At 35.2% G+C, this 72,089-nt stretch overlaps 4 protein-coding genes, 2 non-coding genes and 5 pseudogenes across 6 annotated transcripts; 4 read left to right on the top strand and 7 right to left on the bottom strand.

Moving 5' to 3' along the window:
• Positions 1 to 31,343: 31,343 nt before the first annotated feature.
• On the top strand, positions 31,344 to 33,719 carry LOC131045130 (photosystem II CP43 reaction center protein-like; annotated as a pseudogene).
• A 187-nt stretch (positions 33,720 to 33,906) lies between these two features.
• TRNAS-UGA (transfer RNA serine (anticodon UGA)) lies at positions 33,907 to 33,994 on the bottom strand. The gene has a single exon. It is a non-coding gene; the product is annotated as a tRNA-Ser (tRNA).
• Positions 33,995 to 35,070: 1,076 nt separating this feature from the next.
• On the bottom strand, positions 35,071 to 36,453 carry LOC131045733 (photosystem I P700 chlorophyll a apoprotein A2-like). Its single transcript, XM_057979325.2, has one exon. The coding sequence runs from the start codon at positions 36,451 to 36,453 to the stop codon at positions 35,071 to 35,073; it is 1,383 nt and encodes a 460-aa protein (XP_057835308.2).
• Positions 36,454 to 36,478: 25 nt separating this feature from the next.
• On the bottom strand, positions 36,479 to 38,643 carry LOC131045739 (photosystem I P700 chlorophyll a apoprotein A1-like). The gene is made up of 2 exons (XM_057979334.2): positions 38,022 to 38,643; positions 36,479 to 37,878 (listed from the first exon to the last, which is right to left on the bottom strand). Exons 1-2 carry the CDS (start codon positions 38,641 to 38,643, stop codon positions 36,479 to 36,481), a joined length of 2,022 nt encoding a protein of 673 aa, XP_057835317.2.
• A 759-nt stretch (positions 38,644 to 39,402) lies between these two features.
• On the bottom strand, positions 39,403 to 40,911 carry LOC131045749 (NAD(P)H-quinone oxidoreductase chain 4, chloroplastic-like; annotated as a pseudogene).
• A 3,390-nt stretch (positions 40,912 to 44,301) lies between these two features.
• Positions 44,302 to 46,526, top strand: LOC131045141 (ribulose bisphosphate carboxylase large chain-like). The gene is made up of 2 exons (XM_057978677.2): positions 44,302 to 44,308; positions 45,085 to 46,526. The coding sequence occupies exons 1-2, from the start codon at positions 44,302 to 44,304 to the stop codon at positions 46,524 to 46,526; spliced, it is 1,449 nt and encodes a 482-aa protein (XP_057834660.2).
• Positions 46,527 to 52,055: 5,529 nt separating this feature from the next.
• Positions 52,056 to 52,565, top strand: LOC131045934 (small ribosomal subunit protein uS7c-like; annotated as a pseudogene).
• A 74-nt stretch (positions 52,566 to 52,639) lies between these two features.
• LOC131045759 (NAD(P)H-quinone oxidoreductase subunit 2 A, chloroplastic-like) lies at positions 52,640 to 53,615 on the top strand. The gene has a single exon (XM_057979354.2). It carries the CDS (start codon positions 52,827 to 52,829, stop codon positions 53,613 to 53,615), a length of 789 nt encoding a protein of 262 aa, XP_057835337.1. The 5' UTR covers positions 52,640 to 52,826.
• A 233-nt stretch (positions 53,616 to 53,848) lies between these two features.
• Positions 53,849 to 59,610, bottom strand: LOC131045769 (ATP synthase subunit alpha, chloroplastic-like; annotated as a pseudogene).
• On the bottom strand, positions 55,544 to 58,068 carry LOC131045152 (photosystem II CP43 reaction center protein-like; annotated as a pseudogene).
• Positions 59,611 to 60,438: 828 nt separating the features above from the next.
• On the bottom strand, positions 60,439 to 60,511 carry TRNAF-AAA (transfer RNA phenylalanine (anticodon AAA)). Its single transcript has one exon. It is a non-coding gene; the product is annotated as a tRNA-Phe (tRNA).
• Positions 60,512 to 72,089: the final 11,578 nt, after the last annotated feature.

The following is a 72,089-nucleotide window of genomic DNA, read 5'->3' as shown; positions in this document are numbered from 1 at the left end:
GTAGCTGAAATAAAAGAACATCTGACAACCTACAACTCAAAGTTTCTCGTCAAACAAAGAGCCTTAAAACTAATGAATGGTCTGTATATTGAAGTAGAAAATGAGACAAAAGCAAAGTGGCAGGAAATCTTTAAAGTCAAGGATGCCGGTGAGCAAGCTGAAGTTGAAATTGTTGATGTCACCGAGCAAGATCCTGATGTTACCGAGCAAGACCCTGCTGACACCATACAAATAGATGAAGATATCATGGATACAGAGGCACTGAAACAGGAAATGATAGAAGGCAATGCATATGCAAAACTTGTATCCAGTGAATCAGTCTTGGAACAAGTTCAGCCCTACCCACAGGTCAAGCAACCTGTCTCAACCGAAACCCCTCAGGATATAGATCAAGGCATCGAAGGTCACAAGTCTATAGCAGGAGAAGGTACTACTCAAGAACAGAAATATCAAGCACATTCTAGCACTGATAATGTTGCAACTGAGACACTAAGTACTGAGACACCAAAGGACACTATAGAGGCTAAAGAAACTGATCAAAGTGTTGTCTCTACCGAGCAACCTACCGAGGGTCATCAAGCCTCACAAGCCATTGTCTTAGTTCCATCGGTGAAAGGTAAAGAAAAGAAGATGAAAAAGCATAGTTTTAAAGTTGATTTGTCAAAACCAATAGTGTTGCCCAATGTAGATATATCAAAATTAAAGGGGCAAGCACTCATTGATTTCGGTGAACTATGCAAAGCAAAGGCCAAACAAGAGAAGCAAATGGCGATTCAAAAGAAAAATAAGGTACTTCAGAAGGTGAAAGCACTCTTAATAGATATGCTACCTAAAGCTACAATGTCAACAGATGTAGCTATCCACATTTAACTAGATGAACTCCTAACAAAGATAGAGACATCTGGAGTAGATGCATCAAAATATTTGAGCAAGCTAAAAGACAAGGAGCTCACTGCAAAAATGATAGAAGAGGTACAGAAAGCTATAGCTATTAGCAAAGTTAAACTTGTCAAATTTATTGCTGAGTTGACTCCTCAACTCAAGCACATTCATTATTTATTTTAGAAACTCTGCACATTTTCTTTATTCATTAAAGACATCAAGAATAAAATAGAAGCAATTGAAAAAGAGATCACCGATCTCTCAAATAAGTTGACCACAGAGCCAAATTTAGTCCAGAATTTCTATACAAAGCTACAACAGCTCATGGTTCAACAATTGGACCTCAGAAATGAAGAACACAAGATCAGGATGGACATAATGACACTTCAGACATTATTCCTTCCTCATCTTTCATCCGTCCAAGAACAAATCAACCGAGCCACATACTTATCTACTACACAAGAGGGAAGCACTCTAGATGGCTTAATATCACTATTAGCTGATATTCAAGCACATAATTCTTTAATGTATAGTGTAAAGGATGCCCTCTCTATCATTCTCACCGAAGCACGAACAAAGTATAAATCCATTTTTGACTAGTTACCACCACTGAATGGTAACTAAATTTTATGTTTGTCAAAAAGGGGGAGTGATATTGGCTAATATTCAAGCACATAATTCTTTAATGGATAGTGTAAAGGATGCTCTCTCTATCACTCTCACCGAAGCACGAACAAAGTATAAATCCATTTTTGACCAGTTGCCACCACTGAATGGTAACTAAATTTTATGTTTTTCAAAAAGGGGGAGTGATACAGTATTAGCGAAGTGATATAGTATTCAAAGTATAGTATATAGGGGGAGTATACCGAGCAGAGTGAGCAGAGTATCTAAGAGCAGTGAATAGAACAACATGCAAAATGAGAGTTTTGTACAGTATATTGATAAGGGGAGTATATTTGGATATATTATTTTATTGACTATTGTATATACTGTCAGTGTAATCAAATTTTGCAAGTATATAGAGTATTGAGTTATAACTTTGAAAGTAGTTTTTGTCAAACATCTCAACTAATGTCAAAAGGGGAGATTGTTAATACTTATCAAGTTGCCATTAGTTTTATGTTCAAAGTTATTCTATATACTCTAGTCGGTTACTACTACCGAAATATTTAGTCGGTATGCACAGTCTAGTCGGTTACAGAAGAAAGTAGTCACAGAGCATAGTATGCACCAAGCTATCTACCATGTATCATTCCATGTCTACCAAGTAGCAAAGATGACACACCGAGTTGTTATACACCAAGTGAAATGTGTTACCAGATTCATTGAACCTGGACATACATATGAAAACGTGTTACAAGATTGAGGAACATCTAACCGTTATCACATTGGAAATTGCACTTAAAGATTGTGTATGTTTTTGAGGTCATCTAACCAATGAAATATTTTGCATGGTTATTCATTTGATAAAACATGTTTGTAAGATCGAAGCAATGAAAGGATCACCATCATAAGAGATCTATTTATACAACATGGATTAAGATCAGAAATATACATGTAGCATGACAGAAAGGAAGATATAGAGATATATGAAGCAAGACATGTGAAAGCACTAAGTGTTATGACTATTATAGAGACACAGAGGTCACCGAGAAGGATTCAAAGAACAGTCAAAGAACAGAGTAAATAGAAGGGTTTACCGAGTTACTATATGGGTTACCGAGGTATGCTATAAGTAAGGTAATCATATTCTGAGCACATAGAATATGCTATAACATTCCAGATGTAAAGTTGCAGATATTTGTAATGATTTTATTGTAATATTGTGAAGTTGTAAGAGAAACCTTTAACAGGGTAAAAGACTCTAATCAAGTCTATAAATTGTAAAGCCTCTAACCAGGTTCAACATTTAGTTTAAGTGTTGTAAAATCCTTTAGCAAGGTAGATCTAATAGATCTTGATACTCCTAATAGGGTAAGCTATCAGAAATAGCTAAACATGTAGCTCTAACCAAGCAACCTTTATTATTGCAGTAGTGAAGTTGTGGGTGCCATCCCCACTGCAGTTTTTCTCTCTAACCAAGAGTTTCTGCGTAACCAAAATATATGTGTTATGGAGTGAATCATGTATGATTGTTATGCATTTGTTTTAGCTTTATATTATGTTACTGCACTATTCGGTTTATGCATGACAGTAAAGTTATTGTTGAAGAAAAGTTTTGAAGTACTGATTCACCCCTCCCCTCTCAGTACATTAGCTTTCCATATTGGGCCAAACAGAGATACTTGCCAGACCAGTGAGTGAAAACTACAAAGTGTGATTGCAAAGTAGAGGAACTAAAAAGGATCTGCCTTAGCATATAGTGCTGTTATCAGATCAAAGTTTTACCTGTTGTCTTCTAACTATTTCAACAGAAGGAAAATCCCTTTGTTGGGTAGCTTTAACAAGCTTATTGTAAATCCTCTAAACAAGTGACTCAAGCTCATTGAGTTCTTTAAATCCTCTAGCGAGGTAACCTTTAACATGGTTTCAACCTTTAACATGGTATATAGCCATCACTTAACTAGGTGATCTTTAATAGGATTGGTTCCTAGCAGAACCTTATTGTAAAGTCTTTAACCGTATTAGGCTCCTAACAGAGAGAGCTTCAAAAGAGTTCAAACAAGCTTGTGGGTATTCATCCCCACCGTGGTTTTTCCCATTTGGGTTTCTGTATGAAAAATTTGTGTGTCATGAGTTGTACATTTTTCATGTGATGATTAAGCATTCTTTGTTTAAGTGATTATGCATGCAGAGCTAATGGTTATGGTATTGCTAATTCACCACATGCATATGTTTATGGGTGAAGTAGTTATCAAGTAATGAATGCTATTTGAAGTGTTTAGTTTTACTAGTTTATGTTGTTTGAAGTCTTACTGTGTTTAACCGGTATTGCCATGGTTAAGTTCAGTAATGAAGACAACCGGTTAGCATTGTTTTAACTTGATAAGTTGTGGAGAAGTTTTTGTATGTACTGATTCACCCCTCCTCTCAGTACCAGTTAGGGTATTTTTTGTTCATCATTATTCATCACACACATTACAAAGATTGACCATCAGATTAATATAATGATATACATGACATAAAATGGTCCTAAACCAAATATCCAAATGCTCACCACCATTGGTAATCATGCCAAGATCAACTACAACACGCTACACTACCAATAAAAACCATATAACATGAAGAACATCACTGGTTCAAAAAAGTCACCAAAAACATGCACAACGATCAATGCGGATCACCAAAACAAATAAGACATAATTAGGAAACACCAGCAAGCACATTAGAAACATCAATAACAACTGCACCAACACCACTTATCAAATCTTGATCGATCAACATCTGAAACTCAAGAATACACAAACAACAACAACTGTCATGAAGAAAAGATAACTTGCAGAGAACCAAGTCATGAACCATTAGAAATGAAGACACACAAGACCATACCAAACAATATCTCAAAAGATCAGCTCTAGATCTGATCACACTGGAATATACCGGAGGAAATACTAAACTATGCAAAGTACTGATCAGATAAACAAACTGCAAAACCAGATCATCTGATATGATCAATTAAGCTTCTCAGATCCCCAAGACCAATATAGAAGAATATAATGATATTATAAATACTCCATGCACCAAACCATGATCCCAATAAACCAATCTGCAATCACCAGACCAAGAATATGTTGACATCAATGACAACAACATATGCTCGTAGCAACAATGTCCAATAGAAGCATCATAGTTACAATATTTAGCGAAAGACAATCACATGACATAATAGAAATCTAAGGGTTCCCTAACATGGCTACTTAGAAACACTCTCTATCATTTATCAACTACATAACTCATCACATAAAGATCTATATTTAATGAAATATTCCTATGACAACCTTCATTAATAAATAAGAACATACATGTAATTCATATAACTCTTTCACTTGCAAGACACCCATTGATATAATCACATCTATTATGATAATTATAGTACAAACTTTCCACTTAGAATAATCTATAATATCTTTTATAATTACCAATACAAATAAAATTAAAAGTGATATTTTACATCATTTCTAGAAGATATATTACAAATAATAACATAATGGTAAACCATCTCACAACTAAAATATGAAGATACTGAAAAGCACATGGTAGAGATCCATCCAATCACACACAAGAAAGTCCACCAAAATATTCCCAATGGGTGAAAAAGCAATGCCACCCAACCATGTTGAACATGTAGGTCCACCCCCCATGCTAGGATCTAGACATAAGGTCCCAAACATACAAGAATGCTAAGGACATCAGAGACAATCAAACTCACAACCAAGACACAAACACCACTTCTCAAGACAACAAGATAAAGATAACAACCAAAGATTACCAAAACATAAATACATAGATTATAGAACTCCCAAAGATAGATAACAAACAAAACCTTCAAAATAACTCGCAAAAGACATCAATGAGAATATCAACCAAGATCTCCAAAGGAAATCCTAAAGAATTCCATAAACAATCAACTCAATAAGGTATTGGGATACATAAGGTGAGAATGTCATTGCATAACCTCTCATGGGTTATCATGGTAGTCTGACTCCTCTCCTAACTCTAGACCCCTGCCCCCATGGATAACTCATGCAAAACCATACAATACTTTCGTGAGGACAAGGTATTGCATAATCAAACCATCTCAACATCTTAATAGATGGATAGGCCTTCCCAATCTCACCCTCTACCTATACAAGCACATGATTTAATGCTCGCCAAAACACCCTAGACAAAATATATCCATTTAACATGCAAGCAGATATATATACATATTTATATTTTAAAGCATCACTATCTAATGCAATATGTACAACTAAATTAATCACATGTATCAAACATCCATCTACTAGTTATGCACCTAATTAACATAGAACATAATCACAAGATCACAATATGCAAGCAAAAACAAATACAACTCATAAACATTCCCTAGGGTATCTCAATGCCATTACTTAAGTAACTCTAAGAACACAACATCATATTAACAACCATAATCTGATTCATTTTAACAATGTTTTCTACCAATATCTTCTTACAGTAACATAAGATAATATCTATTATCTCAACTACCATTATTACATTCAATATTAAACTATTACCATTATCACTTCATTGCCTACAACATATATATTCCATTTCCCTTTAATGAGAACAACCATAGCACAACATGAAATCCAACAAGGATCATAACTACATAATCTATTACAAGAACCATGATTACAAGCTACTACATCATATCCATTACAAAAGAATATAAAATTCATATATCTCTCAATCCACAATTACAATAATCTCATGATTCCTACTAATACAAATACCACATGGGTTATAATACATCAATCTGCTCCAACAATCCTTCCATAGATAAAGAGATAATGAAACCACATCCATGCAATGGACATCTAATGAGGAAAAGAACATCCTAGTGGAAGAAAGCATCCAACCACCCGATCATGTGGAACCATAAGGAATTACCCCCCATGCTACGAAGAATGACACAAGATCCCACACACACTCTAGATCTAGGCTGACACCTAACAACCAAAGGAAACAAACCAAAAACCTCCATAAATGAAAGGAAACCACATGAATGATACTACAAGCCACATCACAAGGCTAAATCAAGGCTCAAAACATAAAACATAAGATCTTCAAAGGATTCTCAACAAATTGAAGCTTAAGGTTCTAGGACCTACATGTAGGGAATGAGTGTCATCACATGCTATCACCATAAACAACAATGAGAACCTGGGAACTTGTCCCAACATTCGTGATACTCATGCATAACCATCCCAACCTTCAAGGATATCAAGGGAGTTCAGTTTACCTAGATCACCAAGGTCTTCCCAACCATTCTTGAATTTTTACTATAACCCTAGGGACATGAGTTGAGGCACCATACATCCATTTATTATCTTAATCTAGGGATTTACTTCTACACATCCCACCTAAGATTAGTTTATTTATATTATCACTTGATTACAAGGAAAACCCCCAATGAGCTATCATGGCGGTCTAGACCCCGGGTAACCTGGTCGTCTAATCCTCATGACCCCACTCACTCACTTGGAATCTGACTCCCCATAGCATGCTCCTAGACCTTAGGGTGACAACATACATATCACACAAACAAGGGATCTCAATGCAATAGAACTGGATAACCAAGGTTATTAATCAAATGATATACTCATAGGCATAAACAACATATGCCACTATCACAACCTGGCATAGGCAACCAAGAATCGAACATTAATCAAGAATCTCAATATCAAGATGCATCCTTCATGAGCCCAAAGAATAACAATAAGGTATTGTTCATCTCGCTTAGCCTATAATAATGCAAATAATCAATCTTATTTAATAATTCAATCCCTAAACATCTCAAGAATCTCAAAAGCATTATATACAACCTCTGGACTATTGAAAAGACCAAAATAGAAAGCTAGAAAGAAACTCAGAAAACTAAAACTGACCAAAAAGACCAAATAAAGTAGTTTGTCGCATTCAATTAGTAGTGTAGCGCATATGTTAAACAATACAACACTTATGTCAGATAGAGTAGAACATTTGAAAGACCATCTAGTGCATTTTCTTTCCAAAACAACGCTTTTGGAACATAAAACAATTCATTTACCCATTTAAGTAGCACTTATAAGGTATAAAATAGTGCATATATAGATTCCTGTAGCGCATATACATATTACAGATTAGTGCGTTCACTTTTTCAATGCTTTTGTCTAGTGATTTTGTGTATTTAGGGTTTACATACTCAAAACATAGAAGAATAAGTTGTGACTAAGAAATAAAATCAACACAAGATTAAAAGCAACATTAAATAAGATATTACCAGGCACGAAACAACCTTACACAAGTCCATAACATGTTAATCACAATTCGATACTCAAATCGAGGGGTCTGGCTTTGGGCAGATACATAGAAATCTCCACAGAACCAGAATTCTAAAATAACCAAAGTCACCCAAATATAAGTAATAAATACAAAATACTAGAGAAGAGAACGGGTAACCAATTTCTCAAGGCTAGAAAACATTAATCTTCTAGATGTAGACTAACCAATAATTCAGGACTCACGACAAAGCACTTCAAAAGAGACACAAAGCTACCAACAGACTGAGAATGCATAAATATAGTGACAACTAGGCTTTAACTCAATATTCATGTATCTATATTTATATACGTTTCTCTCATCACAGATCAATTAAAGTTTCTTTTTGCAAACAAACTTTCACAGATATAGTACAAACAATCCTTTTAAAATGAAAATCGCACAAGGAAGATTAAAGACCTCCAACTTGGACAATAGAAGTGATGGCAAATGAATTTGGTGAAGTGCGAATCCAAATCAAAATCCACCCAAGCCACAAACCAAGCTCCAAGCAAATCAAGCTACAACAATACATAAAATTTCTCCTAGAAGCCAACCCCCTAAAATGCTCAAAAAACCCAATAAATAAGATTCATTCAAAATCTATGAAATATGTCGGCAAATAAAAAATAATCTAAGAATATTATATTTCATACCTACCATGCCATATATCGAGGCAAATAATAATAAAATAATATTATTTAAACTTACCAAATCTCACAACCAATAATAAAATAGGGTAGGTGGAATAAATAATATTTTATTAACCCAAATGGTAAAAAGGAAATGAATAATAATATAAATAAGCAATAAATTAAATAAACTATGGCACAATAAAATATAAATGCCCAATTAAATATTAACCACAAAATCCAAAATATTAAAGCCACAAACTATATAAATAAATAATAAATCCAAAAAGGCTCGAACAATAAATATTTAAATAAACATTAAACCAAATAACAATAATAATATAAAATTATCAACTAAATATAAACCCATAAAATAAGGACAAATAATACTAAATTCCAAATAATAGAAGTCACATATTAATATTTAATATTAATGCCAACCATTAATTTAACATTATTAAACTATTTAAGCCGATTAATTAATTAATAAATTAATCAACCAATAATCATAACTCCTCAAGACAACCCAACATAGGGCAACATAAAATACCACATGACACTAAACAACAACTTAACTCACGATACTAGACTAACTAGGGTATCAACTAAACCAAGAGTGTAGAATGGGATTTCATGTCACCTCCGATCAACTTGCCATTGGGATAAAGAAACACTCAAACCTGTGAAGCCAGGTGGACTCGATGTCTGGTACCTGCAACCTACCACTACCAATGTACATACAATAACATATGTATATAGCATATAACATTAATAATCAGACAAGTGAAAGGGAGTCACAACACCATATCATGCTCGTAAATGAGTGGTATGACATCATCCCTTTCACAACTGCAATAGACATCATATCCAGCATAACCATGAAATAGCGTTAGCACATAATAAGATACCATCATGTCACCATAAGCTATTGTGAACCTCACATATATAATAAGTGCATATAGATTATCAAATGTAAGTCCATCCATTTTAAGGTAAAGTATTAACCCAAATAATAAAATAGGGTAGGTGGAGTAATATTTTATTAACCCAAATGGTAAAAAGGAAATGAATAATAATGTAAATAACCAATAAATTAAATAAACTATGGCACAATAAAATATAAATTCCCAATTAAATATTAACCACAAAATCTAAATAAATATTAAAGACACAAACTATATAAATAAATAATAAATCCAAAAAGTCTCAAACAATAAATATTTAAATAAACATTAACTAAATAAAAATAATAATATAAAATCATCAACTAAATATAAACCCATAAAATAAGAACAAATAATACTAAATTCCAAATAATAGAAGTCACACATTAGTATTTAATATTAATGCCGACCATTACATTAATTTAACATTATTAAACTATTTAAGCTGATTAATTAATTAATGAATTCATCAACCAATAATCACAACTTCTGAAGACAACCCAACATAGGGCAGCATAAAATACCACATGACGCTAAACAACAACTTAACTCATGATACTAAACTAACTAGGGTATCAACTAAACCTAGAGTGTAGAATGGGATTTCATGCCACCTCTGATCAACTTACCATTGGGATAAAGACACACTCAAACTTGTGAAGCCAGGTGGAGTCGATGTCTAGCACCTGCAACCTGCCACCACCAATGTGCACACAACAACATATGTATATAGCATATATCATGAATAATCAGACAAGTGAAAGGGAGTCACAACACGATATCATGCTCGTAAATGAGTGGTATGACATCGTCCCTTTCACAACCGCAATAGAAAATAATCATGACAACCAAGCACCATCATAGACATCATATCCAACATAACCATGAAATAGCATTAGCACATAATAATATACCATCATGACACCATAAGCAAATGTGAACCTTGCATATATAATAAGTGCATACAAATTATCAAATGTAAGTCCATCCATCATAAGGTCCATGATATCATCATCCATATAAAACCATAATGTTAATTGTCAATATGTTATGTCTATCATCAACTGTAAAGCATCCAAGGCATAGATAAATCCAAAGCATCTATCAATACCATCATAAAATACTCTAATCTATATTAATATAGTCTATCGATGCACAAAAGTAAAGATAAATTAGGGAGGGGCATGACACATGAGGCCATGAGTGGGGCCCTTGATGGACCTACATATCCTATACTATATGGCTCAACACAAATATCATGAAACATAAGATAACCAAATGGGAACATAAAGGATCCATACACATGCATAGATAACACATTCTGCAAATAGGACTTTCATGCACAAACCAATTAGAAGGTCAATGTTAGGTCTCGGAGGCAACTGAGAGGGGGGGGGGTGAATCAATTGCCTATTAATTTCAATCAAAATATAACTTAACCAAACTTTAATGCCGATAGACAGTTTAACAATTAATTGCAATATCGGTAAATTTTAATGCATGAAACAAAAAGACAAATAACATACACAACACATAACATAGTTATTTGTACGTGGAAACCCTGTAAGGGGAAAAACCATGGTGGGAAACCTTACCCACAATCAGATGATACTACTGTAGATAGTATGTGTGTACAAATGGGGTCTGCACATGCAGAAAGGCCAACTACCTAAAGCTCACTGCTCAATCACAAAATGGGAGTCACATTGACTACAATTGGATGGTTAAATCCAATGATAATGTACTGCTCAAAATAGCATCTTCATATGCTGGATTCAGTACCGGTTAAGCTCTGATTGTCTTCCTCAAACCTTCCTTGAATCTCCAAATGATGTCCGCGTGTATAACTCTGCTTATATTTGCATATACCTTATTACAATCCTTTTTCCACACTCACACTAATCTCTCAAATGAGATCTTACATATATACCAAAACCTAAGATCAATGTGTAGGTCGACTTACTAAGATATTACAATTAAATCAATTAAAAATGAATTGATATGTGATGCATGATGTCGGTTCAATGCATTTACAACAATAACAAATCATTTCCATAACGTCTCGTGCTGATCTGGAATAGATAACGCTTGCCGGTCCATAACCTAGACCTATTTGCCGGTAACAACAAATATGCAAACTTGATTGTACCAATAATAAAATCACCAAAACCAAGTGTCCAAACAATGTCTTTGACATAACCAAGTAATCTCCAGATGATAACAGATCATCCTCAGTGCCGGTGAACAATATAACCTATCGGTGAACTAGATACCGGTGATTGTGCATAAGTCACTGAACATGCCGGTGAACATAACCAAGAATCTCCAAGTGTTCTCAACTGTTGACATCAATGACAAAACCAATGCAACACATCCATAATACCAACAGTCAAGTCCTGAAAAACTGAGTCATAATCCCAAATCAATTGTTCCTCTTTACAAACCAACTCAAGAATAGGCATAAGAACACTTAATCAAACAAATTGAGCCAAATAAAACATGGACAACCAAAATTGACAAGATAAATGGTCATCCAAGCCTCTAGTATTACCTAAGAAGTCAAAAAAGGTCAAAATTAGGTCAATTATGCAAACTGGTCAAAACCTAGAAAAAGTTACACAGTTGGTCAACATAGTTGTGCAGGTGGTCAAGCCAACTACGTGGGTGGTCATAAACACAGAAAAGGCATACATAAAAACTTATAAGCGAATTCCAACAAAGACCCATTTGAGAGGGGTTTGATAACATTTGAAAATCACTTAGAAATCACACATAAAGCTTCATATGGAGATTTCAATCAAGCATGCAAAAAAAAATTGGTTCATAGAAACACTCAATCCCCACACCCAATTTCAAGCAAAACACAATATTTACAAATTATGAATAAGAACTTAATCTCAAACAATAAATACAATCCAAACAACATCTAAAAACCCCCTAATATTCATTTGTAATCAAAATTGCAAAAGTCAACTAAAAACAAATAGGGCAAAATCGAATACCTACTTGGAAACCTATGAAAGAAAGAGAGAGAAAGAATTTTGATGATGAATTCTGAAACACAAAATATTCTCAAAACAACAATCAAATCTTAAAAACAATCAAGCTCTACAAATCCAAATCATGCTTCAAAGCAAATCTGAAGCCAAACTGAAAACTGCAAATCCCTCTTCTCAAATTCACACTCTAAAATTCTTCACAAAATTACCATTAAATTTCCTCTCTTCAAAACTTCAAAAAAGAATAATAATAACAAAACATCAACTCTCATGAAAAAAATAATAAATAAAACTCACTTACTTAAATAAAGCTCACAAAGAAAAGCGAAACCCTAATCCTAAAAAATATCACAATAAATCAATAAATGAATAATATTAAATTAATTCTCAAAATAAAATATCCATAAAATAATTAAACAATAATAAATAAATATTAATTATATTAAATCATCAATTAAAAATCTCCCTCTCGACAACCAAGAAAAGAATAAATAATTAATTCCAATTAAAATATAATAATCCACTAAAATAGAACTGATGGTTACACCCACTTAAATAGATAATAATCCACTAAAATAATAAGAAATAAATAGACAATAATTCATTCAAGAATAATAACCACAAATAGTAAATCATTTAAAAATAATTAAACAACGAATAATAATAATTAATTTCTACAATTAATAAATAATTCTCACAGTAAATAACCAATTCTGAATAAATAATAAAACAATAATTCATAATATAATAAAATAATAAATGATAAATTATTTAGAAATAATAAATCACTTAAAAGTATCTTAAATTAATTTTGACTCATATATGATAGAGATGGCACTTTTCTTGAGGTTTGAAGGGGATCTTGTATAGGTTCGGGGGGGGGGGGGGGTTTGCTGGTTGGAGCTTTTTGCTCGCCTTGCCTCTTCCTGTCAATGTATGCAATGGTCTTGTTCTAATATTGAGGAAGGTGCCTAGGTGTTGTGTTTTTCTGAGTGTTTTCTTGATGAAATCTGCAAGTTGTGTGGGGTTCTTCATAATTAATGTTGTAATATTGTTTGTCTTATGGCTTGTCAGGTGTGTAAGGTTAGGGTATCATTCAATACGTTCTCACATTGCCTTGTATTTTTTTTTTATGGTTTGTTGTACTAGCATTTGATGATGTGAATTGTGTGCTTCTCGTGTACGGTATGCATTTATATTTGAGGAATATTATGCTTTAAAGTTAATCATTTTCTGATCTTCCCAATATGTATTGTGATCTTGTTTTTATTGTATTGTGTACGTTGATATTTTGCCTCATTTCCCATTCGGTTTTCCATGTGGGTTGTGTCATGTATGTTTGTGTGTTGTGGTTAGCTAGGTGTTGTATTGTTTATATCGCATCATTTTCTGTCAGATTTTTCATGAGGTTGCAACGTGTATGTTTGTTGTTTTGTATCTTTCATATTATATTTTAGAAGTTGGTGACTGGGTACATTATATGAGTTTTATTTCATTCTTATCCTTGAGATGGCTCGTGCGGGAGGTTTAGATTACTTTGTGTGGTTATATATGGTTTTGAGATTGAGTGGCAAGCTATGGTTTCTGTTTTTGTTTTGTTTATGCGTTGCTACATATTACTCTAGGTTTTATGTTGACAACTTAGTCTACTCAATGATTTAGGCTTTCATTGCCACCTAAGGTTTGTGATTTTAGGGATTCTTTTGTATGACAATGGAGAAGCTTGGCAGGTTGTTTAATTTATGCTTTTTAGAGGCTCATTATGCAATTCAAAAGGTGGGATGTGGATTATGCTTTGTCTAATTATAGTTTTGATGTTGGTTTGTTTCCTTATGGTGGTTTCCTTCCTCTTACTGAGCTTCTTTCTAACGGTTGGTGTGGAGAATTATTGTTTGTAGTCAGATGTAGTCTTATTGCAGGGAATTATGATGATACTTTGTTGGAATGTGAGGCTTTGATTGATCATGTTTCATCAGATCTCTTGGCTATGACACTAGATATTTTTATAGGAATTCATTCTTTGTTAGTAGTCATGGCACCTTTCTCAGCCTCTCCCTTCTTAGCCAAGCCATTACAGGTTGTTCCCCCTATCGTGGATGGTGCGACTCCTCCTCCCTCGCTTGGTATTCCTCCAGTTGAAGATGGTGTCGATTGCTCTTCTAGCCCCACCTAAGCGTCAGTTTTGAGAAAATGTTGTAAATTATTTTTTGTGTGGGTATCTTTGATTCTTCCTCTCCTTGTATCATCATGCTTATCATATGTATGGGGTGGGATTTGATCTTGTTGTACTCTTTGGGATGGGTTTCTGCGTCTGTTTATAACAATGTAATTTTGTTTGTCTCCTTATATGTCTCTAGAGGCATAATTTTTTAAGGTTTTTCTCTTCATGAGAAAGATCAAAGTTTTTATTTGCGTGGTTCTTTCCTACTAGTGCTCTTTGAACCAGGACTGTAAAATTAATATAATTAATAAAGTTTAGTGGTATTTTCCACTTTTATCAAAAAAAAAAAAATCACTCAAAAAGAATAAATAATAAATAATTAATTCCTATTCTTTTTACTCCTCTCCCCTTTTAACAGAAGAGGAAAAAAATGATTAATTCCATTCCATTTCTTTCCTTGGTCATTAAAAATATTTAATTCTAGGTTGTAAATTCAAAAAATGTCACAAATGAGTCTTTCAGCTGCTCCTAAGGTTTCTGCAAGCTATGTCATTGGTGGGGCATAGAATATTAGGCCTTCGCTTACTTCTTTCTCATGTCCCTCACTGTGTGTTGGTGATTTTTGGGCATTGGCATAATGCGGCGACAAGAGTGGCACAGAGCGGTGGTTCTGTGAAGGGGGGCAATGATTTTTGCAGCCAAAGAAATGTGACCCTTTCGGAGGCTGGGAGGAAGGATCAAAGATCAATGACAATGCCTTTGGGTTATGGGAAATAAGAGCAGAGGGGTAATTGACATGCCTTTGGTTTTGGGGGTGCCCACAACAAGGACACTCAAGTGTGCAAGGAAGAGCCAGTTGCTACTAGGGCAACAGTAAATTTGGATGTAGAGACTGCTAAGGAGGTTCATAAAAATAAATAATATTTTGATCAAATAGGTTTGATATGGAGATTTCAAGGCTTTTGGCCAAGCCTTGGGGAGCCTCACAAGTGGATCTCTAAGACCCAGGGTCCTATTATGGAGGAGAATATGCAGATCTACCCAGGAACTCGAGGATTCTATGGGGTAATCTTTGACAACTTCGAGGATAGGAATAAAATCTTTTGCACATCACTCTGGAGCTAGGAGGAGAAGCATACTCTATTTCTCAAACCTTGGTAGCCAACATTTAACCCAGTTACTAAATCTTTTGATCGGATTCTAATATGGGCAAGACTTCCTAATTTACCATTATAGTTTTGGCTCGAATCTTGTTTTAAAGTTGTAGGTGTAGGTGATTCTTTCGAGAAATTTTTAGGGGCATATAAGTGTTCCTTTGATTATTTTCCTACCAATTATGCATGCATCTTAGTGCAAATGGATCCATCTAAAACCCCACCTACAGAAATAGTTTTGCAATCTGTAAATGAGATTTGGGTGGACTATGAAGGTATTACTTTTAGATGTAGGAAATTCTTCAAACTAGGCATATGGTAGCCAAATGTGATAAGAAGAATAACAATAGGAGGGCCTCTTGGTGGAGGGAGGTATCTCCTCATCATTATTTAGTGGAGAAGGATGTGAGGAACACCTAAAATGAGATCACAAATGATTAATCTGCATTGAGAGGTAAGGAGAAATCATATTTGAATGCCTTGAGCAAGGAGATTTGCAAAGGAAAGGAGGATAAACAATGTAAAAATTCCTCACCTTCATACAATGGGATGGTAGTAAAAAAAAATAGAAAAGACACATTGCTTCCAAATACTATGACCGAGACAAGCTTTTTAAGTAGGCGAGATGATACTCACAAGGAATGGGTGTTGAGCATAGGACTCTTAGGGATCTCCCTATGCTCAACACATGAGTTTCTCTCCCAAGAGGGAGAATGACAGGTAGTTACAAGAAAGAAATAAAGGAAGGTTCCAAAGGAGATTTTTTCCAACCTAGATTTGGATTTGACACAATTTTCTAAGATGTCTTTAGCTATGGATGGATAGTAGTTTGTGGAGGTGGCTCCCTCGTTATAACACAAGCTGGTCTAGACTAGTTTTGGAAATTTCAAACTTTGCTTGTGGCTTTTGGGTTTGTTATATCATTTTATCTATAGCTATATGATTTATTCCTGTTTATTGCTCGGAGTACTCTGAGTTGGGCAATTATATGTATTATTCTACATCTTATGTAAATCTGGTTCACAGTCTAGAACAAGATGGTCTGACAAGTAGTTGTAATACTCCTCTTAAATATTAATAAAATCTTGGCTTCGGCCTATTATCGAGCAAAAAAAAAAAAAATTCCTACTAAAAAATAATAAATCAATAAAAATCACAAATAATTAAATAACAAATCATAATAAATAATTTCCACCATAAAATAAATCTAAATTTAAATACAATTATGTAGAATGAAAGAAAAACTAATCCCACCAAGAAAGAACAAGTTCCAACAAGAAAGAACAATTAGTTCCACCAAGAAAAAGCAATTAGTTCTACCAATAATAAAATATAATATAATTTCTGATAAAAATAATCCCTCCAATAAAAATATCACATGCACTATAATAAATAATAAACAATTAATCATTTAATAAAGAATTAATGATTTACTAAATAATAATTTATTTCAAGATTGGAATATATTTTCTTAGAGAGTAAAAGTTGCTATTGAGAATAAGGATAATGCTTGTTATACTTCAAGGGTACTAGAATCATATCGTCTTTATGAATGCAGTATCAAATATTTTTTCATCATTGTGGTAGAGTCTTGGAAAAACTAAGAAAGGATGTGCTCATTAGGTCCCCCTTGAAGATTATTTATGATGTTATTAAATGCATTAGGGTATTTGCACCTAAAGTTCATAATTGCAATACCAAGAGGGTATAAACATATTGTAAATATGTTCTTTTCAAACTATACCTTATAAGATGAACGATTGGTGTATAGAGTTACACCCATTTTTGTTTGCAAGCTTCCAAGAGTAAGCCTAGTTATAGGGGGGATGATGTAGTACCCCTCCATGCTTTTATTTACATACTTGTTACTTTGACTTGTTAGACTATGTTTGATTTGTTATGTGTGGTTTATTTAATTGGTGTGTGTGTGTGTGTGTGTGTGTGTGTGTGTGTGTGTGTGTGTGATCCATGTTATTGGACTATTTTATAAAGCTTATATGTTTTAAGAAATGACTATTTTTATGGTTTATTTGAGGACATATTGATGTTAGTGATGATATATTTATGACTTAGATTATATATTGGCAATTCATTATGATGCTTAATGAGACGTTATTCTGTGTTTTGATGTTATTATTTGATTATTGATGATATTATTGCTTATGGATTCTATATGTAGAGTAGATCTTTATTGTATTCTTTGCTTGGGGAAGGGTGAAAGGAATGATTTCGTATTACTCATTCGTGATCTCCATACAAAGTCACAATTTCCTTTCACATATATGTGTGTGTGTGTGTGTTTGTATATAACATATTTTGGTGAAGGATTCTAGGTACCAGACATTGACTCCACCTAGTTCTAAAGGTCTGAGCATGTCTTTGATTTCCAATAGTTGTACAAGAGATAGTACAAGGCCCAAAATGTATCTATCCCTAGCCATTGTCCTAACCTAGGGATAATTATCTAGTTTTCATTTTATCTCGTCAGATTTGTCATGTGGACAATATTTGATTACCCAGTGTTAATGGTAAGTCTTGTTTTGGTGTTGGCACTATCTTATAATTTATTTGAGTGTGTTGGATTTTATATTATTAATATTAATTATAGCCTAAATGCTGTAAATTAAATTAATAATTAATTAATGATTATTGTGGCTTTAATTGTAATTTTGATTTAATAAATATATCGTTATTGGATATTATTTAATAAATGATTTATTAATTATTAAATATTAATTATTTATTATTTAAATGATTTCTTGATTATTATTTATTGTTATTGTACAAGTTGATATTTTATTATTTTATTATGCTTTGAGGTGGAACTGATTGTTCAATCTTGGTGGAGCTAGTTGTCCTATTTTTATGGATAATTAAATTTATTTAGAATTAGTTATTTATTGAGAGAATTATTTATTAATTGTGGATATTAATTATTATTATTTATTATTTATTATTTTAAAATGATTTAGTATTTGTGGTTATTATTCTTGAATGAATTATTATATATTTATTTCTTATTGTTTTATTGGATTGCTATTTTATTATCTAGTTAAGTGGGTGTAACCACTAGTTCAATTTTTAGTGGATTATTATACTTTAACTAGAATTAATTATTTATTATTTCTTGGTTGTCAAGAAAGAGTTATTTATTTTTAGGAAAATTGTGATTGGTGATTTTTTTAATCGATAATAGTATGATTTTATTAATAATTTAAGGGAAAGTTTACATTTCAAGATAACCAACAAAATGATCTACCCCAATAACCTGCAGAAAACCACCCATCCATACCACTTATAGAGACAAGCTGCCAAATAGAAACCATACACCAACCGCTAGACCATCTACAAAAACAATGAGCATACAAAATTCTCTTTGCAGAACATCCCCGCATGATACATGTGATGGAATCAATGAACACTGAGAGGGGGGGTGAGTCACTAGTGTTTTGCAAATTTTAACTTTATTAATATGTTCATTCAACCACTTAATACATTGAGCCAAAAGAAAGATGCATGAACACAAAGCAATCAACCACAACACCATAACACAAATATTTTATATGTAGAAAACCCGCTCAAGGGAAAAACCACGATGGGGATGAGACGTACAAATGAGTATACTCATATATAATGTTTTACAATGGAATGCACATGTATTCAGGCACACTGCCTAGTGCTCATTGCTCAAAACAACAAAGGGAAACAACCCTGGGAAGGCTCATTGCCTTACAAATGAGTTACAAATGATCACAAGAGAATTTGAACTATTGAATAGCATCTACAAATTCCTGGGTATAGTTCCGGTTAAGCACAATGTCCATTGATTTCACACTCTACCTTATACTGCTTTGTTCCACTATTCTGCAATATCTCGAAGCATAAATCTTCAGCTTGTGCACATGCAACTACGCACAATCGATCATGAAAACCTCCCACACACACCGATATCCAAAATGATCATAACAATCGACCTTATATATCCACAACAAGAAATTAGGTTAGTTACATGCCGACTTTAAGAACACTTTTTAAATAATGAAACATGTACACATTGTCAGCTGAATCCGAATGAAAATACTAATGCAAACCAAAATAATTGTCCACACACTATCACAATATTTAGAATAAACACCTGGACCACAAAAACAATCACCAAAATCAATCCACATAATCCGTATATGGATTATCCACACAAGACTATTGTAGTGCACTGATAGATTGAGAAATGATATACCAAATTTTCTAACTTGCACCACAATTATCATTGGAGGCTAAAATCATGGAATAAGGTACTCTAGACATTTATCAAGCCTCCCTTAGCTCCACAACACAAAGTATTCAACTGAAATGAAATACCAATCTAGATAATGTACTCTATCAGATGCTCTGTTCTAACTGTTGAACTTAACCAAATCTTCACTCTAACTTTCAGTAGGATAAAATCACATACTATGGATGGGATAACTGACTTGGGTTGCCATCAATGACAACACTGGATAACCTGTATAGTGTCTCTTGCCAAAAATCCCCCCCGTTGGCATTGATGGCAACACTTAGTGAAAAATGACATAAGTATCGAACCAATTATAAACATGTTGGTTGAAAATTTTGTAACCTATGTGAACTTACAAAATTATAATTTCAAACACAACAACATGTGGTATAATCCCTCCTATTCTTCTGAGGGGAGGCTCCCCCTTTATCTGTCTACTCTATTCTATTTAAACAAGATACAACCTTTAATTTATATTCTAAGCATGGGTGGTGCATCATCCTATCTTCTTTTTTCAAGACAAATGTTATTCTTTTCCTCTTAATTCAGGAAAGAATTTACAACATAGAGCAGTGATAATTATTACAATCTTGATGTTGCAAATTAACTCTTAAAAGAAAGAATGAGTAAAATAATGGATAAGGAAAGAAGAAAATTTTCCATGAATGGCTGAAAGTCCTTCGTTGCTTTTCTGGGACAAGAAAGAGTGCTCAAGATCAAAGTTTTGAAGTTGCTTCTCTCCTATCAACCTTTCTTCTGATAATTTCTTCTGTAACCGAGCATGTTAACTAATAAACCAAAATAAATCACAAAGTCTTTAACAAGATTTATGATTATGCTAATGATAACAATTTTTTGGAAACAATGATAAGAGCATAAATTTTTCCAATCACAATCTTCTTTTCCCCAAGATAATGCAATAAAGCACAAATTCTTTTATTAAACCACTTCAATATATTTCAGCTAATCTTAACTAGAAAATATTAATGCGAAGCAAAAAGTCTTCAAAATCTCACCAACTCCTATTTTAACAACAATAGCCAAGATATGACACAAAGTTCATAAATCAACAACTGCCTCTTTACTTTAAAAATATTCTCAAGTTGCCTTCAATTGAATATGATAAGAATTTATAATAAAAGTGACATAAGAACACTCTCACCACAAACCACAAATGAATCCAACACAAAGTATGGATGCTAAAAGATTTCTTCTTATTTCATCAAGTTGCAAAATCATAAGAATGAACACAAAGTTTCACTTCAGCTCTTCACTTCAACAAAGTTTTGGCATAAGATTAAAGATAATATATATGCATTACAAAAAGAAACCTCATATATATAGGAGATATGTGATAAGAAAATTTAGGAAAAACTATGACTAATTCAAAGAAGAGTCTTGATTGACTTTGGACTCAAGCATTGCCATTCAAAAACTAAATACAAAAATGATACTTCAAGTGTCAATGTCTTATTTAAAATTACACTTAACATGGAAAATTACTAATTGTCACAAGACACTCCATTCTGATCCCGTTTCATAAAATCCTTGAATTTTCAGAGTATCGATTTCATTTGCTCCTGATCAGGTCCTTTAGTATGACTTGTGATGAAGTTGACCCAGGTGATAGAATCTCTGAAGTTTATGTAACATTTCTTATGATTCTTTAGAAGCAAGGCTGGAGCATCCAGATTCACCTAAATATCAATTAGCTTATTAATGGAGGATAATGAGAAAAGTTGCTTGTCAACCTCTTCACCAATCAGAAAACTGAACTCTTTGACAATAAAATCTTGTTGCAGAGGTTTCTGATTTTTATCAAGGAAAGTGCATGGAAGAGTTGATATCCTCTTAGTAATGTCCTTACCCTTACCATTGCATTCCCTTTGAGTTGTCCTCAAATCCTTGATAAGCATCTCAAAGGTATTCATTTGATGTTCTATAATTTCTCTTTGTTTAATGTACATACTCCTTTATGGGATCACACCATTGTCAACCAAAACATCTACTTGAAATCTTCTAACTTCAACCAAGAGTCAAAATTATTTTCATGTGTTTTCAGTTTAGTTGAGAATAAATCCAAAGTATTATCAATCTCAACCTTGACCTCCTCAAGACTGCTTACCAAGGTAACTGTTGAATACAAGATATGAGTCCCTTGACTCAACAACCTATTCATACATTCTCCCACTATTCTCTCTCAAGAATTTATTTTCTCAACTTGACTTAACACCTATTCATCTATTGAAGAAGTGACCGACTCAATTGCCTCAGAGGACTTGGTAATTTTGATCAAAACCTTAGTCAATTGATCAACTTGTTTCTTTAGTCCATCTTTCTTAACCTTCTCTTCATTGTACATTGTCATAAGATGTCATAAGGAATATTCAACATCGTCAATTGTACCCTCACGTGTTTGTTTGATCAGATCAATCTTCTTGATAACATAATCAGTAGGCTGCACTTTATCAAGATTAGTATCTGGAGGAGGAATAGCCATTTCCACATATTTATTCTTTGACTCATCCACTTTAACTATGGAAAGAGTTTTGGCCTTCTTCTTACCCTTAGGCTTGATATATATTAACTGATTAAAATCAAAGTCATCTAGTGACACAAATTTCTTTTTCCTCTTGGGAGTGTTAGATACTAACCAAGGTGGCAATGAAGAATCTTCATCAGCTCCTGTAGTTAAGACTTGCATTGCCAACTCCTGATATTGAATAAGAAATCAAATTAAATGACATGTTATAGAGCATATGCAATAATGATGGCATGTTCTTTCATATGGGTGTTTGCATTAGTTTGAAAGGACATCTTCATATCACCTGATGATGCTAGCATCTGACCAAATATTCCATCCTGGTCATGTCATTTCATTCTAATCATGTTTTAGCATGCTAGCATCAGATCAAAATTGAAGGATTTTGTTCTACACATATTAACATTTAAGGGAGCAGAGTATTTTAATTATTCAGTCCCTCGCACATTGCTTCATAATGATATCACTTATCTCTATAGTTATAAGTCAGATTTTAAAAGGCATATTTTAGATTGTTTTTAGCATAAAAGTGTTGTGCATGAAGAGGGTAATTGGTAGCATATCCATCTGTTGTATATTGGCAATCATAATTCTCTCAGGAGGCAATAGTGAAATGACACTTCATCCTTGGAATTACAGAGTATACTTACTAGTTAAGTTGTGGGAAAAACCCATTGAAGAATACATCACACATGATGCTCTGGAAATAATGTTTAGGGTGGACTGTGCAAAGGTGGAGGAATGCATTTGAATTATTCTAGGGATTGAAGTTACCAGTTCATGATCTTGTCATCTCCTCTTTCCATCTTAGGTGATATCTATATTTCTTTCCAATGCTTTGGACTTGATTTAGTCCTCAAGTAAAATTGAGGATCTTGCTAGGAAATACATTAGGTTTCAATTCTTGCTAGATAATGTTATCCTTCACGCAATTCAACAATATAATTTCTTCAGTGGAGCCAGTTTATCAGTGGTTTATTTTATAGAAAATTATTTCAAAGGCACCAGGGTTTTGAGGAGATCTTTGATGCCATTAGGCTTGCACTCTAGTATAGGAATGAGAATATCCTACTACGAGCCTTAAGAAAGAATCGATGGAATGTGTGTTCGGTAGTGGAGTTGGAAATTAAGGATAAATATTATGCTCTGGCTTTTCTTTGTGCACATGTCTTACATCCTTTTAGTCAAGGTTTTCACTTGGTCTTACAATTGAGGGTAAACTTGCCAACTCAAACTTTAGGTCATATTCAAAATGTTCTTGTACAATATGTGAATACTCTTTAGAGGTTTTCAATTGCTGCTAATACAAGAGTCTCTCATATGCCTTCTTGAATGCAGTTTCATGGTGTGCAAAATGATGGAAGAAGAAGCTTTGAAAGAAATTTAAATCCAATAGAGGATATGGATGAAAATTCAACAAATGTGGTACCTAGTAAAGAGTAACTTTAGTATTTTTGTGGGTTCATTTTATTATACATATAGGATTTTTAAAATTTTATAAAGGGTTTTTATTCGGGTGTTACAAATGAATATTTTGGGATAGATCTATATTTAGTATTGATCAGTTAGACCGAGAAAATGCTGAATTTTCAATTATCAACATATTTCGTACAAATGATGAAGCTAGACTTTACAAGCATGTCATATTTATATGTTGAGAGCTATAACTAGAGGTTTTCTTACTAGTTCTTTCTTGCCAGTATGCTCCCTAGAACTAGATTTTGTAACATCTTATTTAATATATAATATATATTAGTGGCTTGCCACTTTTGCCAAAAAAAGAAACGTGGAGTTGAGATGACAACAATAGGTGGAGTAGAAATGACAGGAGCCTTAGGAGGAATTTTGGTATCCATCATGAAACTATCAAATTATTCTAACATAGAAGAAATAACCTTAGAGCAATTAGGGAGAAAAATAGTATCAAGGTTTTTTCGCAACAACAATGAGGGAAAACTAAGACGGGGGGTGAATTATTTTTCACTAAATTAAACAATTTAAGCACGAACTCAATTCTGGTCAACTGTAGCAAGAATAAAGATAAGCATAATAACAACACACATAACACCTATTGGCAATTGACACTCATTTGGTAATTTCAGGTAACTTTCGGTAGTTGTATATTTGTCTAGGGTTGTCATTGATGGCAACTCTTCTTGGTGATTCGATTCGGCAGTTGTGATTCATCGTATCCGGAAGATGGAGGTAATTGGTAGGCTGTTAACTGGTAAAACATGGTATTTCAGTTGTTTTAATCCAGAATGATTTCTGATGATTGTGGTGTTTTTGGTGGTTGAATTTGTGATCTTGGTGATTGGGAAGACCCTTAGGAAGTGTGTGATTATAATATTTTTGTTGGGTGCTATGTTTTGTTCGAGATTGAAGCCAACTTGGAGCTACATGCTACACTTCTTAAAGACGACTTGAAGGAGATTGTTTTTGTGTTAATACCAGATATATAGGATCGATTTGGCGATTGATTTTTGGCATGTTATTGATGTGGTGATTAGTCTTAGTACGATTGAGCATAATTTCACATGTGTATTCAATCTGGTAGCTAATTGAGATGGGAATAGAGTATTCAACAGAGTGAAGATAGTTAGAGATTCAGTGCTTAACCATAACTCATTCTTGCATAGTTAGATGCTACTTGAGGGTTCATTTAATTGTATTTCCCCAATGTAATCAAATTGTGAGTCAGTGAGACTTCCTTGAAGGTTGTAGCCTTCCAGGCAATTGTAATTGAGCAGTGAGCTCTAGGAAGTGAGCCTGAATGCAAGTGCATTCCCCATCTATGTAATATTTATATACTCCAGGCCATAGTATATGAGTATTGTGGGTTCTAGCCCCACCGTGGTTTCTCCCTTTCCAGGTTTCCATGTAAAAATTCTGATGTTGTGGATTTGTGCATTCTTTGTTGCATGTTTATCTTCTTTTCTGCTATACATTTCTAACTAGTGGATAAAGAATAAGTTTGAGGATTTGAATTAGGGTAGATCATTATCTCCCCCCCCCTCTCAGTGATCCCCGATTCTAACAAAAGGTATCAGATACTAGTTTCTCTAAGAAATCTTAACCTCTTGAGGAAGATCTGGGAGATTAATTCAATGGATTCCAATTTTTAGAGACAACTCAACGTGGCACTTGAGGATCTTGATGCAGCTAGAAGTGGGGTTTGTACCTTGAAGAAGAATCTAAATGTTGTTGATGAATTTATTAGTGAACTAAAGGATCAAGAAATTATCCATAGAGAAAAGAGGGAGGAATTAATGGACAAGTTGAAGGAGAAAGAAGATCAGATCATGGAATACCAAGACAAAGCTGAGGAAAGTTAACAAGCTTGAGAGAGAGAATGTTGCTTTGAAGAATGAGATGCAATCCATTGTGATGAGACTGACTAAGGAGATTGAGGACTGAAAGAAGAATAAAATGAATCTGGTACAATCATTGAAGGACAGAGCTGGTGGATGCTTTAGGCTTACCTATGTGAATGATTAATTGAAGCTTGAGTTAACACAATCAAGAAATAATGGTCAAGAGATTAAAAGATAGATTGCTACCTTGAGGGATGAACTTGCTACTGCAAATGAATACAAAGAAAAATTCAAAACTAGTTCAGCAAGGCTTGATGAGATGCTGGAAAGTTAGAGACATGGAAATGATATGTGAGGCCTAGGATTTGAAGAAGATGAATCCTCTAGATCTGGACAAGGCAATGCAAAACCTAATCAAAAGAAAAGCAAGAATACTCCAGTAAGACAACCTAATGCTCATAAATTCAAATGTAGATGTTTTGTTTGCAACAAGTTTGGTCATATGGCGAGTCAGTGTAGAAGTAAGATGAATAATGGAATGATGAATAATAACAATATGATGAACAACATGAATAATGTACCTGCCTTTACGGTCAGTGTTTATATGCAATAATTTTGGTCAAAAGTCAAATGTGTGTAGAGTAGTAATAAATAACTTTTAGAATAAAAGATGCTATGCTTGTAGAATGTTTGGATATATTTCTAAATAATGTAGGACAAGACAAAATCAGATGAACTTTAGACCCATGAAGAATAATGTTGGTTACCAAGCATGCAACAAAATCGGTCATATTGCAAAGCATTGCAGAAGCAAAAATAATGCTCCAATTGACAAGAACAAATCAAATGAGAAGGGAAAGGAAAAAGTAGATGAGATCATAGAGCAGCATAAGAAGATGTGGGTAAAGAAGGATGAATCTAAGGCAGATAATGGATCCATACCTGAATCCAGTGTAGAATCTTCATCCAATAACTAGGGCTTTTGGCCTTAGGGGAGGAAAACCAATGCAAATCTTGTAGGGCCCTTTGATGAGATCTGTACTCGATGGATTACAGATAGTAGGAATTAAGCTTCAGTTGATATCCGAGATTCAGATGGTTGATTTCAGCATCTAGTAGTGAAATAGGGCATTCGGTTGAATATTTGAGGTGCATTTATTTCAAAGTAAAATTAGGGTTTGTAAAGTTAAAAGAGAAAATACAAGAAACATTTTTCACTTTGAGAATAGTGTTTTTGAGCTAAAGAACAAGGCGATTAGAGAGAAAAAGTGATCTGATGAGTGATCTAGGGCATTCGTCAATTTGTCGAGGTATTTTTCAAAGGGAATTTTATGAGTCTGATTTTTTGAGAATTTGAAATGGCATCTGCATCTTCCATTGCTACTCCACTGGTTGTTGAGGTCAAGGACAAGACCTGTACTGTATTTAAGAAACACCCCTACAAATCCATGGAGGTTGACTCAATTGGAGTTTTTTCTTTCATTCCGCACAGAGTGCTATACTTCGATGATGTTCAAGCCTACATTCACTATGAAATTGAAGAAACCGGCTATGAGGACATATTGGACTTGTATACTGACAACATCATGGATGAGATCGACAATCCCAAGTTGGAATTTGCACATCTGCAAAGAAAGGGTTTCACACAATTTTTAAACTTTCTGACATTTGATGAGAAGGAATGGGTAAGGTATGTGTTAAGCAAGATCAATGTTAAATTCATGTGGCTTGACCAACCATACAAGATCACTACTTGACATACTTGGCAGCAAGGATAATCAAAATGCTGCTTTGTGGGCTTTGTTTAAAACTTTTCAGAACAAAATGAAACAAAGAGTGAGAATTGCCAAAGAATTTGTAAAGAAATACGAGGGGATAATCTACTTTATGGTTAACATGTTGTTGGCATTATGTTGTCATTGGTATCAACCAGATTGTGTTATATTGATGTCAATTGGTATGGGATGTCAACTGGTATGTTTCTCAGTATACAAGTTGGGGTTAATCAGTAGAGATGAGAACCTGCCTGATGAAGGAGAAGGAAAGGTTTTGCATCTGCAAACATGGAACTACTTTGGATTGTTGATATCAACATGGATGTTGATGTCAACTTGAATGCAGATGTAGATTGGTATATAACAGTTGGAAATTGATGGCATGGAGTCATCAATGATGTTACTGGTATGTAGGCAGATGTATTATCAACTAGTAAGTAGGTCAATCGGTAAGAGAGAAAAGAGGCAAAGTGAAAAGCTCTTATCAGATGGAGATGAGCATGATGAATCACTCTTGGTACATGATATGATTGGCAAGGTTGGTGACCAGGCAGATATGTTCCAATCAAAAGAACAAAGAAGAGCTGGCATGAAGGTTAACCGATAAGGTAAGATGAACCAGTAGGCATATACTGGTAGTGCACTTGGTCCGTAACTGAACTTGAACCGACATAGTGAACTGAGGTGGATGCCGACGAAGATAACAAATGGACTCTAGGTGTCAAACATGATGTGGCAAGTGAATTGTGCGTCATTGAGGTAGTCGGTGATTGGTAAGATATTTAATGAAGACTGCAAAAATCATGGGTCAAGTACAGAGAATTGCGGCTCGAAGTAGACCGAACGACATATTTTTGTGATGCAATGATCGATGAAGATCGTCGGATTGTAGATTAGATTTGGAGAAGCAAATAACTAGGTCATTTATTATGACTAACATAAAGAAGGGTCGATGATCAGTTTGTAGTTTGCTAAGTTTAGAAACGAGTACAGAAAGGATAAGATATGGTAGTGCAATTTTGTTTTGTTGCAGGTTATCAATCTTCGAGAAGAGATCCGATTAGATTTGATACATATTGGGTCAGTGAAGAAAACCCTAGGGTGCGAAGTTTGATTGTCTGTTTTGGTGGGAAAGTCTGAGTATAAATATGTAGATTGAAGACATCGGTTGATGATGCCAGTTGCCAGAGAAGAAAAGGTGATCATTGTTGAGAACAGAAGAGTGATCAGTCCAAGTGTTTAAGTGGCCACCTTTGAGGCGACTGAGTGTGTTAAAGAAAGAACTGGTAAGAGGCATTTAACCGATAAGCGTGATGAGCAAGTATTGATCCATCTATTGGAGGGTAGACCACTGAAGTGAAAGTAGATTGAGAAGTGAGAGGAAGAGATAGAAGAAGAAGATCTGGCAGACAAGGTTCAACTGGCAAGGTTCAAAGTTTAACCGGTGAATTATCACATAGTTAACAGTCAAGTGAACTGGTAAGAAGGCATCAGAAAGTGAATAAGTACAGAGTGAGGATTAGAGGAAGTCAGGAAAGGCAGCGGTTGACCGGTAAGGGGTCAAAGAGTGTGAATAGATAACTGGTAATGATGAGAAGTAGAGAAATAAAGAAGAGTTGAATAAACAGGGTGAAGTGTATACAGAGGTTACAAAACTCAATTGTAACAAGGTGCTTATTTTGTATTGATTTTATAATTCACTGTATTTCACTGAGTTGGAGCTCAGTGCAGGGTTTGGTGCCCATAAATCAGTAGGGGTAGGTTCTCCTTTGGGTTGGTGCCCATAAATCATTAGGGGCTGGTGCTCCTTGGGTTGGTGCCCTAAATATAGTAATACTATTGTTTTATTGTGAGGGTGGATTGGAGCAGTAGACTCCAGCAACATTTCTCACCAAGTTTTTTCCCACTTTGGGTTTTCCTCGTACATTTGGTGTTGTGTGATGTGTCTTTGTGTGTGTTTGAGTTTTGATAATTTCCTTTATCTAACTGGTATACTCCCTTAATCTCCGAATTTCTAACCGATACACATAGTCAGGTTTAAAAGGGTTAAGGTTTTTGATAACCACTAATTCACCCCCCCTCTTAGTGGTATCTTGTGTTCATTGATTTTCATGATGTTAGAAGTGTAGTGATCCATTTTGGTGTGATTGAGTGTAGTTTCACATGCGCATTCTTATTTAAGACCAACTGGTAGCTGACTAAGATAGAAACAAAGTATTTAGCAGAGCAAAGACAGTGAGAGATTCAACACTTAACCGAAACTCATTTTTGCATTTTCAGATGCTAATTAAGAGTTCATTTAATTGTACTTTCTCTTTGCAATCATATTGTAAGTCAGTGAGACTTCTCTGAAGGTTGTAGCCTTCTGGGCAAATTTATTTGAGTGGTGAGCTCTAGGCAGTGAGCCTGAATGCAAGTGCATTCCCATCTATGTTATAATTATGTAATCCTAGCCATAGTATATGAATATTGTGCATTCTAGCCCCACCACGGTTTTTCCCTTTCTAGGTTTCCATGTAAACATACTGGTGTTGTGGATTTGTGTATTCTTTATAACATGTTTATGTGTTGGCAATATGGAGGAATTGATTATGTGTTGCATTGATGTTTTGTCAGTGATGTCAACACTAGCTATTATGGTTGGTTATCGACATATAGGTTTTGGTTATCGGTAAGGGTTTAAGGTTTTACCAGTAGAGCTTTTACTGAGAATCTTTGACAGGATGCACAAGTGGTGTTGGTGCGGCTTCTAGATGGAATTCAGGATGTAGAAGGTGATCCTTGATCATGCCTCAACTGATTGGATACATCGCTTTGGCGTGGTGGACCCAGATTAGGTCTGGTACCTATCTAGGTTATGGTCTGGTATCTTGTTAATGTGTTCTCTACACGTTACCGAGATGTTTTATGAATTGGTTAATGTTGTTTTGGTCTTGAGCCAACATGGAATATCATTGTAATATGGATGTATGTAATGATCTTACTGTAATATCTTTTAGGTGGCCGACCTAATTGGTTTAGGCCTTAACATTTATATAAATTGATGTAAGATCTCATTGTAGATCGTGGTGGAAAAATATGGTCATGGTCGTGAAATGAAATATCATATGCGAAGGAGATTTGGTCGATGATAGGTGATCGAATTGGGTTTAAGTAAGAGGTCAAAGGTCTCTGGTATTGAGCTTAACCAAGACTGTAATTAGGCATGGTAGATGCTATCTATGGTAGTTCATTCTTCTTGATTGTTGTCCAATTATATCAAGGTGGTTATAACCTCTCTATAATCAGTGAGACTCCTTTGTAATGAGAAGTACGCTCTAGGCAGTGTGCTTTCCTGCATGTGCAGGCCCCTTATTGTATCACATCATTTTTGTAGAAGTATCATCTGACTGTGGGTAGGCTTCCCACCATGGTTTTTCTCTTTACTGGGTTTTCCACGTACAAATCATGGTGTTATGTGGTATGGTTGCATTGTGTTAATTCTCTGTTTCAATCTTAAGTTTAATTGCTTACCAGTATCTGTTTCTGCTATTTCAATATTCAATATTTATGTGCTCTGGTTAAAGGTTATAAAGTGGTTTGATTAATATAATTTGTTGACAACTGATTCACCCCCCCTCCCAGTTGTCCACCGGTTATCCTAACAATTGGTATCAGAGTTTTGGTCATCTTTTGCTATTATGGATGACTGGCTACGCAGAGACCATTTTGTTTTTGTGGGTTGGTCCGGTCTATTGCTTTTTCCTTGTGCTTATTTTGCGCTAGGCGGATGGTTCACGGGTACAACTTTTGTGACTTCGTGGTATACTCATGGATTGGCCAGTTCCTATTTGGAAGGTTGTAATTTTTTAACTGCTGCAGTTTCTACGCCTGCTAATAGTTTAGCACATTCTTTGCTGCTATTATGGGGTCCTGAAGTACAAGGAGATTTTACTCGTTGGTGTCAATTAGGTGGTCTATGGGCTTTCGTTGCTCTTCATGGTGCTTTTGGTCTAATAGGCTTCATGCTATGCCAATTTGAACTTGCTCAATCTTTACAATTATGACCTTATAATGCAATTGCGTTCTTTGCTCCGATTGCTGTTTTTGTTTCCGTATTCTTGATCTATCCATTAGGCCAGTCTGGTTGGTTTTTTAAGCCTATTTTCGGCGTAGCAGCTATTTTCTGATTTATCCTCTTTTTTCAAGGTTTTCATAATTGGACCTTGAATCCATTTCATATGATGGGAGTTGCCGGAGTATTGGGTGCTGCTCTTCTATGTGCTATTCACGGTGCTATCGTGGAAAATACTTTATTTGAAGACGGTGATGGTGCAAATACATTCCATGCTTTTAACCCAACTCAAGCCGAAGAGACTTATTCTATGGTCACTGCGAACCGTTTCAGGTCTCAAATTTTTGGGGTTTCTTTTTCCAATAAACGTTGGTTACATTTCTTCATGTTATTTGTGTCGGTGACCGGTTTATGGATGAGTGCCATTGGAGTAGTTGGCCTAGCTCTAAACTTACGTGCTTATGATTTTGTTTCTCAGGAGATTCATGCAGCGGAAGATCCTGAATTTGAAACTTTTTGTACAAAAAATATTCTTTTGAACGAAGGTATTCGTGCTTGGATGGCGGTTGAGGATCAGCCTCATGAAAACCTTATATTCCCTGAGGAGGTTCTACCTCGTGGAAACGCTCTTTAATGGAACTCTAACTTTAGCTGGTCGTGACCAAGAAACCACTGGTTTCGCTTGGTGGGTTGGTAATGCTCGACTTATTAATTTGTCAGGCAAATTACTTGGGGCTCATGTGGCTCATGCCGGATTAATTGTATTCTGGGCTGGAGCAATGAATCTATTTGAAGTGGCTCATTTTGTACCGGAAAAACCTATGTATGAACAAGGATTGATTTTACTTCCCCATCTAGCGACTCTAGGATGGGGAGTCGGTCCTGGTGGGGAAATCATGGACACTTTTCCCTATTTTGTATCCGGGGTACTTCACTTAATTTCTTCTGCAGTTTTAGGCTTCAGTGGTATTTATCACGCACTAATTGGACCCGAAACTTTAGAAGAATCTTTTCCATTTTTTGGTTATGTATGGAAAGATAGGAACAAAATGACCACAATTTTAGGTATTCACCTAATCTTGCTAGGTGTTGGTGCTTTTCTCCTAGTGTTTAAGGCTTTGTATTTTGGTGCATATATGATAGTTGGGCTCCCGGCGGTGGAGATGTAAGAAAAATTATGAACCTTACGCTTAACCCAAGTACTATATTTGGTTATTTACTCAAATCCCCTTTTGGAGGGGAGGGATGGATTGTTAGCATTGACAATCTAGAAGATCTAATTGGAGGACATGTGTGGTTAGGTTCCATTTTTATCTTTGGTGGTATCTGGTACATCTTAACAAAACCTTTTGCGTGGGCTCGCCGTGCGTTTGTATGGTCCGGAGAAGCTTACTTATCCTATAGTTTGGCGGCTCTCTCTGTCTTTAGTTTCATTGCTTGTTGTTTTGTTTGGTTTAACAATACAGCTTATCCCAGTGAATTCTATGGACCTACCGGCCTAGAGGCCTCTCAAGCACAAGCATTTACTTTTCTAGTTAGAGACCAACGTCTTGGAGCTAGTGTGGGGTCTGCCCAAGGGCCTACTGGTTTAGGTAAATATCTTATGCATTCTCCTACTGGAGAAATTATTTTTGGAGGGGAAACGATGCGTTTTTGGGATCTTCGTGCTCCCTGGTTGGAACCTCTAAGAGGTCCTAATGGTTTGGATCTGAGTAAGCTGAAAAAAGACATACAACCTTGGCAAGAGTGATGTTCAGCAGAATATATGACCCATGCTCCTTTAGGTTCTTTAAATTCTATGAGTGGTGTAGCTACTGAGATTAATGCGGTCAATTATGTCTCACCTCGAAGTTGGTTAGCCACCTCTCATTTTTTTCTAGGATATTTCTTTTTCGTAGGTCATTTGTGGCATGCAAGAAGAGCTCGTGTAGCTGCAGCAGGATTTGAGAAAGGAATTGATCGTGATTTTGAACCTGTTCTTTGCATGACCCCTCTTAATTAAACCAGAGATAAAACTAGATATTATCTTTATTGAAAGGCGGGATAGTTATATCCTTTGTCATTATTCTTCCAGCTGAATCCTTGTTGCTCAGCTATAGAATATAGCCGAGCATTTTTTTGGAACTTAACTAAGTTCTATCTAGGATTTTTCTTTTTTGTAAGTTAGGTTTAGTTGTTTGACGAACAAAAGGAGAGAGAGGGATTCGAACCCTCGATAGTTTTTGAACTATACTGGTTTTCAAGACCAGAGCCATCAACCACTCGGCCATCTCTTCCGAATTAGCATAACTCATTTTATGCTGACAGATAATATCTGTCTATAGGGCTATCAGTGATATATATATATATATATATATATATATATCATGATGATAAAAATGAAATTGATTCTTTTATACTAAAAGAAAATTTTTAGAATTTTGATTTATTTATGATCAAATAAAAATCCGTAGTGCATTTTACTCAAAATTGACCAGATAGGGATCGAATGGTATAGCCTTTTGAATCTGTTGGAAACTTTTTAAGATCACAACCATGACTATTGCATTCCAATCATCTGTGTTTGCATTAATTGCAATTTCAACTCTACCAGTGATTGGTGTACCTCTCGCACTTGCCTCTCCTAATGGTTGGTCAAGTAACAAAAATGTACTATTTTCAGGCGTATCATTATGGATTGGATCAGTCTTTTTAGTAGGTATTCTAAATTCTTTCATATCTTAAGATATGTTTTAAAATCTTTTGGGTTTCAAATTTCCCTCTCCCCCCTCTCTAGGGGGCATCATAAATTATTCACAAGGGAATTTACGATAAATTTGAAAAAACCAGGTAATGAGAGTACTCAAGGGAGAGGTTTTTTTTATTAGTATGATTGATAATTGATCAATCAGTCTATTCAAATTGAAAAATTGACCTACATAGAATGGTAATATATGGGTATATATTATACCCATATATCGAGTCAAATGCGGGTATGGTTGAATGGTACAATTTCTCCTTGCCAAGGAAAAGATGCGGGTTCGATTCCCGCTACCCGCCCATCTGTAGTATAGAATAGAATTATGAATTAGTTATTCGTTTAGTCATATTTTTTATCTTCTTTATACATAAGGCCAAGATAAATGGGATGAACCATCCTTTTTGGATATAAAAACTTATTGTGTCTTTGCGGAGACGGGATTTGAACCCGTGACTTCAAGGGTATGAGCCTTGCGAGCTACCAAACTGCTCTACTCTGTGCTATCCCCTCATATTACCTTTGTTATAATACCCCAAAATGGGTACATCGAGCAATCCCTTAGGTATGCTATTCTCCCTCCTATATAGGGAGGGAGGATAGCATAATAATAACTTTAAGCAAATATGGGTTCAATCAAGATTTTCTTTTCTGGAGTACCAAAAACGAGCATAACATCGTTATGAACATAAAGTCCCAAGGTATGAAAACCTAGGAATAAACTAACCCAACTCAAATGAGAGATTATGGCTTCCTTATGCTCCAACATTCTCGCCAATACATTATCCTTATTCTGTTCTGGATTATAATCTCTAATGAGAAATATAGCTCCATGAGCAAATGCCCCCGTCATAATGAATCCGGCAATGTATTGATGATGAGTATACAATGCAGCTTGGGTAGTAAAATCTTGTGCTATGAATGCATAGGCAGGTAAAGAATACATGTGTTGAGCTACCAAGGAAGTAACAACTCCCAAAGAAGCTAGAGCAAGACCTAATTGAAAGTGAAGAGAATTATTGATTGTGTTGTAAGGACCCTTATGCCCGCGTCCTAATAAGCCTTTCAGAGGAACATGTGCTTCTAAAATATCTTTTATACTATGTCCAATCCCAAAGTTGGTTCTATACATATGGCTAGCAATGAAAAACACAAATGCAATAGCTAAATGATGATGCGCGATATCAGTTAGCCACAAACTTTGTGTTTGTGGGTGAAATCCCCCGAGAAGAGTTAGAATAGCAGTTCCCACCCCTTTAGTAGTACCAAATAAATGACTACTGGAATCAGGATTTTGAGCATAAAGATTCCACTGACCTGTAAAAAGTGGTTCCAACCCTTCGGGATGCGGTAATACATCTAAAAAATTATCCCATCTTATGTGTTCTCCTCTTGATTCAAGAATAGTGACATGAACTAAATGCCCCGTCCAAGCCAAAGAACTGACTCTGAAAAGCCCTGACAAATGATGATTGAGACGAGATTCGACATTTTTAAACCATGAAACACTTGGTTTCCATTGAGGTTGTAGATGCAACCAACCCGCTGTTAAAAAGAGAGCAGAAAGAAATAGCAAGAAAAGAGCTCCAGTATAAAGATCTTCATTAGTGCGTAAGCCAATTGTATACCACCACTGATAAACACCGGAATAAACAATATTGACCAGACCGGGGGCACCTCCTTGGGTAAAGGCTTCTACGGCCGGTTGACCAAAATGAGGATCCCAAATTGCATGAGCAATAGGTCTTACATGTAAGGGGTCACGTACCCATGCTTCGAAATTGCCTTGCCAAGCTACGTGGAACAAATTACCAGAGGTCCACAGAAAGATTATAGCTAACTGACCAAAGTGAGAAGCAAAAATCTTTTGATAAAGACGCTCTTCGGTAATATCATCATGACTCTCAAAGTCATGTGCAGTAGCAATACCAAACCAAATACGACAAGTAGTTGGGTCCTGGGCCAAGCCTTGGCTGAACTTTGGAAATCTTGATGCCATAATGCTTTTCAAATCCTCCTAGTCATTATCCTACTGCAATAATTCTTGCTAGGAAGAACGCCCATGTTGTGACGATTCCACCTAGAAGGTAATGAGCTACTCCTACAACACATCCTTTGACAATACTCAAGGCTCTTGGCTGGATAGCAGGAGCAACTTTTAATTTATTATGAGCCCAAACAATAGATTCAATAAGTTCTTGCCAATATCCACAGCCACTAAATAGGAACATTAAACTAAAGGCCCAAACGAAATGAGCACCTAAGAATAAAAGGCCATAGGAAGATAATGAAGAACCGTAAGATTGGATTACTTGAGAAGCTTGTGCCCATAGAAAGTCACGAAGCCACCCGTTAATTGTAATGGAACTCTGTGCAAAGTTTCCTCCTGTAATATGAGTTACCACTCCCTGATCACTTATACTACCCCAAACGTCAGACTGCATTTTCCAACTAAAATGAAATATTACTACCGAAATTGCATTGTAAATCCAGAATAATCCTAGGAAGACATGATCCCAAGTAGATACTTGACATGTTCCTCCTCTACCAGGCCCATCGCAAGGAAAACAAAAACCAAGATTCGCTTTATCGGGTATTAAACGAGAACTGCGAGCAAATAAAACACCTTTCAGTAATATTAATACAGTCACATGGATAGTAAATGCATGAATATGGTGTACTAAAAAATCTGTAGTTCCTAATGGAATAGGTAACAAAGCCACTTTGGCACCTACTGCTACCAAATCACCGCCTCCCCAGGTTAAGCTGGTGCTTGTTGTTGCATCAGGAGCTGTCAAACTGGGTGCTAAAGCATGAGTGTTTTGTACCCATTGAGAAAAGATAGGTTGTAATTGTATAGCAGTATCTGAAAACATATCTTTAGGACGTCCTAAAGCACTCATAGTATCATTATGAATATATAGACCAAAACTATGGAAACCTAAGAAAATACATGCCCAGTTGAGGTGTGATACGATTGCATCATGATGTCTCAGAACACGGTCTAAAAGATTGTTGTATTGAGTAGTCGGATCATAGTCTCTTACCATAAAAATAGCTGCATGTGCAGCAGCGCCAACTATGAGAAATCCACCAATCCACATATGGTGCATGAACAGAGACAGTTGGGTACCATAGTCAGTAGCTAGATATGGATAGGGAGGCATAGAATACATATGGTGAGCTACGACAATAGTTAAAGACCCTAACATAGCTAGTTTAAGAGCTAATTGAGCATGCCATGAAGTAGTTAAGATCTCGTAAAGACCTTTATGTCCTTCCCCTGTAAATGGACCTTTATGAGCTTCCAAAATATCCTTGAGGTTATGACCAATAACCCAATTGGTTCTATACATATGACCAGTGATTAGAAAAAGAACTGCAATATCCAAATGGTGGTGTGCAGTATCGATCAGCCACAGACCTCTTCATTGCGCATGGCGATACATCTCCCGTGTATATATACATTGTCTGCTAATACACGACCAATTAGTGTTTGTAGAACTAATTTATTTTTGATTGTTTCTCGATCTTGAATGAGATTTACAAAAAGACCTTGGATAGTACCACAATCTACTTTACATACAACGAGGTGTTGTACTACTTCAACAAGTCTACGTGTGAGGTATCCAGCATCTGTTGTTCGTATAGAAGTATCCACAACTCCTTTACGAGCACCGTAACATGAAATAATATATTCCGTTAAAGAAAGTCCTTCGCGGAAATTCCCTTGAATGGGTAGATCAACAATTTTTCCTCGAGGATCTGACATTAATCCTCTCATACCTACTAATTGGTGAACCTGGGATGTACTTCCTCTAGCTCCTGAAAAGGACATCATATGTACTGGATTAAGAGGATCAGTCATCCTAAAATTCGGATTCATTTCTTGTCTCAAATATTCACTGGTAGCATGCCATACCTCAATCAATTGACATAATTTTTCTATTGCATGTACATTCCCATAATCATGATGTCTTTTTGAAGCAAACCCTCGTTGCTGCGCATCTTGGATAAGCCATGCTTTAGATGGTGTTGTTAAAAGATCATCAATTCCTAATGAAATAGCTGCATCAGTAGCTTGCTGGAAACCTATAATTTTCAGTTGATCTAATATATGTGATGTATATGTCATTCCAAATTGATTTACAAATCTTCTAATAAGGTGCTTCATAACAAATTTATCCATCCCTTTATTAAAAAAGGGCACTTCAAAGGGAAAGGGATGGACAAATTTGACGGGATTTTGTGTCATAAGAATAAGATATCCCCATTTTATTTTGGGGAGCAGAATTAAGCAATGGGTTTAAGCTGGGAGGCTCCCTTGATCTTTATCTCTACATCAATGAGATAAGCGTAAGATTAATAACATTAAATTCTGAATAGTAACATTTCTTGTCGGATATCATAAGTCCACAAGCCTTTTATAGCTTCTTCTATTTCTCGATTAAAACGAATGCGACCAAGGGTTGTTCGAATGTATTTATTAAGTATTTCCCCCACTCTACCTTTTCTTATTCGAAAATGGTCATAGATTTCATAGAAGGTACCTAAACATTCATATTGAACTTCGATAGGAAGTTCTCGGTTTACTGAATTAATAATAGAGGTATCTATCTCTCTCCCCCATTGGAGCCATAAAGGTCTGTCTAAATCAATTTGTTTTTGTTCATAAGCTTTAAGCGCATCATCATAGCTATAAAATGAAGGCGAGACGATCTTCTTTTTTGAGCTATTTGGATGGTACCTATTTTCATAAATACCCTGGTTTTTTTGAAGAGTTGATCTATAAAGTCCTAGAAGCATATCTTGAGTCGGTACACAAATAGGATCTCCTATGGTTGGAGAGATAAGATTGAGATGAGAAAACATAAGTAAATGAGCTTCTACTTGAACTTCCATAGATAAAGGTACGTGGACAGCCATCTGATCTCCATCAAAGTCTGCATTAAATCCTGCACAAACCAATGGGTGTAACTGAATGGCACGTTTGTTTATTAAAACAGGTATAAATGGGAGTTAATATCATTCCAATTGCCGCTATTGCAGTAATAATGATCCAAAAGGTCGAAGAATATTTATAATTAGTAATTATGCCCAAAAATATCATAAATTCTGCTACAAAACCACTCATTCCTAGCAATGCAAGAGAAGCCATTGAAAAGCTACTGAACATAGTAAAGATTTTAGGAATTGGTATAGCGATTCCTCCCATTTCATCAAGGAAAAGAGTACGTATCCTATCATAACTTGTTCCTACCAAGAAAAAAAGTGCAGCACCAATTAATCCATGAGAAATCATTTGCAAAATGGCTCCATTGAGACCTGTATATGTCATGGAACCAATTCCTATAATTACAAAACCCATATGAGATATTGATGAATAGGCTATCCTTCTTTTCAAATTGCATTGACCCATAGAAGTTAGAGCTGCATGGATAATTTGCACTGCTCCTATTATTATCAACCATGGTGAAAACAAAGAATGAGCATGAGGTAGCAATTCCATATTGATCCGAATCAACCCATATCCCCCCATTTTCAATAGAACTCTGGCCAAAAGCATACATGTACTATAATGTGCTTCCAGATGAGTATCTGGTAACCAGGTATGTAAAGGGAAGATTGGCAATTTAATTGCATAAGCGATCAAAAACCCTAAATATAATAGTATTTCAAGTGTGATGGGATAATCTTTTTTAGCTAATAATTCAAAATCGAAGGTTGGTCCATGAGATCCGTAGAGACCCATACTTAAAGCTCCCATTAAGATAAAAATGGAACCACCGACAGTATACAAAAGAAATTTTGTGGCCGAATATAGACGTCTTTTTCCCCCCCACATGGATAAAAGTAGGTAAACAAGAATTAGTTCCAACTCCCACATGAGAAAGAAAAGTAGAATATCTCGAGAAGCAAATAACCCCAATTGGCCACTGTACATTGCCAACATCAAGAAATGCAATAATTGTGGATTCTGAGTAACTGGCCAAGCAGCTAAAGTAGCTAAAGTAGTTACAAATCCCATTAATAAAATAAGTCCAATGGAAAATCCATCAATTCCCAGTTTCCAATGAAAATGGATAAGATTTATCCAGTTATAATCCTCCTCCAATTGGATTAATGAATTATCAAAATGATAATGATAATGGAATATATAGGTCATTAAAAGAAGATCTAATAAGAAAATACCTAGAGTATACCATCGAATCATTTTATTTCCTTTATGGGGAAATAATGGGATTAATAACCTTGCAGATATGGGCAAAATAACAATTATTGTAACCAAGGTAAATTACTCATAATGAAGAGAAAAGAGACTTTCGATATCAAAACCCATGCTTTCAATTTTGGGTCGAGTATGGGTTTTGATCAGTGAAAGAGGAAAAGGAGAATGAAAAATATGTATGGGATGAATCTAACTATCTTTCTTTTTTCATGGATCAGTAAGCTAGACCCATACTGCACGTTGTTTCATGCCATAAATAAACACGTATGCTTAAGAAATCCATTGGACAAGCTGGTTCACACCTCTTACAACCTACGCAGTCTTCTGTTCTTGGAGCAGAAGAAATTTGCTTAGCTTTGCATCCTTCCCAAGGTATCATTTCTAATACATCTGTGGGACACACTCGTACACACTGGGTACAACCAATGCATGTATCATAAATTTTGACTGAATGTGCCATTAAATCTAAGAACTCCATTATTATATAAAAAGTTTTTAATTGAATAATATTTTTTATTATATGGTAAATGACAATATATTATGAATGAATATCAAGAAAATCAATAATTGTATTATCGGTGATATAATGAATAGATTCAGATTCTAGCTGTTTGTTTTATAAAACAGACAGATTTGACCGAATCTGGTCTAATCGTGTTAGACAGATAATTTGGATAATGAGTTCAATATGAATTATGCTCTTGATTGATTGTAATACTTATAATAAATAAAGATAAAATAGAGATCTAGATCTATTTTTAGAGAGACAGGTCTAGTATCTATTTGAATCGAAATAGGTATATAAATTCCTCATATGGAAGGAGATCTCTATTACCATTTTGACAAATTAAATTGATCGATACGAGTTGATTTTCTGTTATGATATATTGCCAGAACAATAGCTAATCCAATAGTTGCTTCAGCAGCAGCAATAGCTATAACAAAGATCGAGAATATATCCCCCTTTACTTGCCTACTATCAAAAAAAATTGAGAATGTTACTAGGTTTAAATTAACCGCATTGAGTATTAGCTCAAGACACATAAGTGCTTTAACCATGTTTTGACTTGTTACTAGTCCATAAATACTGATAGAGAATAAATAAGCACCTAAAATAAGTGCATGTTCAAGCATAATAAAGAAACTCCTCATACCTTAACCTCTTCAGATACAAACAAAAGTTATAATAAGTTTCTAATTTTGCATTATCAAAAGAAGAAAATGATTCTTTCACGATCTATGAAGATAAAACAGCGTATTTCTGCTACTAATGCACAGGAGAGCTTTCATTTTCAAACTGTTTCTTCTTGATGAGCTATAGTAATGGCTCCTATAAGAGCGACTAGAAGAATTATAGAAATAAGTTCGAATGGAAGGAAAAAATTAGTCAATAAATGAGCCCCAATACGTTGAATATTGTTTGTTAAATCTCGTTCTAACATTTGATCTGATTTTTGAGTCAGAGATATTCCGAACCATGATATGTTCAAGATAATAGTAATTAATGAACAAAAAAGACTTGTACAAACTATTGAACTAATGCTATCTCCGATGGTCCAGGGAGGGGCATAATTAGGATATTTTGGATTATTCATCAACATCACGGCAAATAGAATCAAAATATTAACAACTCCTATGTAGATCAGGATTTGTGCAACAGCTACGAAATCCGTGTTCAATATAATATAGGAAAAGGATATACAAATAAGAACTAGCCCCAATGAAAGAGCGGAATAAATTATATTAGTAAGTAATACTACTCCTATACCTCCGACTATAAGACTTAGCGTTAGAGGAGCCAAAAGAAGATCATATATCGATTCAGGTCGATTCATTATGTGTACAATAAGTTTGAATATTATTTCCTCCCATTCACTAAATAAAAAGTTACCCCATTTACCTATATGCTATACTGGATTTATAATTTCATTTGATATGGGCACTGATTAATTAATCTATAGATCAATAATAGATTCTGATCAATCACACATGTGACATTATTAATGGAATATTATTAATTCCCAATTTGTCAAAAAAAAATATTTTATTTATCAGATACTCTTTGATCGGAGCTCAATCTGAATAATCGTAGAAGTGATTAAAACATAAAATTTGTCCGTAGTTTCTTCAGACATACTAAGTTAATATGTTCAGATCGGAATTGTTTGAATTGTTAAATCTTCAACAACCGATATTGGTAAATGTCCTAAAGCAATATGATCATAATTTAATTCATGACGATCATAGGTCGAAAGTTCATATTCTTCAATCATCGCCAGACAATTTGTAGGGCAATATTCCACACAATTTCCACAAAAGATACAAATTCCAAAATCAATACTATAATTTTCCAATCATTTTTTCCCAATATCTATTCCGACTTTCCAATCCACAACAGGTAGATTGATCGGGCATACACGGATGCATACTTCACAAGTAATACATTTATCAAATTCAAAGTGGATCCTCCCGCGAAATCGTTCTGATGGAATCAATTTTTCATAGGGATATTGAATAGTAATAGGTAAATGATTCATGTGATATAAGGTAACCATAAAACCTTGACCGATGTATCTCGCAGCCTGTATTGCTTGTTCACTATAATTCATAAACCCAGTTACCATGGAGAACATGTGTAAAATCTCCTTGAATAATCATTTCATAGAAATTTCTTTCTCTTCATAGATTTGATTTATCAAATTTGGATATATTGCAACCCTCTTCACGAAGAAGAAAAGAGAGTTAGTCACAATAAAATAAGTTGGAAAGAAGCTGTTAGTAACAGATTACCCAAAGCAATAGGTAAAAGAAATTTCCACCCAAGATCCAATAATTGGTCCATTCTTATCCTAGGCAAGGTCCATCTTGCCGTAATAGAAATAAATAAGAACAGATAGGCTTTAGCTAATATAATTAGGATCCCGATTGTTATATTAACGACCCCGTTAATTCTAGAAATAGAATTCGTTTCAAAATGTTCCAGAATGGGTATGAATGGAATTGATAAGTTCCATCCGCCCAAGTAAAGAATTGTTACAAAGAATGAAGAAGCTAATAGATTTAGGTAAGAAGCAACGTAAAATAAACCAAATTTGATACCCGAATATTCAGTTTGATAACCCGCTACCAATTCTTCTTCCGCTTCTAGTAAATCAAAGGGCAATCTCTCACATTCTGCCAGAGATGAGATGAAAAAAGCTAGAAACCCTATAGGTTGGCGCCACAAATTCCATCCTAAAAAACCATATCTGCATTGTGCTTCAACTATATCAATTGTACTTGAACTATTGGATAATTATAGTCGACAGAAACATCACTGTTTTCATCTCTATTCCAAAACCGTACGTGAAACTTTCACTTCATACAGCTTCTCAATGGTCATTAAGAAATAAAGAACAGAATAAAAAAGCACCAGAATATTCATAAATCGAACCAATGAGATTCCGTCTGCTACAAATAATAGGAGCTTTTGAGCCTATCTCAACCTTCAGTATTTTTTTGTGGGAGAAAGAAAACTGTGGAAAGGATTACTTCGTTCTGGATAGCCATTTTTTTAAGTAGATAGAAAGATATTCTAGATCGGGGTTCTGGAGAAGTACTACTTGATCATCCCTACCAATGTCAAGTCCTTATTGTTATCCCATTTCTATGGAAATATCTCTGGTCTAGATATCAGTTTCTTTTTTTCTTTTTTTTTCACAAATCTTTTTTATATCTTGGTGTTTCTCACCATCTACCTTTGCTTTATTTTTGGTATATAGGACAGTAACTTCATACTTTTTTCCTTTGCCTCCCCGCTGTTGGGCCCCAATGGCTAATATATGAACTGGGGTAGATAGTTTTCACTGATTGTGCATGCTCTCACTCTTGTACATGGGGGATGGGACTTAATCATCTTACTGCAAGATTTGTAAACTGTTTGATCTCACCCATATGACTATCTAGTTTTTTGATCGGAATGAAGGAATCCCATTCACTTCTTTTTTTCCCTCTTTTTAGTTATTAGTAGAAATAAAAAGAGGGAAAAATGAATCTCATATTCCAACGAATCACACGTAGAGATATAGATAACACACATAAAGCTAAAGGAATTTCATAACTAATAGCTTGAGCAGCAGCTCGGAGACCACCTGAAAAAGAATATTTATTATTTGATCCATATCCTGCTATAAGCAGTCCAAGGGGAGCAATACTTGAAATTGCAATCCAAAAAAAAATGCCTATACTAAGATCCATTAAAATAATGTGGCGACCAAAGGGAATTACTAAATAGCCTAAAAAAATAGGTATGACCATTACCGCTGGTCCAATACTAAATAACCAAATATCCCCCCTAGATGGAATAATATCCTCTTTTAGCAGTAGTTTTATTCCATCCGTCAAGGCTTGAATAATTCATAGGGAGGGACTTATTTATGTCACCAAAAAAAGAGACTAAAGCAAGTGTCGGATTCAAAGCTGGTGTTAAAGATTACAGATTAACTTATTATACTCCGGAATATCAGACCAAAGATACTAATATCTTAGCAGCATTCCGAGTCACTCCTCAACCTGGAGTACCCCCCGAAGAAGCGGGAGCAGCAGTAGCCGCCAAATCTTCCACTGGTATGTGGACGACTGTTTGGACTGATGGACTTACCAGTCTTGATCGTTACAAGGGGCGATGCTATGATATTGAACCCGTTCCTGGAGAGGAAAGTCAATTTATTGCCTATGTGGCTTACCCTTTAGATCTTTTTGAAGAAGGTTCTGTTACTAACCTGTTCACTTCTATTGTAGGTAATGTATTTGGATTAAAAGCCTTACGAGCTCTACATCTGGAAGATTTACGAATTCCTCCTGCTTATTCAAAAACTTTCCAAGGCCCACCACATGGTATTCAAGTAGAAAGAGATAAATTAAACAAATATGGTCATCCTTTGTTGGGATGTACTATAAAACCAAAATTGGGTCTATCTGCCAAGAATTATGGTAGAGCGGTTTATGAATGTCTCCTTGGTGGACTTGATTTTACCAAGGATGATGAAAACGTGAATTCCCAACCATTTATGCACTGGAGAGATCATTTCTTCTTTTGTGCAGAAGCAATTTATAAAGCTCAGGCTGAGACGGGTGAGATTAAGGGACATTACCTGAATGCTACTGTAGGTACATGTGAAGAAATGATGAAAAGAGCAGTATTCGCCAGAGAATTGGGAGTTCCTATAGTCATGCATGACTATCTGATTGGAGGTTTTACGGAAAATACTTCGTTGGCTCATTATTGCCGAGATAACGGCCTACTTCTTCACATTCACTGTGCAATGCATGCAGTTATTGACAGACAAAGAAATCATGGTATGCACTTCCGTGTACTGGTTAAAGCACTACGTATGTCTGGTGGAGATCATATTCACGCTGGTACTGTAGTAGGTAAACTTGAAGGAGAACGGGAAGTGACTTTGGGTTTTGTTGATCTATTGCGTGATGATTTTATTGAAAAAGATCAAAGTCGTGGTATTTATTTCACTCAAGATTGGGTTTCTATGCCAAGTGTTCTACCTGTAGCTTCAGGAGGTATTCACGTTTGGCATATGCCTGCTTTGACCGAGATCTTTGGGGATGATTCCGTATTACAGTTCGGTGGAGGGACTTTGGGGCACCCTTGGGGAAATGTACCTGGTGCAGTGGCTAATCGGGTCGCTTTAGAAGCTTGTGTACAAGCTCGTAATGAAGGACGTGATCTTGCGTGTGAAGGTAATGAAGTGATCCGCGAAGCTACTAAATGGAGCCCTAAACTAGCTTCTGCTTGTGAAGTATGGAAAGAAATCAAATTTGAATTTGATACAATTGATCGCTTGTAATCGAGTGACTTTCGTTTGTTTGGTCCCTTAATCAAATCGAACTCGGCCCAATCTTTTCTTTTAAGATTGAGCCGAATACCGAATGGATGGGAATAGATAATTCGGCAAGAGGAAAGAAATTTACCTCTTACCTACTAATATAGAAATATATTTTTTGGATTATTCGATCAGGTCACTGGATCACTAGATCCAGGCCCAGGGAGCAAGGGCCTTCAATCTCTTCTAGCCACGCGCTCAAAGGAGGTTCAAAATTTGTTATCTTTAACAAATTAAATCCCGCTCAAATCTCTTCTAATCTATATCTATATAAAAGCTCATTTTGAATCGACTTTGTCCGGAGCTTTAGTAAAAAAAAAAAAAAACTACAATAGCGTATTATGTAAAAATGTAAAAATAGATATTTTATTAAGTCAATTGTTCATTATTTTTCATGAATCATCGTGAATTCGTTGGACAGATCAGAAAGAACCTGATGGAGACTTCCTTTTTTTTTTTTTATCAGAAGCAGAATTTGATTCAAGGAATCAAATGTACAATGAAATACTATTATATATATAATAGTACGCTATTTGAACAAATAAATGAATTATGACGATAAGATCGAATTAATTCCCGATTAAGTTCTTTTTTCTTAAAAAAAGAAATAAAAATGGAATAAAAAGGAAGCAAAATTTGTATTTTATCTGTTAAAAGTTGTACATTAACAATATGTAGAAAAAATATAGGAAAATGTGTGAGGAAAACGAAAACAAGGATTCTGAATATATCGAAACAACCCCCGTAGAAAGCGGATACAATTCGGAACGTTTTAAGCATTTTTGGTTTTTGTGCGAGAATTGTGAGACCCTTATGTATAAGAAATCTTTACTAGAACAAAAAGGTGTTTGTGCAGAATGTGGAGCAACTCTGCAAATGACTAGTTCAGAGCGAATTGAACTATTAATTGATAATGGCACTTGGCGTTCTATAAACATGAAGTTATCTAGTATAGATGTTTTAGAGAAAAAACATATGATGTTTGACATCAAAATGGTTTGAAAGGTCTCAATTTTATTGTACAAAGTAATTTCTGGCAAATATTTTTACAAAGAATTTTTAAAAAATAAATATTAAAATAAAGCGTTGAGAATATTAGTAGCATACAACAATACTCTTGTTAATATCCTTAAGGTTGCACTAGGATCGAAATTCATAAAATATTTGAATTTAGATTCAAAAGAAACTATTAAGATACTACAAGATATTATTGATACAGGGTTGAAAACAGCTCAATTTGCACTATTTGAAATACATAAAAAAATAAAAAATGAATTCTATAGGTTTGCGCTTTTAAATAAAGCATTTGAAAATAAGCAAATTTCTAGCTTGCTTGCTCAAAATTTGGAAGATAGGAGGGATGACGAGTCTGAAATCATTTCTATAGAATTTGATAGAATGGTGTTTAGACTTCAAAAATTCCTCATTTTAGAATCACTATTGAAATTAAATACACAATTAGCCGATGTAAAAGAACAATTACTATCACAAGATAAGTTCTTGAAAGCAGTGGCGACAAGCTTAGTGAAACAAGAACTTTATTTTCCGGAAGAGAAAAGAAAAACAAGGAAAATAAAAAAAATATTTCCTTTTTATCCAGGAACTGACCTAGAGACAGATTACTTTTTATGGCTGTGAACACATATGGTGATCTCTTTGATGGAAAGATATCTGGTCTTGAAACATTTTTGTTTCCGTATTCTTGATCTATCCATTAGGCCAGTCTGGTTGGTTTTTTGCGCCTAGTTTCGGCGTAGCAGCTATTTTTCGATTTATCCTCTTTTTTCAAGGTTTTCATAATTGGACCTTGAATCCATTTCATATGATGGGAGTTGCCGGAGTATTGGGTGCTGCTCTTCTATGTGCTATTCACGGTGCTACCGTGGAAAACACTTTATTTGAAGACGGTGATGGTGCAAATACATTCCGTGCAAATACATTATGTGCTTTGGACATATTTGGCATGGTGCTAGAACTCTATTCAGAGATGTTTTTGCCGGTATTGATCTGGATTTGGATGCTCAAGTAGAATTTGGGGCATTCCAAAAACTGGGAGATCCAACTACTAAAAGACAAGTGGTATAATATGGTATTGCTCCGTTCGTTAATGCAATAGTGAGAAATGGCATCTCAGGAATCAAAATCTTTTGATTCCACTTTTTTTATGGAAAATGTTGTAATTAGTACGAAAGCTATCTCTATTAATTATAAACTACGATCGAATCTATGGAAGCATTGGTTTATACATTCCTTTTGGTTTCGACCTTAGGGATAATTTTTTTCGCTATTTTCTTCCGAGAACCCCCCAAAGTTCTGGATAGAGGGGGGAAATAATTTTCTATTTTTCTAATCCTCCTTCTTACTTATAATAAAAAAAGAGAAAATGACCTTCCCGATCGGGAAGGTCATTTTTTTTCAACTAGTCCTCGTGCTCTTCAAAAGGATCTCGAAGTTGTTCAGAAGGTTGCCCAAAGGCGGTGTATAGGGCATAACCAGTAAAGCTAACAAGTAAATAAGATATGGAGATAGCGACTAAGGTTGCAGTTTCCATTGGTAGGTAATCCTATGTATGTACATATAAGCATTTAAAAAAAAAAACAAAAAAAAACCAACTTGTGCAAATATCTGTTTGCAGTTACTCATAAACTACGGATGTAGTTGACCATATAATATATCCATCATGATTGAGAAGGAGAACTTACGAACAATGCAAGATATAAAAACATATCTTTCCACAGCACCTGTATTAGCTACTTTATCGTTGGGATTTTTAGCTGGTTTATTAATTGAGATAAATCGTTTTTTCCCGGATGCCCTTATTTTTCCCTTATTTTGACTTTCATTTTCCTCTCCCGCGAACCGGAAAGAAAAAAAATGATGTTAGATTCATTTCCTTTTCTTCTTGGATAAAGAAAATAAATTAGATTCAATCTCTTTAGAATTCAAGGGGGGGAAGTTAGAATAATAATAAAAAATATAGATCCAAAAGTTCCTCAAATAGTAAACTACTGAAAACTTTTAATTAAAGATTTTATTACGAGAATGAATTAAGTAATAAAATCTTTAATCATTCTTCAAAAACTTCTATTCCTTTCTCTTTCTTCTCTTTTTTCCAAATTGAAAAGAAAAGAAGTAGATACAATATCCAAAGTAAGTTATATGGCCAAGGGTGGAAATGTAAGAGTAACAATTACTTTAGAATGTACTAGTTGTACTTAAGATAGTGTTAATAAAAAATCACCGGGTATTTCGACATATACGACTCGAAAAAATCGACGCAATACTCCTCTTCGATTGGAATTAAAGAAATTTTGTCCTTATTGTTACAAGCATACTATTCATGGAGAAATAAAAATATAGATTGAATCTATCATTTTTACCCAGGAATAGAAATATATCAAAGATATTTTTCTATCTTTGTATTTTAACAAAATATGTCACTGTCAATATTTCTTTTCGAAATATTTTGAAAAAACAGTATTTGAAAGGTCCATAAAACAAACTATGAATAAAATGAAGCCATCTTTTCAGAATACATCTCCCTCTTTTTGGAATAGATCTAAGCCATATTTTCGGAATAGATCTAAGCCATATTTTCGAAATAGATCTAAGCCATATTTTTGAAATAGATCTAAGCCATCTTTTCGAAATACATCTAAGCGATTTTCCCCAAATCAGCAGTCTTTTCGAAAACATCTATCGACAATTCGGCCTGGAGAGCAAATCGATTATAAAAATATTAGCTTAATTAATCGATTTATTAGCAAGCAAGGAAAAATACTATCTCGCCGAACGAATCGATTAGCGTTGAAACAACAACACTTAATAGCTAGGGTTGTTAAACAAGCTCGTATTCTATGTTTGATACCTTTTCTTTCTTTAAAATGAAAAGTAATTAGAGCCAACTTGCTCCTACATTTAATCGGAGCTGGGATATCTAACAATTCTATAAATAAAAAGGATTATTCAAAAATGAATAATTGAATTATCTAAGTGGGTCCAAATTCATTTTTGTATTGTCTCTAGTTTCCCGGAGAATTTCCCCGGGAGATTGGGTTTAACTATTGCATGACAAAAGAATATTTTCTAACATCATAGAGAAGCAATTATTTTTTAATACAACTATTTGCGCAAGTGTTCTACGATTTGTAAGCAACTGCCTTTTGTATAAAAATTGTATGAATTTATTATAAGAAACTCCATTCGCACAGGATGCTGCATTAATCCGAGTAATCCACAAACGACGAAAATCTCTCTTCTACTTTAGTCTATCTCGGTGAGTGGAAACTAAAGCTCTACTCTTCTGTTGGTTAGCAACCCTAAAAAGTTTTGAATGGGCTCCCCGAGAGCCTGATACAAATGCAAGAATCTTTTTTCGACGTTTTTAAGCTATATATCCACGTTTAACTCTGGTCATTGAAGTAGATTCTTCATAAATGACTAATCTATTTTTTGATCAATCATTTTCTTGTTTGGTTTGTTAAGAATAACACTGATTTTTCTAGTGTATAAAATATAGATTCCAATGGCTTTTGCTACTCTAACCTTCCCAACCATAATTCTTTTCAGTTAGGCACCTTCCAAGTAGGCAAGGGATTCGACCTTGCATTTAAGTAAGAAAAATATATATATATATATAATGTATATATTTTTATGGATTTCTTCATTTCTATGGTTCTTTCTCTAACGGCAAGGTCCTCTCTATACGCTGGAGCCCTAAGATATGAATTATTTGGTAACTTGTATAGTTTACCATCTCTAGCTCTACTCTTCCCCCCGAATTATCAAGAAAGAAAAACTTTAATAATAAGATTTATAGGTACAGTAACGACATGTAATTGTGAGAATTGGCAAGGTAGCTGACCTTTTGTCCATTCTCGTAGCAATAAAAACATAATCTCTTTATGTTTTTTCAATTTGCATTATTTCCTCGCTCAATGGATTGATGACCATTCGCTACCAATGAGGAAGTGCTTTTCATCCCACATCAAGGTGATTGGATTTTCACCAATGGAAACCATAAATTTCATCCCCGGTAAGAGTAGATGATAGATCTGTACTTTTTAACAGAAGGAAAGTTCTTCTTGTTAGAGCAATTTCCTGGTCCGTTTCAGCTTCTGATCTAAACGAGTCGCACATACACCCCGGCACATACTCCTTTACGCTGAGGGCATCCTCTAAGAGCGGGAGATTTTGTTCTATTTTCTATTGGCTGTCTCGCGTTTCTAATAAGTTGTTGAATAGTAGGCACTTTGAATTATATTTGAATTTGAATGGTTCGGATTGATCCTAACCAACTATATAAATGTTGAGATAAATGCTATGCCATTCAATAATTATTCTGTATTTTAATAAAGTAGTTACTACTTTATATGATTAAATAGTTCAATATTCCTATTGATCTATGCCACCTTATAGATAGAATATATATCAATATGGAGTTAAAAAGCCAAAATAAGTAATTATTAGTCTTTATGAACCTTTTTCACACTCATGTCACGCCAAAGTACTGTAGAAAAGAAAATTGAGAAATTTGATCCGATTTATCATAATCGATTAGTTAACATGGTCATTAACCATATTCTTAAACACGGAAAAAAATCATTAGCTTATCGAATTTTTTATCAATCTCTAAAAAAGATTCAACAAAACCAGAGAAAAATCCACTAATTGTTCTACGTCAAGCAATACAAAAATTAACTCCCAAATTGATAGTAAAATCAAGACGTGTAAGTGGATCCACTTATCAAGTTCCCATTGAAATAAAAAAGAAAGAAGGAAAAATACTTGCTATTCGTTGGTTATTAGAATCATCCAGAAAACGTTCTGGTCAAAATATGCATTTCAAATTGAGTTACGAAATAATGGATGCTGCCAGAGAGAAAGGCAATGCTATACGCAAGAAGGAGGAGATTCATAAAATGGCAGAATCCAATAAAGCTTTTGCGCATTACCATTAACCCACTAACTATATAAATAGATCCACAGATTTGTTGCATTCTGGCCAATAAAAGAAAACTTACTTTGTCAAAATTTATCCAAATTTTCTTTTATTGGAACGAAAATGAAAGGAAAAGAAGAATGAAAAATAAATCGTAGATAAATGATAATAAGGAGATTATGGATGAATATTCAATCTTATTCATCAGGTTTATAGAAATGTAAATGAAAGAAAATGTTGCTCGAAGATTCATTGAAGTTACTAAATTATGATCCGGACAAAATGAAAAACTCATTTTCAATTAATACTTTTAAATCATTTTTATGAAAGAATTTCATTTGCTTCTCTTCTATGGAAGTTCCATTTTTCCAGAATGTATCCTGATTTTCGGCCTATTCCTTCTTCTAGTGATCGACTTCATTTTTGATCAGAAAAAGACAACTTGTTCTTATTTCATCTCTTTAACCAGTTTAGTGCTAAGCACAACCTTTTTGCTATTTCAATGGAGAGAAGAACCTACAATCAGTTTTTTTGGTAATTTCCAAACAAACAATTTTAATAAAATATTTCGGCTTCTAATTTTATTATGTTCCACTTTATGTATTCCTCTATCCGTGGAATACATTCAATGTACAGAAATGGCTGTAATAGAGTTTTTGCTTTTCATATTAACAGCTACTCTAGGAGGAATGTTTTTATGTGGTGCTAATGATTTAACAACTATCTTCATATCTTTAGAATGTTTAAGTCTATGTTCTTATCTATTATCTGGATATACCAAAAGAGATGTACGGTCTAATGAGGCTATTATGAAATATTTACTTATGGGTGGAACAAGTTCTTCCATTCTTGCTTATGGTCTTTCTTGGCTATATGGTCTATCTGGAGGAGAGATTGAACTTCAAGAAATAGCCAATGGTCTTATAAATACACAAATGTATAACTCTCCAGGAATTTGGATTGCACTTCTATCTATAATGGTAGGAATTGCATTCAAGCTTTCCCTAGTTGCTTTTCATCAATGGACCCCTGATGTATATGAAGGAGTGCGATTCGTTTTACAAATTATGACATTTCTAAATCTCTTTTTTAGAGATGTTTCTATTTATTAAGACTTAGTTCTCTTTATTCAAAAATATAAAATACAAGTAGGCGATAAAGTAGCTGGAAGGCATGGTAATAAAGGTATTATTTCAAAAAAATTTCCCAGGCAAGATATGCCTTATTTACAGAATGGAACACCAGTGGACATGGTATTAAATCCATTAGGGGTACCTTCACGAATGAATGTAGGACAGATATTTGAATGTTTGCTTGGTTTAGCAGGACAACTAATGAACAAACATTACAGACTAGCACCTTTTGATGAAAGGTACGAGCGAGAAGCTTCTAGAAAACTAGTCTTCTCTGAGCTTTATAAAGCTAGTGAGCAAATAGCTAATCCATGGGTATTTGAACCTGATCATCCTGGAAAACATAGATTAATTGATGGAAGAACAGGAAAGGTATTTGAACAACCTGTTACAATAGGAATAGCTTATATATCGAAATTGTACCATCAAGTTGATGACAAAATTCATGCACGTTCCAGTGGACCTTATACACTGGTTACACAACAACCTCTCAAAGGAAAATCCCATCGAGGAGGGCAACGAGTAGGAGAAATGGAAGTTTGGGCTTTACAAGGTTTAAGTGTTGCTTATATCTTACACGAGATGCTTACTTTAAAATCTGACCATATGGATACTCGTGAAAAAATATTTGGTGCCATTTTCAACGAAGAACCAATGCCTAAACCTAGCACTTCTACAGAATCTTTCTGATTGCTCAGTAGAGAACTACGATCTTTAGCTCTAGAATTGAATCATACTATTCTATCTGAGATAGACTTTCAGATAGATAAGAAGGAAGTTTGATCAAAATGAATCAAAATTTATTTTTTATGAGTGACCAGGATAAACACGAACAATTTCGAATTGGATTAGTTTCTCCCGAGCAGATTCTCACTTGGTCTGAAAGAATATTACCTAATGGAGAAAGAGTCAGACAAGTTACTACAGAACGCACTTTAGATTATAGAACTTATGAACCAGTAAGAGATGGATTATTTTGTGAAAGAATATTTGGACCTAAGAAAAGGGGAGTTTGTGCTTGTGTAAAACCTCGAATGATGGAAAATGACAAGGAAAACTACAACTCCAATTTTTGTACTCAATGTGGAGTTGAACTTGCTATTGATCCTCGAATTTGAAGATATCGAATGGGATACATTAAACTGGCATGTCCAGTTGTTCATATTTGGTATTTCAAATGACGCCCCAGTTATATCGCGGATCTATTAGATAAAACTCGTAAAGAATTAGAAGACCCAGTATACTGCGATGTGTGACTTGATCACAAGCTCCGATTATACAGATCCGTAGGAACTGTCATCCTATTCAATCTAATTGGGATGTCCTTAGCTCTGACACGCCCCTCGGGAAGAGTAGTATGAAGCTCAGAATTAAAACCATCTTAAAAAGATGTTGATAAAGAGGAATCAATCTAGGGTTAATATCTTGTATATTATTAAATTGCTAATTGGACTTCGTAAAAATACTTGTTTTATTATAAATAAAAAATGGAATGAAAAAATCTGTTTCATTTTTATTATCAATTTTATTTTTATCATCATGATATATATATATATATATATATATATATATATCACTGATAGCCCTATAGACAGATATTATCTGTCAGCATAAAATGAGTTATGCTAATTCAGGAGAGATGGCTGAGTGGTTGATGGCTCTGGTCTTGAAAACCAGTATAGTTCAAAAAGTATTGAGGGTTCGAATCCCTATCTCTCCTTTTGTTCATCGAACAACTAAACCTAGCTTACAAAAAAGAAAAATCCTAGATAGAACTTAGTTAAGTTCCAAAAAAATGCTCAGCTATATTCTATAGCCGAGCAACAAGGATTCAGCTGGAAGAATAATGACAAAGGATATAACTATCCTGCCTTTCAATAAAGATAATATCTAGTTTTATCTCTGGTTTAATTAAGAGGGGTCATGGAAAGAATAGGTTCAAAATCATGATCAATTCCTTTCTCAAATCCTGCTGCAGCTGCACGAGCTCTTCCTGCATGCCACAAATGACCTACGAAAAAGAAAAATCCTAGAACAAAATGAGAGGTGGCTAACCAACTTCGAGGTGAGACATAATTGACCATATTAATCTTGGTAGCTACACCACCCATAGAATTTAAAGAACCTAAAGGAGCATGAGTCATATATTCTACTGAACATCATTCTTGCCAAGGTTGTATGTCTTTTTTTAGCTTAGTCAGGTCCAAACCATTAGGACCTCTTAGAGGTTCCAACCAGGGAGCACGAAGATCCCAAAAATGCATCGTTTCCCCTCCAAAAATAATTTCTCTAGTAGGAGAACGCATAAGATATTTACCTAAACTAGTAGGCCCTTGGGCAGACCCCACACTAGCTCCAAGACGTTGGTCTCTAACTAGAAAAGTAAATGCTTGTGCTTGAGAGGCCTCTGGGCCGGTAGGTCCATATAATTCACTGGGATAAGTTGTATTGTTAAACCAAACAAAACAACAAGCAATGAAACCAAAGACAGAGAGAGCCGCCAGACTATAGGATAAGTAAGCATCTCCGGACCATACAAATGCGCAATGAGCCCACGCAAAAGGTTTTGTTAAGATGTGCTAGATACCACCGAAGATACAAATGGAACCTAACCACACATGTCCTCCAATTAGATCTTCTAGATTGTCAACGCTAACAATCCATCCCTCCCCTCCAAAAGGGGATTTGAGTAAATAACCAAATATAGTACTTGGGTTAAGCATAAGGTTCATAATTTTTCTTACATCTCCACCGTCAGGAGCCCAAGTATCATATATGCCACCAAAATACAAAGCCTTAAACACTAGGAGAAAAGCGCCAACACCTAGCAAGATTAGGTGAATACCTAAAATTGTGGTCATTTTGTTCCTATCTTTCCATACATAACCAAAAAATGGAAAAGATTCTTCTAAAGTTTCGGGTCCAATTAGTGCGTGATAAATACCATCGAAGCCTAAAATTGCAGAAGAAATTAAGTGAAGTACCCCGGATACAAAATAGGGAAAAGTGTCCATGTTTTCCCCACCAGGACCGACTCCCCATCCTAGAGTCGCTAGATGGGGAAGTAAAATCAATCCTTGTTCATACATAGGTTTTTCCGGTACAAAATGAGCCACTTCAAATAGATTCATTGCTCCAGCCCAGAATACAATTAATCCGGCATGAGCCACATGAGCCCCAAGTAATTTGCTTGACAAATTAATAAGTTGGGCATTACCAGCCCACCAAGCGAAACCAGTCGTTTCTTGGTCACGACCAGCTAAAGTTAGAGTTCCATTAAAGAGCGTTTCCACGGTGTAGAACCTCCTCAGGGAATATAAGGTTTTCATGAGGCTGATCCTGAGCCGCCATCCAAGCACAAATACCTTCGTTCAAAAGAATATTTTTTGTATAAAAAGTTTCAAATTCAGGATCTTCCGCTGCATGAATCTCCTGAGAAACAAAATCATAAGCACGTAAGTTTAGAGCTAGGCCAACTACTCCAATGGCACTCATCCATAAACTGGTCACCGACACAAATAACATGAAGAAATGTAACCAACGTTTATTGGAAAAAGCAAACCCAAAAATTTGAGACCAGAAATGGTTCGCAGTGACCATAGAATAAGTCTCTTCGGCTTGAGTTGGGTTAAAATCACGGAATGTATTTGCACCATCACCGTCTTCAAATAAAGTATTTTCCACGGTAGCATCGTGAATAGCACATAGAAGAGCAGCACCCAATACTCCGACAACTCCCATCATATGAAATGGATTCAAGTTCCAATTATGAAAACCTTGAAAAAAGAGGATAAATCAGAAAATAGCTGCTACGCTGAAACTAGGCGCAAAAAACCAACCAGACTGGCCTAATGGATAGATCAAGAATACGGAAACAAAAATAGCAATCAGAGTAGAGAACGCAATTGCATTATAAGGTTGTAATTTTATAGATCGAGCAAGTTCAAATTGGCGTAGCATGAAGCCTATTAGACCAAAACCACCATGAAGAGCAACGAAAGCCCATAGACCACCTAATTGACACCAACGAGTAAAATCTCCTTGTGCTTCAGGACCCCATAATAGCAGCAAAGAATGTGCTAAACTATTAGGAGGCGTAGAAATTGCAGCAGTTAAAAAATTACAACCTTCCAAATAGGAACTGGCCAATCCATGAGTATACCACGAAGTCACAAAAGTTGTACCCGTGAACCATCCGCCTAGCGCAAAATAAGCACAAGGAAAAAGCAATAGATCGGACCAACCCAAAAAAACAAAATGGTCTCTGCGTAGCCAGTCATCCATAATATCAAATAAAGTTTGTTCCTCTTTGGAAGACTTTCCAAGGGCTATAGTCATAGTAATCCTCCTATTTAACTATTCCAACCTTTTCCGAGCACCCTATCTGATAGAATCAAAGGGTATACGCTGTTTTGTATATTTATGAACAATTTTTCATTCATCATCCCTTTCAATAAATCGGGTTTCAAAGATTCCTTATTGGCACAGAATTTATTCAGTTAAACTGAACTAATAGAATATAAGTAAATGCATGATAATCCGAAGTTGTTTCTATTCCCTTTTTTTATTTTCCAAAAATTATCTTTTGAATGTAATAAATATCAACAGAATGCCGGAAAATATCTAATGCATCTAGATATCCATTCGTTCCAGTATAAATCATAGCTATTTGTTCTTCCACTGTTAAAGGATCCGATTGAGATTGTTTGAGCAATTTGCGTAATCGTTGACCTCTTGCCAATTGATCTTGTGTAGCTTTATCAAGATCAGAAGCGAATTGTGCAAAAGCTTCTAACTCTGCAAGTTGAGCTAATTCTAATTTTAATTTTCTAGCTACTTGTTTCATAGCTTTCATCTGAGCTGCGGATCCTACTCTAGATACGGAAAGACCTACATTAATGGCAGGTTGAATTCCTGCATTGAATAGATCAGCTGATAAGAATATTTGCCCGTCGGTAATGGAAATTACGTTAGTTGGAATATAAGCTGAGACATCTCCAGCTTGAGTCTCCACTATTGGTAAAGCAGTCAAACTCCCTCCACCTAATTGAGAATTTAATTTAGCTGCTCTTTCTAATAAACGAGAATGTAAATAGAAAACATCTCCTGGATAAGCTTCCCGGCCAGGGGCTCTTCTTAATAGAAGAGACATTTGTCGATAAGCTTGTGCTTGTTTGGAAAGATCATCATAAATGATTAATGTATGTTGTTCTTTATACATAAAGTATTCGGCTAAAGTTGCTCCTGTATAAGGAGCAAGATATTGTAATGTAGTAGGAGAATCTGCAATTTCTGCTACCACAATGGTATACTCCATTGTGCCACAGTCTTCGAAGGTATTAACTACCTGAGCTACGGAAGAAGCTTTTTGGCCAATAGCGACATAAACACATATTACATTCTGATTTTTTTGATTTATAATCGTATCTATAGCTACTGCTGTCTTACCGGTCTGCCTGTCCCCAATAATCAATTCTCGTTGACCGCGTCCTATAGGGATCATAGAATCAATAGCAATAAGACCCGTTTAAAGAGGTTCATATACAAAATGTCTTGAAATAATACCTGGGGCGGGAGATTCGATCAATCGAGATTCAGAAGATGAAATCTTCCCCTTACCATCAATAGGTTGAGCTAGCGCATTTACAACTCGACCCAAATAAGCATCACTTACTGGTGTCTGAGCAATTTTTCCTGTTGCTCTTACGGAACTGCCCTCTTGTATCATCAAGCCATCACCCATTAATACAGCTCCAACATTATCTGATTCTAGATTTAGGGCAATACCTACTGTACCATCTACGAATTCTACTAATTCCTCTGCCATTACTTTATCAAGACCATGAATACGAGAAATGCCATCCCCTACTTGAAGTACAGTACCAATATTAACAACTTGGACCTCATTATTATATTGTTCAATCTGTTTACGTATTATACTACTGATTTCATCGGGTCAAATAGTTACCATTAACACTAGTTAATTCTCTTTTGAAAAATAAGACCTACTATATTATATATACTGTTAATCAGTTATGTTTTTCATGGCTAGGAGCAGGTCGATATTATGCTTGATCGTACGTAAATGTAACTTGCTATTCAAATGACTATTCAGAGTTCCTAGAGCTCTTTGGATAGCTTGGTAAGAAATTTTTTTTTGAACCAGTTCAATTACTCTTTCTTGTTCCAAGTGAATGGTTTCATTCTTTAAATTTTCTAATTGTTTCAAATTAATAGAAGCAACATTGATAAGATCATTTTTTTCTTGTTGTATTTGAGAATATCCATTTACCCGAATTTCGCGTACCCGCCTTTCTACTTCAATATTACTGCAATAGCGGCAATTGGAATGATATTAACTCCCATTTATTTGTTATCTATGTTACGTTGAATTTTCTATGGATATAAGGTTTTGAATGTCCTGAATCCTTATTTTAAGGATTCGGGACCACGCGAACTTTTTATTTTGATCTGTCTCTTTCTACCAATCATAGGTATTGGTCTTTGCCCCGATCTAGTTCTATTTTTATATAATGCTAAGGTAGAAGCTATTTTCTCTCAATCTTTCTATTAAGAAATAATCATTTTTTAATTGCTCTCTAGTTCGAGTTATTTCAAGTAGTGTTTATTCCCTTTGAAATAACTTGGACAAACTCCTTATTGATTCAATAACATAGAATCACTGCTGATTATTCTAAATCAATCAATATAAATATATAAATATTGATAGATATATATCTATACCTATATTATTATTATAATGAGGTCTACTAATCCTTTTTCATACTTATAAAAGTATGCATGCCAGGAACCAGATTTGAACTGGTGACACAAGGATTTTTAGTCCTCTACTCTACCAACTGAGCTATCCTGGCTATTCCCCTCTTAGCTGCTTGAGGTAGATCCTATGGCAGCTAATACTTCAAATCCATTGACAACTATTTTTAGAAGAGAAATCCCTAAGCTTGATGGAAGAAATTATGGGATATGGAAAATACGAATGGAGACTCATCTTAGGTGTCTTGGCAAGGATATTTGGGAGATCACTGAGATAGGTTATACACCTTATGATCCGACATCTGGAAATCCTGCTCCTACAGACTTGGACAAGAATATTAAAAATGATTACAGAGCTAGAGAAGCCCTCTTGTGTGCATTTACTGATCAGCAAATCATGGTAATGACTAATAAATAATTTGCAAAGGTTATGTGGGATAAATTTCAAACTCTGAATGAAGGTGATCCTACTATAAAAATTGCTAAACTTGATGGTTACCAGGTAAGATATAAGAACTTGAAGATGGAAGATAATGAAAGAATTTCTACATTTATGGAAAGAGTAAATGAGATTGTCATTGGAATTCAATGTTGTGGAGGATCTTTGAGTGAAGATGAAATAGTTTCCAAAGTCTTGAGAGCCCTTCCAATGACTTACAAGATGAAGGCAACTACAATTAATAAATTGAGAACAATGGCAAACACTTCAGTTAACAGAGACATTCTGATTGGGAAATTATCTGCTTTTGAGCTTGAAGAATTTGGACCCTCTAGAGCTGCAAAATCTGAACCTGCTTTTCATGCATCATCATCTACTGACAACAGTGATTGGAAAGCCCTATATGTAAAAGAATTGGAAGATATGAGGAAAGAGGATGAAGAAACTTGAAGCCTTATTTGCTACAAGAGTACCTAAAGGACCTACAAGAAGTAAGTATGAAGGAAAAGCACCTTTTAAATGTTTCACATGTAATAAGATTGGTCATTTTGTATCTAGATGTCCTGAAAAGAATGCAAGATTTGAAGAAAGAGTTAAGAAATCATTTAAGCCTAATCAGAATAGATAAAGATTCAGGAAAAGAAAACAATGCTACATAGAAGATGAGGAAGGAGTAAGTGATGACTTTGAGGATGAACCAGCAGCAGACTCTGCTAGTTGATCTAGAAATGGAAAGGAATGGGTTTTATATGCTTTAAAGGAAGATGAACCAGAACTGGCTATCAAGAATGAAGAAAAGGCCCTAGCTGCAAAAGTTGAAGACAAGAATGAATGGGTAATTGATAGTGGAAGCTCACATCATATGACTAGAGATAAAAGAAATTTTTTGTCCCTCCAAGAATACAATGGTGGTCAAGTCAGATTTGGGGATGACAAAGCATGTATGATCAAAGGTAGAGGTATCATTTCTCTAGATGGAAAGCATAATCTTTTAAGTGTTGGTCAATTGGTGGACAAGGGATTCCAACTTCAGTTTAAAGATAGAAAATTCAAAATCATTAACAAAACTAGTTTGGAGATTGCAACTGGTACTCAGACTGGAGGTAATATATTTTACTTGAACATTGGTAATAAGACATGTTTGATTGCTCATATTGACGAGAGTTGGCTATTGCATAAGAGGTTGTGTCATGTAAATTTTTATTGTATTGTTAAGATCAGTTCAACAAAGGCAGTTAGAGATATATCTAAGATTATAAAGGTTCATAATCTGGTATGTAAGGAATGTCAACTGGGTAAGAAAGTTAGAACTTCTTTTAAGAGAATACATGATAAATCTAATGATGGGCTTGATTTGATTTACATTGACTTATGTGGTCCAACAAGGACCAGAAGATTTCAAGGTGATAGGTATTTCATGCTGATAATTGATGACTATTCTAGAATGATGTGGGTGACTTTTCTTAGGGAGAAGTCTGAAGCCTTTGAGAAATTCAAGATCTTTAAAGCAAAGGTGGAAACAAAAATTGGATTGAAAATCAAATGTTTGAGATCAGAGCAAGGTGGTGAGTTCACTTCTGATGAATTTCACAGTTACTGTGAGACAAATGGAATTAGGAGATAGTTAACTTCACCCCAGACTCCTCAGTAGAATGGAGTAGTGGAAAGGAAGAATAGAACCATTTTGGATGCAACAAGAACCATGATGATGGAAGCCAAATTGCCTCACATCTACTGGAGAGAAGAAACAAGTACAACAGTCTACACATTCAATATAGTTCATATCAAAGGTGAAACCGGTAAGACCCCTTATGAATTATGGTTTGGACATACACCTACTGTTAAATATTTCTGAATTTTTGGAAGTAAATGTTATATCAAAAGGGATGATTCAATTGGGAAGTTTGATCCTAGATGTGATGAAGGGATATTTCTTAGATATTCAATTCAAAGCAAAGCATATAGATGTTATTACAAAAGATTGCATAAAATTGTGGAGAGCGCAAATGTGAAAGTGGATGAGCAATAGAGAAATCAATCTATATTATATGACAGGGAACTGGGAGTGGAAATGATCATAACTGAATCGAAAATGCCTCAGTCGATACAAGACACTGATACAGTTGCACTTGTACAATAAGGAAATTCAACTGTGAATGATGATCAGAACAATGAACCTGAAGTTCAGAAGACACCAAGGTATGTAAGGTTAAATCATTCTGAAGATCAAATCATTGGAGATAGGAACAAGGGAGTTATGACAAGAAGAAGACTGGAAAATGAAGAGGTATGTCTTATTTCTCAAATAAAACTGACATCTATTATTGAAGCTTGTAAAGATAAACGTTGGTTAAAGGCTATGGAAGATGAATTAGATCAGATAGAGAGGAATAACACTTGGACTGTAGTTCCCCGACCTAAAAATAAGAATGTTATTGGAACTAAATGGGTTTTTAGAAATGAACTAAATAAGGATGGTCAAGTTGTAAGAAACAAGGCTAGATTGGTTTGTAAAGGATATTCTCAAATGGAAGGAATTGATTATGGTGAGACATTTGCACCTGTAGCTAGAATTGAAGTTGTTGGACTATTTCTTGCCTATGCAACATACAAGAACTATAAATTCTATCAAATGGATGTTAAATGTGCATTTTTGAATGGTGAACTTGAGAAAGAAGTATACATTGAGAAGCCTGATGGATTTTCACTGACAGATGACAAATATATGGCTTGTAGGTTAAGGAAAGCATTATATGGATTGAAACAGGCTCCTAGAGCTTGGTATGCAAGGTTGGATAAATATCTTTTGAAGGTTGGTTTTACTAGAGGCAGTGCTGACATTAATTTATATTATAAGATCACTGATGATGATATTCATATTATTGAAGTATTTATTGATGATATCATTTTTAGAGGTGAAGATAAATTGTGCATGGAATTCTCTAATAATATGAAGAATGAATTTGAAATGTCAATGATTGGTGAGATGAGATTTTTCTTAGGTTTGCAGATTACTATAACTAACAAAGGCATCTTTATCTATCAAACAAAGTATCTAAGGGAATTGTTGAAGAAGTTTGGTATGCATAATTCCAAACCGGTAAGTACTCCTATGGTGACAGGTGAGAAATTATCTATCAAAGACACATCTGCACCAGAAAATTCGACAAGGTATAAGTCTATGATTGGTGGCTTGTTATATCTAACTCAAACTAGACCAGATATTATGAACGTAGTAAGTATTGTTTCAAGATATCAAAGTAATCTTAAAGAAAATCATGAATTTGCAGTAAAGAGGATATTCTGGTATTTGCAAGGAACAACATAATATGGCTTATGCTATTAAAGAGATGATAACTTCACTTTATGTGCATATACAGAGTCAGATTGGGTAGGAGATACTGATGATAGGGAGAGCACTTCTGGTGGAGCTTTCTTTCTTGGAAAGAAATTGGTTTCATGGATCATCAAAAAACAATCATGCATTTCTTTATCTACTACATAAGCTGAATATTTTGCAGCAGCAACTAATTGGACTCAAGTCTTGTGGATGAAGCAAATGTTCAAAGATATCAAGGTAAATTATAGTGAAATGGTAGTTATCTACTGTGATAACTCTGTAGCTATTGATATGTCTAAGAATCTGGTAATTCACTCTAAGACTAAGCACATATCAATAAAATATAACTTTCTGAAGGACAAGGTGGAAGAAAAGGAAGTCAAATTGGTTTATGTGAACACTAAAGAGCAAATTGCAGATATATTCACTAAACCACTGTCTAAGGAATCATTTGAGTATTTGAGAGACAAGTTAGGGGTATCTACCCCTTCGGCAGAAACTTAATTGATGGAGAAGACCATCAGTCATGTATGCATCATCAACTTTATCCTTTGATCTAGGTTGATGTAGTGGTGCTACTACTCAAGGGGAGTAGTCAACTTTGAGATTCACAAAATTTTGATATATATGTCATATCTTTGGCATTGATGTCAAAGGGGGAGAGTTATATGTGAAAAATAATGTTTATGGGATTCAGATCAGTTTTAGATTGGACTGCACTTCTCAGAGGAAGTTGCTAGGTGATGTCATGGAAATGGGGACAAGGAAACAACAAAGTTCAATGTTAATAAGTTAGTTTCAACCATAAAACCAAAACAAAGAACTAAAAACCATTCCAAACATATCAAAAGAGATTTCAAAAAAGCATGAAATAAGTTTAACAAAACAAAAGAAAGGAGAAGAGCCTGCCTAAGATGCTTCCATGATGCCTTTTGATGCTTCTCCCTTGTTTCTCCCCTCTCTGAGTCCCAAATGAGTGTAGCTCTCATCTTTTAGCACTAGCCATGGATGCCATATGGAGATTCAAGATGGTTGGATGTGATAAACAAATGCTATGCAAGTGTAGATAATGATGCTATGAAAAAGCTCTATGCTAATACCAGTATAACAACAATACTCTAATGCTGCCTTCTTTGCTTGAGGAGAAGGGTTCTATTTATAGAAGAAATGGGGAAATGAAGGGTTAAGATTGAGCAATCTTAACATGGGTTAGGATTGAAAGATATTCAATCCATGTGAGACTTTCAACCCAATCCCATGTTGACAATTGTCACCATGAGGAGGCTTGAGAGGAGAGATAAGGAGCATTAAATTCTTGAGGGGACATGATGGTTACCCTAGGGGGTTGGGTTAGGGTTAGGTTAATGGATATTCCTTTTATCCAAGGGATAAATGAATGTGCAAGGGTTAAATGGTTACCTTAGTCAAAGAAATAAATGCTTTGAAAAGACCCATGAGTCAAAAGGATGGTTAAGTTAGAGGAAAGTCTCTAACCAAAGGTAAAAGGTGAGTTAACCATAAATGGTTATGTAAGAGCCTTTAATGGTTTGGAAGACTTTAGAGGTTAACCATTTGAAGACATAAAGCCTTTAATGGTTATTGAAGACTTTGGAGGTTTTTGAGAAGTGACTGCCTTTTATTTAGGAATGTGACAATGATTAGGATAGGATTAGGCTAATTAGAAGGAGTTAGAAGAATCTAGAAGGGATTTAGGCATACAATTGGATTTTGTAGGAGAATGCAAGTGGGAGGAATTTTGGGATTTTCAATTGAAATAAAATCATTTATTCCAATTAAATGGTATAATTTGCATTTGGATAGATATTTAAATAAATATTAATTTATTTAAATGTGAATGCGAATTTTGGATTTTATTTAAATAAATATTAATTTATTTACATGAGAAAAAGGAAGATAAAGCATTAAATGCTTGAAGACTTTGAGGGAAACCATTAAAGGTTTAAGAAGACTCTAGAAGGAAGCCATTAAGTTTGAAGACTTTAAGAGAAACCATTAAAGGCTTGAGAAGACTCTAGAAGGAAGCCATTAAGTTTGAAGACTTTAAGGGAAACCATTAAAAGCTTGAGAAGACTCTAGAAGGAAGCCATTAAGTTTGAAGACTTTAAGGGAAACCATTAAAGGTTTCAAGTGGGTGAGGATAAATAGGATTTTAAATAAATAATCTATTTATTTAAAATAGCTGTGCAGCTTGCATTTGTAGGAAAATGCAAGTGGGTGGAGGATAAAGGTGATTTAAATAAATGTAAATGTTAATTTATTTAAATGTGAGAGATGGGATTTTGGGGATTTAAATAAATATTAATTTATTTAAATGTGAGAGAAGATTTAATTAAACAAATATGATTTCTTTATTTAATTAATGGTTTGAATTTGGTTAAGTGAATTAAATCAAATAAATCAAATAATTTATTTAATTAATAGGAGAAGAGGGTTAAGATGAATTAATTAAATATTAATTTAGTTAATTATTGATTGATGGTTAAATATTCAAATAAATACTAAATATTCATTTAATTAAGTGGACAGATTTATATGTCTACATTTGCCCCTCTTTGAGACGGTGTGGTTTTATCGTGTCATTTCAAAGAAAGAAAAATAAGTGTGAAGAAATATGCCCCATAAATGTTAATTTAGTGGGTGGTATGCCCTCTTGAGAGATGGGCCGAAGAATTTTGAAAAATCAGGCGATCTCTCGAAAAAGAACGAGAAGTGGAGGGGAGGTAGAATAAAAGAAATTAGCAATAATGGTGAAAGAATGGAAGAAAATAGAGTGAATATGGAGAAATGGCAAGCCAGTGAGTACCCGTAGGTTATGCAGGAGATACGGTGCAAATGTGGTGTTGTGCTTTTGATTGATACTATACAATTGATCAAAATTGGTTGGACAATCTGATGCAATCGATTTAATTGCCCCAGTCGAGTCAAAGCATGACAGTTGATGTCAGTTGGTCACTTGGACAAGATAAAGTCTGAGTAAGTGAATCAAAGTGACCTGATGTGACTTAGACAATTGATGTAATTGCCCGATGAAGTCAAGGTATATGAAGCAAAATACTCATTAAGATGTAGACAATTGATGTAATTGTTCATTAGATTATGTTTGGATTGGTTGATCAATTGATAGTGTGGGCGTGGGATGGATGGTTTTGGAGAATCATGGCAGCCCCGTTGAGACTAGGTCATTATGATAAAGACCTAATTTAGTCTAGGATTACCATGATCGATTACCTGTTAAGACTCGAAGATACTTGATCAGAGTATCTGTTGAGAGTCTAAGTGTGTGTGAGTCGATGCACCCGTGTAGACAAAGTAACTTGCTTGCCTTATAGGATGGCTTAGGATAGGAAACATAATCCCTCCTATTTAGAGATGGATGGTGAGGAACGTGGCTTGATTGATTTGATGGGGCATGATGTAGGGTATGTGATGTTGATTATCGAGATGGGGAGGGTGGGGGGGTTCAATGTTAGATAGAAGAAATGGAGGACCTATGACTCATTCCTATGGAAGAAGAGGAAAATAGAGTATGCATTCATTGTCATTAGTATGTATGAATGGTATGCAACTATTTATGAATGTATGGATGGATGGAATGCAATATATACAAATGAGGTGAAATGACGATCCATAGTGATTTATTTTTCATCATTGAGCTTTAAAATGTTGTAATAAAATACAAGCAACTTGACATAATGATTCAAGATGACCTAAGTATTCCTTACATGAATTTTGATATAGCAAGTTAATACAAGCAACTTGATATAATGGATCAAGTTGACTTGAGTATTGCTTGCGGAACAGACAAAGATTATCTCCTTTCATGCATGACTTGGAACGTCCTCCTTGATCTTTTGCCGATCATATCCCGAGACAAGTTCATACCATAGTAAGAGATAAACCATTATCGAGTTTGGATGAGGCAGTAGGAACCAAGGATGGAGCATTGTACCTGCAAACAAACAACATAAATACATAGTACAGAATATGGACCCTCGTTAATGGTTCATGCCCATATGGTCAAGGTATACGCTGTAGTTAGCAAGCCGTAATGATCCATGACTGTATTTTTCATATGATCACGTAGCTTAGTGAAATTCCCATGTAGACACCATTAGTACATACCCCAAAACTTCATCGGAATAATTTGCAGAAGACATACAAACAATACTTAGGAACCATCCCAGCCACTCTAATCACTTGTGGATATCTCGGAGTAGCGTAGGAGCCTGATATAAATAAATAAATAACCTAGAAACCAACCAAGTACTTGATAGCTTTAAACATAATTTTCTTGTCAAAGAAAAATGTCATCTTGTCTTTGTTTCTTGATAAGGAAGGATGTATCCTTGTTAAGACGGTTTGCATGTTTGATGTTGATTGTTTGGTTGATCGGATAAGTGGTCATTATTGGAGTTTTTCACAATGTTTTGCTTGGTATCTACTTTGAATTTAAATGGATGTACAGTGTGTTGCCATGTTTTTTATTGATTTTTGATGTTTTATAATGTTTTTGGATTTTGTGAGATAGTTTTGAATGTTTTTGGATTTTGTGAGACAATTTTCCAATGTTTTTGGTATTTTGATGATTGTTTTGAATGTTTTTGGATTTTGTGAGATAGTTTTCAATGAAGATCTCAGTGAATTACGAAACAATGTAGTATCCACTTCTATCAAACTAGATTAAGGGTGTTGCCCCCAATTTTAGACATGATTATGAAAAAGTGGGATGCCAGACGCATAAAGTACTATCCTGGATTGTAGATCAATAACAAGCCATGGTTTGGACGGATGGATGAGTGGATGAAATGAATGTGATTGCAACAAGTCTGAAAAATAATGTAGCCATAGCCTTTATGAGTGGTGCCTGTTTGCTAGGTTTTCACCATCGTACTTACCTAAGGTGCCACCGGAGTGGTTGTTCACCATTTGGATGCATGATTTTTCTTTACTATTTTGATGTTTTTGTATTTTCTTCAGGTCATTTATCTGAATATTTTTGGTGTTTTTCCGGTATGCCTGGGAGCCTGATACTATGTACCGCATATGTATAAAACCTTTTGAGGTGCATGCTATTGATCGGATTTGCTAACGGTTCTCCTTTGGAAGTAGCCAACTGGTATGCCCCGGACCCAAATACAATAGTAATAACATATGGACCCAACCAGTTTGATTCAAAATTTCCCTAATGTTCTGAGTTGGGTTGGTTACGAGGATTTTCATGAAGAACAAGATCACCTACCTTGAATGTGCAAGGTCTAACTCGATGATTATAGCTTCTGCTCATACGCTACTGATAGGCCTTGAGGTGATTGTATACAGCTTGTCATTTCTCATCAAGTAGCTCTAAGTCTTGGAGATAGGATACTTTACATATGCTTCATCATCGATGAGATTGTGCAAGTAAACCAGTAGAGATGGTATCTCAACCTCGATAGGTAAGATAGCTTTTGCGCCATAGACTAGTGAGTAGGAAGTTGCGCCTGTAGGGGTTCAAATGCTAGTTTGATATGCCCATAGTGCTGGATTCAATTGAATGTGCCAATCACGACCGGCATCATTGACTATCTTCTTGAGAATTCTTAATATGTTCTTGTTTGATGCTTCAACTTGACCATTGCCTTGTGGGTAATAGGGAGTGGAAAAGCGGTGTTGGAATTGACTTCTCACAGAGCTCACGGAAATCTTGATTTTTGAAAGGAAGCCCATTATCTGTGATGATAGACATGGGTAAACCATACTGGCAGATGATGTAATTAAGGATGAATGAGGCGATCTGCTTGCCGGTGACTTGAGTAAGTGGAACAGCTTCAATCCACTTTATGAAGTATTCGGTGGCGGTAATGATGAACTTGTGGCCATTGGATGAAGATGGATGGATTTTACCCACAAGGTCAAGTCCCCATTGAAAAAAAAGACATGGTGTTATGATGGGTTGCAATTCTTGTGCCGGTGCATGGATCAGGTCTCCATGAACTTGGCATTTTTTGCATTTTTTGACAAAGTAATAGGAGTCTTTTTCCATAGACAGCCAATAGTATCCAACACATATGATCTTCTTTGCTAGGGAAGGACCGCTTGCGTGAGTTCCTCAAATTCCTTCATGTACCTCTTCCAAGGCCTTTGTTATCTCATCCTGTTCCAGACATCAAAGGAGAGTACCATCAAGACTACGTCGGTATAGGGTTTTAGCAATAATGGTATATCGAGCGGTTTGGTGAATGAAGGTTTTACGTTGGTTATTTGATTGGTTAGGAGGAAGTGTGTGACTGCGGAGGTAGGTGTAGAACTCACCATACCATGGGGTTCAAAACTGACAAGGCGACATATCATCTCGGATTTGGGGATATCATAAGCGGGAATCCAAAGCTATTCTACCAAGAACTCATAGCGTGTTGAATTTTGTGGAAGATCTAGGAGAGATGCGATGGTAGCCATAGCGTCAGTAGCTCAATTCTAATCTCTGGGTACCTGCTCAAAGGTGATAGTAGTGAATGATGTTTTTAATTTGTCCACCATTTGTTTTTAGGACATGAGTTTGTCATCCTTGGTCTGATATTCATCTGTTGCTTGTCGAATGACCAGTTAGGAGTCATCATATACTTGTAGTTCTTGTAACTTCCATTGTATGGCTAGCCTGAGTCCTATGATCAAGGCCTCATATTCAGCTATGTTGTTTGTGCATGTAAATGTGAGCCTGTAAGACTTTGGGATGCTGTCACCTTGAGGTGTGATAAAAAAAATGCTTGCCCCCGAGCCATGCCTAGTGTATGAACCATCAAAGTATAGTTTCCATGGTTGTGCTGCTGTGATCATGAATATCTCTTCATCTAGAAAATTTGAAATGAGAGGATGATCGCTTATGAGGGGAGCATTGGCCAACTAATCTGCAATAACCTAGCCTTTGATAGCCTTACGGTCCACATGCTCAATGTCAAATTCACTTAGAATCATCACCCATTTGGACAAGCGGCCTATCAATGCTACTTTACTGAGTAAGTATTTGAGTGGATCAATCTTTGCAATTAGCTTTAGTTTATGTGTTAACAAATAGTGCCTCAGTTTAGTGGCTGCCAAGATTACTGCTAGGCAAGCTCGCTCAATAGGTGTGTAATTGAGTTCATAGCCAACCAGTGTGTGAGAGATATAGTAAACAACACATTCTTTCTCTTCTGCATTGTGTTGTGCCAATAGTACACCAAATGTTCTATTTGTTGCTGATATATATAGTAGTAGAGGCTTACTCAGATCTGGTGGGATCAGCAATGGTGTATTCATGAGATAGTCTTTAAGCATCTGGAATGCTTGTTGGCATCTGGTATCCCATTGAAAGCGGATGTTCTTGTGTAATAGGTGTGTAAAGGGGTGACACTTATCTACCAGTTGTGCAATGAATCTTCAGATGGATTGTAGCCATCCTTGTAATGTCCTTAGCTGACTGATGTTCTTTGGTGGTGGCATGTCCATGATTGCTTTGACCTTTGGAGGATCAACCTCAATACCTTTACTTGAGACAATGTATCCTAGAATTTTCCCTGAGGTTACTCCAAAGACACATTTCTTTGGGTTGAGTTGAACATGATATTGTTCCAATCTATCAAAGATTTTCTCTAATATTTCTAGATGACCTTCTCTTGTTAGTGATTTTGCCAATAAGTCATCAACATAATCTTCCATTATGGTATGCATCATGTCATGAAAGATGGTGGTCATTGCTCTTTGATAGGTCGGTCATGCATTCTTTAGACCAAAAGGCATGACATTCTAGTAGTATATGCCCCAAGGACATGTGAAGGCCATCTTATGTTGATCCTTAGGTGCGATCTTTATCTGGTTGTACTCTAAAAATCCATCCATGAGAGAAAGTATGGCATGTCCT

Source organism: Cryptomeria japonica, chromosome 3 (assembly GCF_030272615.1).
Source record: "Cryptomeria japonica chromosome 3, Sugi_1.0, whole genome shotgun sequence".
In the NCBI taxonomy this organism is placed as follows: domain Eukaryota; kingdom Viridiplantae; phylum Streptophyta; class Pinopsida; order Cupressales; family Cupressaceae; genus Cryptomeria; species Cryptomeria japonica.
Note: the sequence above shows the minus strand (reverse complement) of the source record. Positions and strands in the feature narration are given on the sequence as shown.

What these genes read in the sequence shown, in the direction of transcription:
- LOC131045739 (XM_057979334.2), bottom strand. Translation starts at nt 38,643, where the DNA reads ATGGATAAATTTGTTATGAAGCACCTTATTAGAAGATTTGTAAATCAA. An exon ending in TGTATGTAAAGTAGATTGTG is followed by an intron (nt 37,879 to 38,021) that starts GTACTATCCAAG and finishes CGCAATGAAGAG; the next exon opens with GTCTGTGGCTGATCGATACT.
- LOC131045759 (XM_057979354.2), top strand. Translation starts at nt 52,827, where the DNA reads ATGAAAGAATTTCATTTGCTTCTCTTCTATGGAAGTTCCATTTTTCCA.
- LOC131045733 (XM_057979325.2), bottom strand. Translation starts at nt 36,453, where the DNA reads ATGGCATCAAGATTTCCAAAGTTCAGCCAAGGCTTGGCCCAGGACCCA.